The sequence below is a fragment of the Oryx dammah genome, unplaced genomic scaffold, assembly GCF_014754425.2.
Source record: "Oryx dammah isolate SB20612 unplaced genomic scaffold, SCBI_Odam_1.1 HiC_scaffold_17, whole genome shotgun sequence".
Taxonomy (NCBI): Eukaryota; Metazoa; Chordata; class Mammalia; order Artiodactyla; family Bovidae; genus Oryx; species Oryx dammah.
Window position 1 is genome coordinate 19,671,688 of NW_024070201.1, and position 72,089 is coordinate 19,743,776.

A 72,089-nucleotide genomic window follows, 5' to 3' on the forward strand; every position below is an offset into this window, starting at 1 on the left:
TTTTAGTAAAAATGGATTCTTCAAAGCAGAGGCCCCAAGTCTGAAGCTTTGCAACAGACTAACACATAACAAACGACTCTGGAACAAAACAAAAAATATTTTTCTGAACTTAAGAGTTTTAGGCCGGGGAAGTTCAAGGAAATTTGGCAGCTGCTGTGTAGTTGCTCAATCTTAATCCAGAAAGATCAAATGCTGCATTCCCGGAGACTGGCCTTGAGCTCTCCCACAGCCCTATTAACTGAATTCTATTTTTTGCCGAGTTTTAATACAGCCTGCATACAGTAACTCAAATTAATAACTGCATATTAATAACTCCAAAGGCAAAACAATACACATATAATGTCTTGAACAGATATCACAGAGTGAAACTGGTAAAACGATGCAGAATAGAACTGGAGAAAATCCCTTTTGATAGTAAGTCAATCTCTCCCTCTCCCTCCCTTTCTCTCTCTCTCTCTCTCTCTCACACACACACACACGATCCCAGTGGAGGCAATTTTTTCAGAATCAATAAAACAGAAATGTATAGATTCTGTCTGTTTTTTCCCTAGACTCCAAGGGAGGAAAAGAATAAATGCATTGAGGGGGGTAGAATGTAATATACCCCTATCATGTTATAGAATAGAATATACATTTCTGTTTGTGTGTTAGGAAAACTAATGTACTGAAGGTCATCTAGTATCATTTTTTTGATAACACTGCACACCTCATTTAAATATAAATTTTGCCTCAACTTATTCATCAAATAAAATAGTAATAATGCTGATAGCCACCTCATAGGATTTTTCATGAAGATTTAAAAAGTCAAACATGTAAAGCAAGTGCTGCACAGAGTAAGCATGCAATAAATATTAGCTATTATATTATCAGTGGCGCTAGTGGTAAAGAACCTGCCTGCCAGTGCAGGAGACAAAAGGGATATGGGTTCCATCCCTGAGTCAGGAAGATCCTCCTCCTGAGTTGGGAAGATCTAGAGGAGGAAATGGCAACTCACTCCAGTAATTCTTGCCTGGAAAATCCCATGGACAGAGGAACCTGGTAGGCTACTGTCCATGGGGTCACAAAGAGTTGGACACGACTGAGCGACTTCACTTCACTGAGGACTAAAGCCCAGGAGACACCCCTCAGAGAGCTCTGAGGAGCTGCTCCGGAGAGGGTAGGGGTGAGGAGGTCAGTAGATATGTGATTTTGGAGAAGGATTACGTGCAGCCAAGCACACATCTTGGTAGAAGGTTACATAAGTCACAAGGCATGGGTCTCTCAGTTAATGATTTTAGTGCTTTTCTAAGTGTGAGAAGATGCAAGAATCTGGACTTATGAAATTTCCTCCCGAAAATATCTAAGTATCTGAGGGCAGTTTTCCCAGAGCACAAAGTGCCACATCACTGATCTTCACCCTGAATTCTTTGTGGGTTGCAGGTCAGTGGGAGCAGTGGCTAATGACTGGATTCTTGTAGAGCTAGCTGGTGGGTGACATTCCTTAGTTGACAACATCAAGGTAGCAATCTTTCGCAAGAACGTAGAACTTAACTCTATTTATTACATGTTTTGTGCTAAAAAAAATTTGAATGAATCGTGCCATGAATAAACAAATAGTACTAAAACTACACATTCCACTGGTTTGAACCACAGATGAGTTAGGCAGACTATATGCTAGTTTGCTGTTCTACAATATTTGAGATGGCTTAGCCTGCACCTGAGGCTGCAAGAAGACTTTTGAGGAACTGGCAAGAAAGTCAAATCACTGGTATTTCAGGGCAATGTTGAATCCGTCTCTGTTGGAACATTTACATAAAGATGTATAAATGCACTGGATGGTTTTGTCATGCTTGTGAAATTGGACCTTTTGGAAACTCTTTTGGCAAGAAATAGTTTGGTCTATGTTTCAGAAATTTAAAATATGGCATACACTACGTTTATAAAATTCTAGAGTTGAAGGAATTTCAGACTATTTTGTCTGACAAAACTTAATGAAAATAAATCAACACTGTGCTGTTCATCTTTTACAATAGCAACACTGTGGATAAAGACTACTGAGGTTTGTTACTGACTCACAGTGACGTGTGGTCCTGCAAACCAGTGATGCCAACAGTGAAATATCAGGACTTGATATCTCAGGGATCATTAATGTAACATAAATTCATTTGGAAAACTTTTATCGTCTGATGTACTTATATTGTAGAACAAAGATATGTAAATAACACATTTTAACTTATTTCAACTACTTTTTTTCTCTATGATATCATTTTTTTTGAAACGTGCTGACACTTTATTACCTAGTATATTGTCAAACATTCTCTCTAAACTTATTAGAAAATTGGATTATTTAAGTACAGGTTACTAATGTATGAAATTTATGATATTCTTATGGATTGATCTATTCATTATTGAAAGAGATACATTAAAAAAAGTCTCTCAATATAATGGCATATTTGCCCATTTTCCACGAAATTCTGTCTAGTAAATATTATGTATACACACATACACAAACACATAGGCCATGTCCTTAGAAATTTGTAGGTTTGGAATTACTAGATATTGCAAGTTTTTTTTTTTATTTAAACAATTTATTTATTTATTTTTAAATTTAAATTAATTTATTTTAATTGGAGGCTAATTACAATATGTTAATTTAAATGTTTAGCATTAGATAGTGGCTCCATTTATCCTTTATAATGCTTTTCCCCTTGAAAGTCCTTTTAATCAAACAGCAATACAAAAAAAAAAAAAAACAGCAATACAAAAAATTAACTTTCTTTGAATTGTTTTTACCTAGTATTTGTTTATTTTTAATCTTTTTGTTTAGCTTCAATCTTTTCGTCTTTATAATTTTGATGAGTATTTTCTAAATGTGGTAGAATAGAATTTTTGCTTCCTAAATAAAAGTCTGCCTATTCATTGGTGTATTTAGTCCATTTGCTTTTGATATACTGGAACTTACTTTCACTATTTCATTTTACTCTTAAAATATGTTTCTTTTAAATGTTTCTCCCCTCATTTTATTCTTTCTTTTGGAGCTTAAATGATCAGGATAGATGTTAAACTGCAAGGATAACAAAAAGCATTCCAGTAGGTTAAAGAGTATAAATGTTGACTTCTCTCTCATGGGACATTTCAGAAGTGAGCCAAGATGGGGATGGGGTGGGGAGAGGCGCTGCCATGCAAACACAGGCAGGCAACTCCTACATGAGGTTCTTCAGGAGCTTAGGCTGGTAGGTTGGTTCTGACACTCTGCTATCTTTCCTGCTTTAATGAATCTCATGTGAGCACTCTGGTTGCTGCCATTTTCTAGCCTGCGGAAAAGGAAAATAGAGAACACTTCCTTATAAAAAAACATTATCTGGTTGCACACATCACTTCCACTTGTGTACAGCTAGCAAAAACTATAAGGACACACATAGCTAAAAAAGAAGCTGAGAAATGTGGCCTCTGGCTGCTAAGTCATGTGTTTAGCTAAAATTCAGGGTATTCTATTTCTAAAAGGAAGAAAGGGGCAAAGGATCTTGCCAATAACACTTTGGCTCATTACTGCTATATATGACATTTTGGTCCATTAATATAGTTCTGTTTTTATCTTTGTCTTCTGATGAGGTCATAATTATTGTTATTTAAATTTACCCACACAGTTGCTTCCCAGGTGGAGCAGTGGTAAAGAATCGGACTGCCAGTGCAGGAGACACAAGAGACTTGGTTTGATCTCTGGGTTGGGAAGATCCCTTGGAGCAGAAAATGGTAACCCACTCCATATTCTTGCCTGGAAAATTCCACAGACAGAGGAACCTGGGGAGCTACAGTCCATAGAATCACAAAGAGTCGGACACAACTGAGCATGCATGATTCAGCTGCTAATTTTTTTGCTTATAATTTCTTCTTACCTCTTAGTCCTTCCTTTTGCATTCAGCTTTGCTATTCTAGAAGAACACTGTATTGTCTATTGCTGCATAACAAATTGCTCTAATATGTAATGAATTAAAATAGTGTTTATTATCTCATGGCTTCTGGATGTCAGAATCTGGTGCGGCTTTGCTGGGCCTGCGGCTTCAGGGTCTCTCCCAGGCTGCTGTCAGTGGGGGACGTGATTATGTCAAGGTTCAACCGAGGAAGTATCTGTTTCCACCTCACTCAAATATTTGTTGACAGGATTCAGTTCTTTGAGGGTAGACAATTGGACTGAGGTCTTGGTTCCTTGCTGGCTGTTTTCCAGAGGCAACTCTCTGTTCTTTGCCTAGTGTACCGCACAAACATGGAAGCCAGGAGTATAATAGAGGAAGAAAGTCAGCAAGACAGAAGTTACAGTCTTTTAGTAACCTAATACCAGAAGGGACATCCTATCACTTTTTCTGTGTTTATTTGTTAGAAGCAAATCACCTGGTCCAAATCCCATGTTCCAGATGAGGGGATTAAACCTAGGCATGAACCCCAGTAGGTGGGGATCAGTGGGAGCCAGGTTGGAAGCTGCCTACTACAAACTTTCTCTTTGTGAGTTCTAGTGAGAGTCTGAGGGTGATAGCTCTTTTAATTTCCATTGGCTTTAAAATGTCTCTATTTCAGTCTCATCTATTTCTTCTGGACTTCAAATAGAAGTATGTTAGGCTACCTGATCAGAGAAGGCAATGGCAACCCACTCTGGTACTCTTGCCTGGTAAATCCCATGGACGGAGGAGCCTGGTGGGCTGCAGTCCATGGGGTCGCTAAGAGTTGGACACGACTGAGTGACTTCACTTTCACTTTTCACTTTCATGCATTGGAGAAGGAAATGGCAACCACTGTAGTGTTCTTGCCTGGAGAATCCCAGAGACGGGGTAGCCTGGTGGGCTGCCGTCTATGGGGGTCGCACAGAGTCAGACACGACTAAAGCTACTTAGCAGCAGTAGCAGCAGCAGGCCACCTGATATTGTAACAGAAGCCAGTGATGCCATGTTCTTTCTCTTTTCCCCCAGCCTTTTTCTTTTTAATCTTTGGATACCATTTTGGAGAGTTTACGTTGCTGTTTCCAGGCTCATTGATCTTTGCTTCTGCCATGCTATTGATTTCTAACCTTTGTACATTTAGACATCAAAACATACTTCCAAATGGCTGACTATCAATGAATAAACAGAGTAGAAATTTGAAATACTTAAACAAAACAATAAAGTGTTCTGTTTCAAATTGTGGATGCAGCCAAACATAGAACTTGGGAAAATTTAAATAGAGAACCTTAAATACTTAAAAAAAAAATTTGAAAATTAACGAGCTATACATCTGGATGAAGAAGTTAGAAAAAGAACAACCAAGTAAATCTAAGGAATTTAGAGTGAAAGAAGTTGTTAATATAAATGAATAAATAAAATTGGAAAATAAAAGTACAGCACAGACCAATGCCCACAGTTATTATTTGAAAAGCTTAATAAGATCAACTTTTGACAAGGTTATTTAAAAAAATAGGGAGATGAACCAGAAAATAATATATGAAATATGATTGTCAGTATAGCTATAGACACATCAGAGATTTTTAAAAGATAAGTAACAGGAAAATTTTTATGTCAATAAGTACTGCAAATTAGGTAAAATACACCATTTGCTAGAAAATTATCACTTTCTAAACCAGCTTTTGAATAAATGGAAAATAAGAATAAACTTGTAAGTATGACAGATAAATAAAAGGAGGCAATCAAACATCTATTCTGCTTTTCCCATACAGGCTCTACCTCAGAATATCTGAATAGAAGATGAGGGCAAATCTCTCTTTGCAGAAGTAGCCTAGGCAATCAATGAAGAAGGATTGGCTGAATTAGAATACCTCATTTTGTATGCCCAAGGGAACTGTTCATCAGGACTGGCTAAGATCACAAAAAGAGACAACCAACTATTAACATTTGAGGGTCATGTTTAAAAGTTTAGATGTACCTAGAAAGTAAACTTGAAGAATGGAACCTGAAACTGGGCATGCCACTTGGTCCAAGTTTCTATTGCACATAATGATTTAATTGCAAGCAATGACAGAGGGATTTATAGTGTTGTAAGGTTCACAAAAGTTGTTTATGTCAGAGAATGGTTCTTGCAAGGGCTGAACTGAGTCCTGGAGGCTGGTTACACTTCAGCCAGGTACAGGCAGAAGAGTACATAACATAATTCAGGGGAGAAAAGCATGAGGCAGGACGGATAGGTGATGGAAAGAACTTGAAGGACACTGTGGGTCCAATTTAACAGTTTGTTTTATTCTACTAATAAATGATGATTTTCACTTCAAGAGTGATGGAACAGCCCATGATGATGGAATGTCATTCAAGGATTTCATACAGAAAGTGAAAATAAAGGAAACTTCATTTAAAATGGAGTCAGGAGACTTCCTTGGTGGTCCAGTGGTTAAGACTCAGCGCTCCCATTACAGGGAGCCTGGGTTCAATCCCTCCCTTGCCAGGGAACTAGATCCCACATGCCGCAGCTAAGACTTGGTGCAGCCAAATACACAAATATTCAAAAAAAAAATAAATAAATAAATAAATAAATACAATGGAGTTGGGAAGTCCTGAAGGGGGAGCTCTCACACACTATCACTAACTGCCCCTTGCAGACTCCATGAGGAAGAAGCTTTCTTTCACTCTCTAACAGGAAGCAGCTTACTTTACATACCCAACAGTAGGCTGTTGCCCAGCAACAACCCAGCCAATGAGAAACTACTACACTTCCGGTCAATGAAAAGCCGTTACCACCCTGAACTTTCATTTGTTGTTGTTCAGTTGCTCAGTTCAGTTCAGTTCAGTCGCTCAGTCGTGTCCTACTCTTTGCGACCCCATGAAGCGCAGCACGCCAGGCCTCCCTGTCCATCACCAACTCCAGGAGTTCACTCAGACTCACGTCCATCGAGTCCGTGATGCCATCCAGCCATCTCATCCTCTGTCGTCTCCTTCTCCTCCTGCCCCAATCCCTCCCAGCATCAGAGTCTTTTCCAATGAGTCAACTCTTACCATGAGGTGGCCAAAGTACTGGAGTTTCAGCTTTAGCATCATTCCTTCCAAAGAAAGCCCAGGGCTGATCTCTTTCAGAATGGACTGTTTGGATCTCCTTGCAGTCCAAGGGACTCTCAAGAGTCTTCTCCAACACCACATTTCAAAAGCATCAATTCTTCAGCGCTCAGCCTTCTTCACAGTCCAACTCTCACATCCATACATGACCACAGTTTAGTCGCTCAGCCCTGTCCAGCTCTGCGACCTCATGAACTGCAGCATACCAGGCTTCCCTGTTCTTCACCGTCTTCCAGAGTTTGCTCCAACTCATATCCATTGAGTCGGTGATGCCATCCAACCATCTCATCCTTTGTCGTCCCCTTCTCCTCCTGCCTTCAATCTTTCCCAGCATCAGGGTCTTTTCCAATGAGTCGGTTCTTCCCATCAGGTGACCAAAGTATTGGACTCTCATTGGCCTCCAGTGAATTTTTGTTCAAAACAGCCCCTCCCTCTATAAAAGCAAGCCCCCCTCCTTTTTTTTTGTTTTCTGATCTTGCCTGTAGTTTGCCATAGTTCGCATGGCCTGAGTTGCAATTCCTCTGCTATTCCTGAATAATCTCATTTTGGTGGTTGAATAACTGTCTATTTTATTTTTAAGGCTGACAAAACTAACTTGATCATATCAATATGCTAATAGGATTAGCCTACTGGTAGTATGAAAGTGAAAGTGTTAGTTGCTCAGTCCTGTCCAACTGCAATCCCATGGACTGTAGACTGCCAGGCTCCTCTGTCCATGGAATTCTCCAGGCAAGAATACTGGAGTGGGTTACCATTTCCTACTCCAGGGGATCTTCCCCATCCAGGGATTGAACCCTGGTCTCCTGCATTGCAGGCAGTTTTTCACCCTTAGACAGGAAGATCAATTTTTTTTTCCTGCAGACAGGAAGATCAATTAAGACAAAGAGAGCAATTTATTTACATACTGGTGATTTAATTTAAAGTTAGGAAATTCACCAATTTTATCAGCCATATTAATAAATCACTGAGGTGGAGTAATTTCTTGGGAGTGAAATATACTTAGCTTAATTTCATACTTCTTTTTAAAATTTTAGATAATGCTAATTTCTGATTCTATTTCTAAATTATATGGATTGCATAGCCTCAAAAACATCTACTATTGATATAGATGTGAAAAATACACATGATATAAATATATTCATAATAATGTACAGTTCACTTCAGTTCAGTCCAGTCACTCAGTCGTGTCTGACTCTTTGCGACCCCAAGAATCGCAGCACGCCAGGCCTCCCTGTCCATCACCATCTCCCGGAGTTCACCCAGATTCACATCCATCGAGTCCAAGATGCCATCCAGGCATCTCATCCTCAGTTGTCCCCTTCTCCTCCTGCCCCTAATCCCTCCCAGCATCAGAGTCTTTTCCAATGAGCCAACTCTTCGCATAAGATGTCCAAAGGACTGGAGTTTCAGCTTTAGCATTATTCCTTCCAAAGAAATCCCAGGGCTGTTCTCCTTCAGAATGGACTGGTTGGATCTCCTTGCAGTCCAAGGGACTCTCAAGAGTCTTCTCCAACACTACAGTTCAAAAGCATCAATTCTTCGGTGCTCAGCCTTCTTCACAGTCCAACTCTCACATCCATACATGACCACAGGAAAAACCATAGCCTTGACTAGATGGACCTTAGTCAGCAAAGTAATGTCTCTGCTTTTGAATATGCTATCTAGGTTGGTCATAACTTTCCTTCCAAGGAGTAAGCATCTTTTAATTTCATGGCTGCAGTCACCATCTGCAGTGATTTTGGAGCCCAAATAAATAAAGTCTGACACTGTTTCTACTCTTTCCTCATCTATTTCCCATGAAGTGATGGGACTGGATGCCATGATCTTCATTTCCTGAATGTTGAGCTTTAAGCCAACTTTTTCACTCTCCTCTTTCACTTTCATCAAGAGGCTTTTTAGTTCCTCTTCACTTTCTGCCATAAGGGTGGTGTCATCTGCATATCTGAGGTTATTGATATTTCTCCCGGCAATCTTGATTCCAGCTTGTGTTTCTTTCAGTCCAGCGTTTCTCATGATGTACTCTGCATGTAAGTTAAATAAGCAGGGTGACAATATATAGCCTTGATGTACTCCTTATCCTATTTGGAACCAGTCTGTTGTTCCATGTCCAGTTCTAACTGTTGCTTCCTGACCTGCATATAGGTTTCTCAAGAGGCAGGTCAGGTGGTCTGGTATTCCCATCTCTTTCAGAATTTTCCACAGTTTACTGTGATCCACACAGTCAAAGGCTTTTGCATAGTCAATAAAGCAGAAATAGATGTTTTTCTGGAACTCTCTTGCTTTTTCCATGATCCAGCAGATGTTGGCAATTTGATCTCTGGTTCCTCTGCCTTTTCTAAAACCAGATTGAACATCAGGGAGTTCATGGTTAACATATTGCTGAAGCCTGGCTTGGAGAATTTTGAGCATTATTTTACTAGCATGTGAGATGCGTGCAATTGTGCAGTAGTTTGAGCATTCTTTGACATTGCCTTTCTTTGGGATTGGAATGAAAACTGACCTTTTCCAGTCCTGTGGCCACTGCTGAGTGTTCCAAATTTGCTGGCATATTGAGTGCAGCACTTTCACAGCATCATCTTTCAGGATTTGAAATAGCTCAACTGGAATTCCATCACCTCCACTAGCTTTGTTCGTAGTGATGCTTCCTAAGGCCCACTTGACTTCACATTCCAAGATGCCTGGCTCTAGATTAGTGATCACATCATCATGATTGTCAGGGTCGTGAAGATCTTTTTTGTACAGTTCTTCCGTGTATTCTTGCCACCTCATCTTAATATCTTCTGCTTCTGTTAGGTCCAGACCATTTCTGTCCTTTATCGAGCCCATCTTTGCATGAAATGTTCCCTTGGTATCTCTAATTTTCTTGAAGAGATCTCTAGTCTTTCCCATTCTGTTGTTTTCCTCTATTTCTTTGCATTGATTGCTGAAGAAGGCTTTCTTATCTCTTCTTGCTATTCTTTGGAACTCTGCATTCAGATGCTTATATCTTTCCCCAATTTTAGGGTTATTTGTTCTAGAAACTTTCATAATTTTTATCTCATACCATTAGGTCAGCAACTCTGTAGAGAAGACATAAATATTTACTGACATTAGCAGTGTGAAAAATCACGATGCTAGTGCTGAAGACACAGCAGTGAACAAAACAATCCCTACCTTCTTATTTTACAGATGAGCAAACTGAGGTACACAGTGGTTGTGACTTTCTTAGAATTATACTGCTATTAAGTTGTGAATCTAAAATTTAAATCCAGGTCGTCCTGGTCTCAAGTCTGGGGCAGAAGCATAAGAAATGACTATTTTATTATTTTATTATATATATTTACACATAAAATTTTATTATTATATTATTGTACATTTTTGTATTATTTACATTTGTAAATGTAATTATTTACAAAGTAATGTAAAAATGTATTATTTACATTTTATTAGGTCCCATTCGTTTGGTGACACTAGTGGTAAAGATTCTGCCTGCCAATGCAGTAGACACGAGAGATCCCAGTTCAATCCCTGGGTCGAGAAGATCTACATTTTTGTACAATAATATAATAATAAAATTTTATGTGTAAATATATATAATAAAATAATAAAATGGTCATTTCTTATGCTTATGCCCCAGACTTGGGACCAGGAAGGCCTGGATTTAAATTTTAGATTCACAACTTAATAGCAGTATAATTCTAAGACAGTCACAACCACCGTGTACCTCAGTTTGCTCATCTGTAAAATAAGAAGGTAGGAATTGTTTTGTTCACTGCTGTGTCTTCAGCACTAGCATCGTGATTTTTCACACTGCTAATGTCAGTAAATATTTATGTCTTCTCTACAGAGTTGCTGACCTAATGGTATGAGATAAAAATTATGAAAGTTTCTAGAACAAATAACCCTAAAATTTATATGGAATCATAAAAGCCCTAGAATTGTCAAAGTAATCCTGAGGAATAAAGAACAAAACTAGAGGTATAACCCTTCCAAACTTCAGACTATACTACAAAGCTACAGTAATCAAAACAGTGTGGTATTGGCTCAAAACAGACATATAGATCAATGGAAGAGAATACAGACCCAGAAATAAACCCACATACCTATGGTCAATTAACCTATGACAAAGGAGGTAAGACTATACAATGGAAAAAGACAGATTTTCAATAAGTGGTGTTGGGAAATCTGGATAGTCACATGTAAAGAAGTGAAATTAGAACACTCTTTCACATCATATACAAAAAATGAATTCAAAATGGTTTAAAGACCTCATAGCTCAGTTGGTAAATCATCTGCCTGCAATGCAGGAGACCATGGGTTCAATTCCTGGGTCGGGTAGATACCCTGGAGAAGGAAATGGCAACCCACTTCAGTATTCTTGCCTGGAGAATCCCATGGACAGAGGAGTCTGACAGGCTACAGTCCATGGGATCGCAAGAGTCAGACACAACTTAGACACAACTAAACCACCACCACCACCACCATAAGATACGATACCATAAGACTCCTAGAAGAGAACATTGGCAAAACATTCTCTGATGTAAATTGTAGCAATATTTTCATAGCTCAGTCTTGCAAGGCAAAGAAAATAAGAGTAAAAATGAACATGTCCTGTTTCTTGATCAGTTATGTCTGACTCTTTGTGACCACATGGACTGTAGCCTGCCAGGCTCCTCTATCCATGGGATTTTACAGACAAGAATACTGGCGTGATTAGCCATTCCCTTCTCCAGGGGATCTTCCCGACCCAGGGATTGAACTGGGGTCTCTTGTGTCTACTGCATTGGCAGGCAGAATCTTTACTACTAGTGTCACCAAACAAATGGGACCTAATAAAATGTAAAAGCTTTCGCTCAGCAAAAATACCCCATCAACAACATGAAAAGACAATCTATGGAATGGAGAGAATATTTGCAAAAGATGCAACAGACAAGGGTTTAATTTCTAACAAACAGCTCTTATACTTCAATATCAAAAAAACCAAACAATTCAAACAAAAAATGAGCAGAAGATCTATAACCACTTTTCTCCAAGGAAGACATGTAGATGGCCAACAGGCATATGAAAAGATGATCAACAATATTAACTATTAGAGAAATGCAAATCAAAACCACAATGAAATACTACTTCAATCCTGTCAGAATAGCTATTATCAAAAAGTCTAGAAATAAATGCTGGAGAGGGTGTGGAGAAAAGGGAACTTTCTTATAATGTTGATGGGAATGTTAATTGGTGCAGCCATTATGGAAAACAGTATGGAGTTTCCTTAAAAAACTAAGAGAAGGCTATCATATGACCCAGAAATCCCACTCTTGAGTATATATCCAGAAAAGATGAAAACTCAAATTCGAAAACATACATGTTCATAGCACTATTTACAATAGCCGAGACATAACAATCCAAGTGCTCATCAAAAGACAAGTGGCTTAAGATGTGAGATAAGTATTATAGACATCACTGGTGGGCATTCTAGGGCTAGAAGGGGAGGGGTATCAGTCATCTCTAGTGGGGTCGTGCCGAGGTTCCCCCAATACTGCATGCAGATGGTGCCAGCAGCATGTACAGCATTCTATAGGCGCCTTGTGTTGCCAGCACTGAGTCCCTGGTGCTTATTGGGTCCTGTGGTCTGGCCATGGGGCTGATGCTGGTGTATATATTACTCAGCCACAAATAAGAATGAAATATTGTTATTTTTAGCAACATGGATGGACCTAGAGTTTATTATACTTAGTGAAGTAAGACAGATAGACAAAGACAAGAGAGTTATGTGATATCACTTATAGGTGGAATATAAAAAGTAACACCAATGAATCTAGATACAAAATAGAAACAGACTCACAGACATAGAAAACAATCTTATGGTTACCAGAGAGGAAAGTGGGTGGGATAAACAGTATGGTATTAACGGATACAAACTACTATACATAAAATAGATAAGCAAAAAGGATTTATTGTGTAGTAAAGGGAACTATATTCAGTATCTTGTAATAACATATGGTGGAAAATACTCTGAAAGAAAAAAGTAACTGAATAACTTTGCTGTATACCTGAAACATAATATTGTAAATCAAGGACACTTTAATTTTAAAACATTGTGAAAGTCTGTAACACAGTTCTTAACAAAGATACTATTAAATGGCTGCTTTTGTGCCAGGCACTATGCCAGGTGCTGGGAATATGAAGATGATTAAGTACCAGACCACCTGACCTGCCTCTTGAGAAACCTATATGCAGGTCAGGAAGCAACAGTTAGAACTGGACATGGAACAACAGACTGGTTCCAAATAGGAAAAGGAGTACGTCAAGGCTGTATACTGTCACCCTACTTATTTAACTTCTATGCAGAGTACATCATGAGAAACGCTGGACTGAAAGAAACACAAGCTGGAATCAAGATTGCCGGGAGAAATATGAATAACCTCAGATATGCAGATGACACCACCCTTATGGCAGAAAGTGAAGAGGAACTAAAAAGCCTCTTGATGAAAGTGAAAGAGGAGAGTGAAAAAGTTGGCTTAAAGCTCAACATTCAGAAAACGAAGATCATGGCATCTGGTCCCATCACTTCATGGGAAATAGATGGGGAAACAGTGGAAACAGTGTCAGACTTTATTTTGGGGGGCTCTAAAATCACTGCAGATGGTGATTGCAGCCATGAAATTAAAAGATGCTTACTCCTTGGAAGGAAAGTTATGACCAACCTAGATAGCATATTGCAAAGCAGAGACATTACTTTGCCAACAAAGGTCCGTCTAGTCAAGGCTATGGTTTTTCCTGTGGTCATGTATGGATGTGAGAGTTGGACTGTGAAGAAAGCTGAGTGCTGAAGAATTGATGCATTTGAACTGTGGTGTTGGAGAAGACTCTTGAGAGTCCCTTGGACTGCAAGGAGATTCAACCAATCTATCCTAAAGGAGATCAGCCCTGGGTGTTCTTTGGAAGGAATAATGCTGAAGCTGAAACTCTAGTACTTTGGCCACCTCATGGGAAGAGTTGACTCATTGGAAAAGACTTTGATGCTTGGAGGGATTGGGGGCAGGAGGAGAAGGGGATGACAGAGGATGAGATGGCTGGATGGCATCACCGACTCGACGGACATAAATCTGAGTGAACTCCAGGAGGTGGTGATGGACAGGGAGGCCTGGTGTGCTGCGATTCATGGGATGGCAAAGAGTCGGACACGACTGAGCAACTGAACTGAACTGAACTGAAGACAGCCTTCCTACTTTTGATACTTTCACTCTAGAGGAGCTATACAAAGTATTTATGATAGAGCACATGTTACCCTGAAGATCAGAGTAGGTGCTCAATAAACACTGAACCAGAATTTTTATAACAGTTTACAGTTTACAACACACGTTCATGAACCTTATCCTATTTGAAACAATGGGGACCATAAAGTTTTCAAGAATAAACAAAGGTCTCAGGCATTTAGCAGAGGGAGGGATGATCTTTTGCGATTAGTAGCTATAACTTCATGGGAAAGATCAAATATGAGATGAGTGAAGGGATAGGCTACCCATTTCAGTATTCTTGAGCTTCCCTGTGGCTCAGCTGGTAAAGAATCTGCTTACAATGCGGGAGACCTGGGTCTGAGCCCTGGGTTGGGAAGATTCCCCTGGAGAAGGGATTAGCTACTCACTTCAGTGTTCTGGCCTGGAGAACTCCGTGGACTATATAGTCCATGGGGTCAGAGTCAGACAGGACTGAGAGACTTTCACTTTCACACTTTCAGAATACAGATGGATTTTGACAGGAGTGACAGATGGGAGAGTGGGAGTTTTAGATAAATACACCAGCAAAAGCTTGTCCTCAGTAATTCCATATTACTTTTTAATCTCTGTTTATGAAACTATATTTATAAATTCCCTTTGGAATACTGCTGAATCTGCATGTCTAATTTTCAGAATCTACCCTTACTGCCCTTTGAAAATCTGGAAAACTTTTTTTTATCTTTAATCTTCCTGCACATGATTCATGAATTCTGATGATTACTAATGGAGATTATACTATTCATTTATTTACAGATACTTATTGAAACCCTGATATGCTCAAGGCCACGGCCCTGGAACCATGGGGGCTACTACAAGGAAGTATGTATACAAACAACTACCCCACAAAGCAGAAATCTGTTAAGTGCCTCAGGGGAGCTGAAGCTGGATTTACAGGAGGCCTGAGAAGTTTCTAGAGCATTGCTGGTTTCCATTTCTTCTCCTATAAGTAATTCATCTGACCTTGGAAATTTCATCTTAAAAAAAATGATTAACTGTTTTTCTTAAGCAACTTCCTCTCCCAGGCTACTCTCAGGGTTTGCTGAGAACGGTTCAACTTGAAGGTCTTTCTCTGGAAGACTGAGGCAATTTAGGAGCTGATAGACTGCGCGTCTCTCTGCCCTCCGGTTCAATACTCACCGTACATTGTCTCCAGAGAGGCTTTCCTCAGGCCTATACTTTCTTGTTCTGGGTATTCTTTAAAGTATCTTTTCTTGTGTTTAGCATATTTGCAAGAGCCACTTGACTTTAACCTTTGAAGAGTAGCCTTTGGCAGGAAGGCCCAAGAAGAGTTATGGCTCTGTGACGCACTATCCCATCCTTACCTCATCATGCGGGTTAGTTTGTCTAACCCTCAGGCTGGCCCTGAAGAATGGAACATCTTATCCACGTAAGACTGTTCTGGGGATTCTGATCCTCTAAGAGAGTAATTTATCCAAGGTCTCAAGAGCTCAAAAGTGGTAGACCTTGGATTTGAACATCGCTATTTCTGACCTCAAAGCCCATGCGTTCCCCACAACGTATTAACCACGATGAAGTGTATTTTTAAATTCATCTTCCCGGTTTTGTAAAACTCTTTTAAAAAGCTCTCAGTTCATCAAAGTTTCCTGTTCAGGCTCGTGGATTTCAGCTGCTCAATGAGCATTTATTTGCCGCTCAAAGTCTGGGAACATCACTCGCCTTCTCCGGTATCCTCGTTCATTCATTACTGTGATTCTTTATAACTTTATAGTCACAGTTATTATTCTTTGTGTTTGCCTATTAGCATGTTGAAATTTCCTACGGTCCTTTTTTAACAACTGTTGTAATTCTCTTTTCTTCTAGTTTTTGAACTCCCAGATGGCCATCTCCCATTTTTTTTTAATAGGCAGGAGAAGGAGGGAAGTGCAGAAAAAAGAGTGGTATAGTTAACTGGGGATTGTTTTATTGTATCTTTTCGTCAGACGTTCTGCTATCTTTTAAAGTTTAATAGTCTCACTTTAAATTTTAAACATCTAGGGGATGTTTAAAGTGTTCTCCCGTTAAACATCTAGGGGAGCCTAGATGCCAACGAAGCAGCAAGAACAAGACAAAACCTGGTTAGTAGGTAAAACAAGGCGCGGAGTCCCGCCCCTAAAGCCAGGGCCAGGGGGCGGGGCGGAGCGCGGGCAGGGGGCGGAGCGGAGCGCCGGTAGGGGGCGGGGCTGCGCTCGGGCGCGCGGGCCTTATAGTCACCCGGAAGGCGCGCGGGGCTCCTGGTGGCGAACGCAGCAGGCCCTCGAGGGAACCCCGGCCCTGAGAGCCCTCTGCGCCTCTCTTCTCTCCGCAGACCCGCGCGGCGTCAGCCCGCCCGTACTCGCTGAGTCTGCTCCCGCGGCCGCAGCCGAGCGGCCTGCGTCGCCTCCCGTAGTTCCCCGACAGGCTATGGCCGCCCGCCTCCTGCGCGTCGCCTCCGCCGCCCTCGGCGACGCGGCCGGCCGGTGGCGGCTTCTCGCGCGACCGCGCGCGGGAGCCGGCGGCCTCCGCGGGAGCCGAGGGCCGGGCCTGGGCGGCGGCGCGGCGCCGACGCGGACGCTGAGCGTATCGGGGCGAGCGCAGAGCAGGTGAGGGGCGCGCCGAGCTCGTGGGTCCTCTGGTGGCGGCGCCTCCGTCGCCTCCAGAGGTTTCCAGTTCTGTCGTCCTCTCTCGGGCGCCGGCCTGCGGGCCACAAGCCCAGCCCCGCTGCCTTCTCCGTGTCCCCGGGCTGGTCGCCCCGTGCGGTCACTTCCTCCTTGTCGTTCGGTTGCCAAGTTGCTTCTCAGGTCCATCGACGCTTGGCGGGGAACTGGGGCCTGGGACCCCCGATTTCCCTGTCCCAGCGCCTCCTGTGCCCTCAGGATTTTGCTGCTGCTGGTTCTCAGTGCTGTTTGGCGTGGATCTAACCTTTGCCCTGCCGGAGACCTCGGTGAACCTCGCGCCCAGTTTGTGTCGCGGCCAGGGCTTTCTTCTCGGCCCTCTTCCTCCTGCCGGGTCTGGAAACGTTCTGTCTCCAAGTTTTTGTCCATTTAGGGTACACCCGCTTGTCCCCGAGCTTCCCTGTGTGTTCTTTCTGGTGCGTGCTAAGTCGCTTCGGGCGTGTCCTACTCGTTGCGACCCCATGGACTGTTGCCCACCAGGCTCCTCTGTCCGTGGGATTCTCTAGGCAAGAATACTGGAAGTGGGATGCCATGCCCTTCTCCACTCCTTCTGGTTGCTGTCGGTTAAAACGTCCCCTGCGTTGGACAGGCAAGCCAGGGTTTTAAACTGGGCTTTGACACTTATTATCCAGTTTGTCTAATGTCTGTAAACTGGGGGATAAGAGTCGTGTAGGCCTCACAAGATTATTTAAAGAAACAAATGGGAGCATACACATATTGCAGGGAGTCTGGGGGGCTCAGTAAATCCCACCTGTTAGCCTCAGCCGCCTCCTAAGCCTTCAGCGTTGAATTTTGTGTACTAAATGTCGAAAGAGATGTGAAAAAAAATTTGCCCAGAATATGTTGCAGTTTTATATTCTTGGGTAGATTTGTTTCTCAAAGACACAATCCCCTTTAGATACAATAGAGATAAAATGAACTCATAATTTCAGAGGATAGCACTGTGGTGGATGGAACCTTGATATAATGTAGGTCTCTGAACAGCTCTCTGACCTGCTGTCCTGTAGTAGGAAGCAGGGAAAACCAGCTGGGTTTGTGTTCCTCTCTAGTTTCTTTGTGAAGTTCCTGAGAATAGGGTGTGGGACCTACTCATTTTTTCCCCCTTAATCTGTGAGGTAGTGGGTGCTCACTAAATTTTTGTTGTGTGAACTGTGAAGGAGATAATGGCAAAGGCAAGGTGGGGTTATTTGTTACTTTCCAGTCTTTGACATTCATCTACCTGGATGCCTTGTTTTCTACGGTGGTTGCTTTCTTGAAAAATTGTGTATAAATTGAGACTCTTACTGAACACATTTATGTAACATATTTAAAGGAAAATAAGTGCTTTCGTGAGTGGGGATTATCTCCTCCAAGTTACTGTTTGATTTGGTATATCAGGTTGTCTTCAAGGGAAGCACATCTGTTTTGTTCCCTCTTAAACCTACTTTCCGCCCCATTGGCACAGTTTCTGTTGATGGCCGTACCATCAGGCTTTGGAGCTGCAACTAAATTTCCCAGGCTGTCCAGTATGGTTACCAGTAACCACATGTAGCCATTTAAGATAATTAAAGTTGAATAAAATTAAAGAATCAGTTTTGCAGTTCCACTGGCCACATTTCAAATACTGAATAACCTCACATAGCTAGTAGCTACTGTCTGTGACATCAGTTATATACAGCTATAGAATATCTCTGTTATTGCTCAAGTTTAATTGGACAGAGCAGTCTAGAGGCTGTAGTTCTGACTTTGAAGTTTAACATGTAAGTAAGCTTTCAGTAACTGAGAGTCAAAAAACTTTAACTCCAAAATACCCTGTCCTAGTACTTTACATTTTGTAGTGATTTAGGTTGCAAAGGGCTTTCACGTGTATTATTTCACTTGATCCTTAAGAAAATCTCCTGAGGCAGGTAAAGTAGATAAATGAGAATAAAAATTTTATATTAAGTAGCAGGCAAAACTGGGACTAGAACTCACATAGTTTTTGTTTTTTGAGCACCATTAGAGTTGATAATTTTTTAGCCCATAGGGTCATTTGGAAGAGTTAAGGTGGCTGTGGAAGTGGGGCGCTCTAGATGGGGCCCTTTTCTTGGACCAACTGCCCCAGGCCACCCCAGGTAGTGAAAGGGTGAGCTTCAGCAGCCATAACTCCCCTGTCTGTTAGAAGTCTGTTAAGAGCTTTACCACAACAGCCACTGACACCTTGGGTGAGATATCTGCTGTGGTTGAACAGAATAAGTGGCCGTGTGCGGTGCATAAAGGGTAACAATTGAAGGAAGTAGTTGTTTGTGGTGCTGGTTTATATATTGATGATAGAGGATTTAGAGGGATCATAGTTATCTTCCAGTACCTGAAATCTTGATCTTCTGGGGAATAGCTAAAAACTTTTTGCTAGTTCTTAAAATTGGGGAAGAAAAATCTACAAAACCCATCAGTACCAATTGTTAATAATAAAGTTAGTTGAGTAAAGTACACATGTATGATGCTTTTTAGGGAATAAAATGTTTCCACAAACTTTCTCTCCTTTAATTCTCTCAGCAGCTTGGTGAAGTCACCGTTATTGCCACTTACCCATGGTCACCTAATGAGTACGTTGGAACCAGGGCTGGAATTTATGTCTTCTGACTCTTGTATTCCATGCTTTCTCAACTGCACAATTACTTTTACTCTCATTTCTACTTTCTCACCTGTCCTTTGGTAAAGCTGTTATGACTCTTAATTCTGCAGTTTTTTCTGGGGCTGAACACCTTCAATGGATTCTTTCCTTGATTCAGGAAGATCCCCTGGAGGGAGGGCATGGCAAGCCACTCCAGTATTCTTGCCTGGAGGATCTATAACAGAGGAGTCTGGCAGGCTGCAGTCCACAGGGTGGCAAAGAGTTGAACATGACTGAGGCAACTTGGCACACACCCATGCACACCTTTAGTATGTAGCAGCAGTTCAGGCTCCTTAGCAGCAAAAGGACTGGGACTTTAAATAAAAGTTATCAATCAGTGTTTGTTGAGCTCTACTCTGTTAGGAATTTTCCATATGTTATCAAAACTATGAGATAAATGATACCCTGATTTTAAAGAAGAGGAATCTGGTGTCAGAGTTGAAGTTCCTTTGCTGTTGTTGCTTCTCTGGTAACTCAGTGGTCAAGAATTCACCTGCCAATGCAGGAGACATGGGCTGGATCCCTGGGTCAGGAAGATTCCCTGGAGAAGGAAATGGCAACCCATTCCAGTATTCTTGCCTAGAAAATGCTATGGGCAGAGGAGCCTGGAGGGCTATAGTCCATGGACACAACTTAGTGACTAAATAGCAATAACAAAGCTTAGCTCTAGGGTGCCCCAGAAGAGCAGCAGTCCGCAAACATCCAGCCTTCAGTAGTGTGTGTAAACTATGGAAATCTTTCTGTTGTACTTACTGTTGCTTAGTGTACCAGGCGTTTTTTGATGTCAAATCTCTAGACTTCTGTGGGTCTCAGACATATATTTCCCTTTGGCTTCTGGACCTTTGTTTTTCCTATTATTATTATTTTTTATGTTCAAGATAAGTTTTATTTCTGATAATAGTACACAGTTTAGTGAACTGGGAATACAGATTTTCTAGATTTAACAATTTAATGATTTAAACAATTTAATCACTAGTGTTGACACATCAATTTTCTATCTTTAGCTAAGCATATCGTAACTTTTGATAGAATTAGGAAAACATTTATTTGGGGTATAACATAAATCATAAAATATACTGATAAATATAAAATTCAATGATTTTTAGGAAATCTTTAGGGCTCTGCACCATTACCGTATCTTAATTTGTCCAGCCATAAACACGATCCAGCCTTAGAAGACTCCAGTACTCTTGCCTGGAAAATCCCGTGGATGGAGGACCCTGGTAGGCTGCAGTCCATGGGATCACGAAGAGTTGGATACGACTGAGGGACTTCACTTTCATGCATTGGAGAAGGAAATGGCAGCCCACTCCAGTGTTCTTGCCTGGAGAATCCCAAGGACGGGGGAGCCTGGTGGGGTGCTGTCTGTGGGGTCGTACAAAGTCGGACACGACTGAAGCAACTTAGCAGCAGCAGTAAACACGATCCAGAGCTGGAACAATTTCGTTTCACCGGACACTTTGACATTTTGCAGTCGGTCCCAATGTCCAACCCTAGTCCCAGGCAACCACTCACCTGCTCTCTGTCTTTATAGAGTTGCCTTTTCTGGGAAATTTATGTATTAATATATATATAACCAGGCTTATATAACTGAGTGTAAATGTTTTCAAACATTTGAAGGTTCAAACGTATTGAAGCATATGTTTTTTCTATTATTAAATCAAACACATCTAAACTTGAACTCATTTCCTATTTTCCCCAAAACTCCTTCTCCTCCTAAGTTAATCCTCAGTTAACCTGTATTCCCCATTGCCCAGGTGAGAAATTTCAGCGTTACTTCCTCCCTCTCCAGAACCTTTTAATTCTGCCTCCTGAATATATCTTAAATTAGTATCTCCTACACTGTTGCTTCATTTGTGCCCTTTCATAACCTCCAACAAGATCTCCCTGCCTCCAGAGTATCATCATTCTTAGTCATTCTTCTTTGAAAAAATGCCAGTTGAAAATCATGTATGTTTGGGAGTACTTGCTTTAAAGCATTTTTTTTTCCCTGTGAAAAGAAGTTGGAGATTACAGGCCCATTTAAGGGACATTCTCTCTTTCTCAACACAATTCTGATCAATTTTTAATAGAATCTTTTTTTTTTTTGGCCTTGAGTTATCAGGGAAGATATTATCTGATAAGGCTGCCTTTTTTTGTGGAATGAGATGACTGGACTTGGTAATTTGTATGGTATTTATAGCTCTGAAATTATACAATTCTAGGTTTTACTTAACGTTAAACAAAGTTTTCTTTGATGGACTATGACTATCTATTGGGAATGGTGAAAATTACCGCTAATTATTTTAAGCTGAAGTACATCTTTTCAATTATGAAGTAAACATATAAATAACCAATGGTGGGAGGGTATTATCTAGTTGATAGTATGATTTCTCTTCCCAAAATTTGGACTCATGTTTGAGAGAAGGGTAAGAAATGTAAGTTAGTTAGAAGACTGATGACTGACTGATAGATATCCTATAATAAAGAGAAATATAAGGAGCGTTATATTTATCTTCCTGCCCATTTAAACAGAGGAAACCTTTTTCTAGTCCCTTTGGTTTTCTGCCAAAACGAAATGGTCAACTACTCAAAGCTATCAAACTGTGGCCTCTTGGTGACTGTATTTGTCAGACACTTGCATAACAATTGCCTTATCAATATCATGATGATTTGTGTTTAAAACTGTCCACAGCCCTCATCTAGTTTTTAGGGACAAATTCATAGAGATGTTGGTTTTCGGAGGATCTGCGTGAGAGCAAAACAGACTTCACAAGTGATAATGATTGCTAATGATTTCACGTAACTGGCTGATGGTGACCACTGGGAAGACATATTTCAGGTGGCCTTGATAGTGACGTACTTGCTGTTTCCTTTAGGGTGGCAGAACTTCCCTTCTGGTTGGTGGGTAGATAGTTATACCTCTGATTTTTGGTGTCTCCTTCCCAAATAAACTTTAGAAAGAAAAGAAAATCCTATAAAGGAGCATATTTGTATGCACACAGACCCACACACAACCTAATTATTTCACCTTACGGATTCTTCAAGCAGCTATTTTAAAGTATGTTGAAATTACTGAAAGTAATAAAGAACTGTTTCCTTTTCCAGCTCAGAAGATAAAATAACAGTCCACTTTATAAACCGTGATGGTGAAACATTAACAACCAAAGGAAAAGTTGGTGACTCTCTGCTAGATGTTGTGGTTGAAAATAATCTAGATATTGATGGTTTTGGTGAGTATGGAACATTCCTTAAAATGTATAAGTGAAACTGTTAAATAGGTTTCAGCTTTGTTTCTTTTCTTTTTGAAGAATTTTAACTATAGCATGCTGCTGCTGCTAAGTCGCTTCAGTCATGTCCGACTCTGTGTGACCCCATAGATGGCAGCCCACCAGGCTCCTCTGTCCCTGGGATTCTCCAGGCAAAAATACTGGAGTGGGTTGCCATTTCCTTCTCCAGTGCATGAAAGTGAAAAGTGAAAGTGAAGTCACTCAGTCGTGCCCAACTCTTAGCGACCCCATGGACTCGAAGTGAACTATTAAAATTCAGGATACTTTAGTGTTATATTCTCACTTATGAAGAATAAGAGTGACACTGTGTATCTATTCTTTGAACATTTAATTAGCTATATGCCCTAAAGTCTGTTGCCTCATTACCTTATTGATTATATGTGTGATGCAAAGCTGAGAGTAGTATGTGGAATTGAAAAATACCAGGGACTCTGTGGGAGAAGGCAAGGGTGGGATGATTTGAGAGAATAGCATTGAAATATGAATATTATCATATGTGAAACAGATCGCGAGTCCAGGTTTGATGCATGAGACAGGATGCTCAGGGCTGGTGCACTGGGATGACCCTGAGGGATGGGATGGGGAGGTGGGGGAGGGGGGTTCAGGGTGGGGGACACATGGCTTATTCGTGTCAATGTATGGCAAAAACCACCATAATATTGTAATTAGCCTCCAATTAAATAAATTTTTTTTAAAAAGAAAAATACCAGGTTGAGATACTAAATGTCATAATGTCATATTACAGAGGCTATGGGATCTTAGTTCCCCAACCAAGGATTGAACCCAGGCACTTGGCAGTGAAAGTGCCAAGAGTCCTAACCACTGGACTGCCAAGGGAATTCCTGGCCTGGTATTTTCTTAGTTACACTGAACTTATGCATTCTTTTTGTTTTAAGTGAGTTTTATTTTACTTACTATGTTTTAATCGAGATGTTAGTTCCAGGCATACAACATAATGGTTTGATACTTGTATGTACTGCAAAGTGATATAGATCACAGTAAGTCCCAATAGCATTCATCACCATACATTGAAGATCTCTGTGGCTCAGGTTGGCTTCCCAGGTGGCACCAGTGGTGAAGAACCTGCTTGCCAATGCAGGGGACGTAAGAGACACAGGTTTGATCCCTGGGTTGGGAAAGCCTCCTGGAGGAGGGCACGGCAACCCTCTCCAGTTTTCTTGCCTGGAGAATCCCATGGACAGGGGAGGCTGGCCGGCTACAGTCCATGGGATCTCAGAGAGTCGGACATGATTAAAGTGATCTAGCACACATGCGCTATACGGTCAGGGATGTCAACTCACTTTCCTTGAAAGGGTAGTTAATCTGTTTCTTATTAAGGAAGTGTTTTGTTTAGGAAATTTTCACTCCTAGACTTTTCACCTTATTCCCTAACCACTCACAGAAAGCCCATATCCAGGAAACTGCCATCTTAGAGCTCAGGGATACACTGTATGTCACTTGCCAGTTGTGCTTGAGCATTCTCTCTAGTCTAGAATGGTAGTTCTCTAAGAGGGTTCCATCAGTGCCACTTGGGAAATTCACATTCTCAGGCCCCATTCTGGACTTCCTGAATCAGAAAGTCTACGATAGCCCAGAAATGTGTATTTTGACAAGCTCTCCATGTGATTTGATGCATGTGAAAGTTTGAGAACCACTAGTCTGCAGTCAGGTCCAAGGAGGATATCTGACTATTTTTCATTCAAGTTACTGTTCATATTGCACTCTTAAAAACTCTTAAGATCAGAATTATTTCTTCCCTTCCATTTTCCTATGATATATTAAATATACATCTCTATGTTAATACTTATTTCAGTTTTCTTTTTTAGAGAGAATGTTCCTTCCCTTTATTAGATTGTGTGCTTTTGGAAGACTCTAATCACTCAGGTAACCTGAGTTGGCACTCAGTAATATTTGCTAAATTTCTGAATCTAATGTCAATTACAGGGATAATTATAACTGGACCTACTACATTCCACCGTGTTATCTATTATTGTAACAACTCTTAAGAGGCAGTTTTTTTTTTTTTTTTTTTAACTTCAGTTTATAGGTGGAGAAACTAATAAAGTTCAGAGAAACTTAATGTTCCCTGGATCAGACGGTAGCAAGTGAGAAGGCCTTATAAGATTCAAGCCTAAGTTTCTCTTAACTCCTAAACCTCGGCTTTTTCCTGTAAGCCATTTTTCTCTTAAGAAGTGTCTTTCCTTTGTGAACACTTGTTACAGAAATTAGGTGATGACATAGTTGCTATAGTTCTAGTTTTAAGGAATTTCTTACTCTAAAGCAGTGGTTCTTGGCTGGGACTGAGTTTCAGAATTCTGTAGAAATATTAAAATATGTTACGTCCTGATAGTATAGGAGATGGGAAGTTGTGCAGATATCCTTTTGAATTCACATGATTCAGATCCATACCATAGATTGACTGATTTATGGAAAAGAACCCATGGATAATTTATATATATTCTGTAAAATTTATATATAATTGAGTTCCCTCATGAGTTCATATTCAGCAACACTTGGTTGACTAAGCTTGGTTTCTCTGAATTGTTCTTTCACAAATGAAAAGTAATACACTGCACAGTAATTGAGAATAGACCCTGGAATCAGACAAATTGTGCTTCATAAACCAACATTGTTACTAGCCATAATACCTGGAGCAAGCTGCTTTATATCTGTATGCCTCAGTTTCCTCTTCTGTAAAATATGGTTGTAATTGTTCTAACATCATAGGATTGTTGAAGATTAAGTAGTATATTGGAAGTGAAGTGCTTAGCATAGTGGCTACATTGGTAAGAACAGTAGAATTTGTGGCATTTTATCTTGGTCTGCTCTCCTCCTCTTCCTTGTTCAGCAGTAGCCTTAAAAACTGGCAGCCTTGCAGCCACTGGAGGGACAAACTGATCTGACTTCCTCAGAAGCGTTCTCCAGAATGTCATCACTTATTTTGCAGCTTCTCAGAAAAGCTCCATTCCAAGGAGTTGTTATTCGATTTGCCTCAGAGATAGCTCTGTGAGGAGGCTCTGTCCCTAGGACTTTCGTCTGAAGTAATGACCTGCAGCTGTTTAACACTGTGCTGCCTGAGGCTGTGATACCTCTTGGAGCAAACAGGAGCCTGGCCAGAAAGCCTAAAAGAAAAATCTGGGCAATGAAATGTCTGTAGTGGGCTTTGAAATACTTTGAGGATCTGAAGGCCATGCACAAATGCAGGACTGTATTTATGCCCAGAAAAGACCCAATAGGGCCTTAGCCTCCCCTCTCTGCATCTCTGGCTGACCTTGAGGGTCTCTTGCAGGTGAAGGCCAAGACAGACATGCAGAGTACTTGAATGCTGAAGGTGTGCCTAGTCATGAACTGAGCTCCTCAGCAGAGGGCAGAAGCCTTACTGGTTCAAAGCCCTGAAGGAAACCTCCAGATAGTGATCTAGAAGAGAGACATTGCTGATCACATGCTGCCGGGAATACAGATCTCAGAGTTAGTTTGGGAAAGTCACTAAAGAAACAAATAGCTACAAGAACAACCGCCAAAAAGCCAGCCACAGCCACAAACCTAGGGGAGACAGTGGTGAGCCCTGATTTCCAGAGCTGCCGTATTATATTATTTAAAATGTCTACTGTGCAATAAAAAATTCAAGATGCCCAAGGAAACAGGCAAGTATGGCCCATACTCAGGAAGAAAAGCAGTCAATAGAAGCTGTCCCCGAGGAGTCCCAGCTATTAGACTTACTAGACAAAGATGTTGAATCAGCTGTTATCAAAGTTCAGAGAGCTGAAGGAATCTGTGGAGATGATCTTTGGCCTTTGCACATCACTGTGTGTGGACTTTGTGACCACTGTGTGTGAGGGTACATTAAAGAAGTAAAGAACGTTTTTGCTGACCTTGAGAAAGCTAATCTTTTGTGTTCTGGAACAGCTAATGTGGAGGCTGTGATCCAGTAAATCTGTTTTTATACATTTCTCCACAGCTTCAATCTCAGCTTTATGAAAATACATATATACCTGACTCTTTACTCCAGAGTTACTTGTGAGAGCAAAAGATTTGAAAGAAGCAAATGCCCATTGATAGAAGACTGATATTTAGTCATGCAAGGGGATACTATATTACTCCATTAAAAAAAAAAAAAAACAACAAAACTGTGGAAGGAGTCTTGAAAACAAATATCAGTAGTTACCTACTGGTAGGAGGGAAGCAGGAGGGAACCTTTTAATTCCATGGTATATTTAATCCATTTCTTTCTTTGAACATTTAGATGACTTCCATTTTTCAGTTATTACAAATACCCTTAAGGTGAACATCCCCAAGAATACTTTTCTGTGTGTTCTGTAATTTCCTTGTGGTAAATTCCTAGGGAAAGAATTACTTAGTAAAATTTGTTTTATTAATTGCTCAAATTATTTGCCTGCTTTTCATGAGGTATTATTTATTTTTAACCATTAGGAAAGGCTCTTTAAATGTGCTGTTTGACCAAAAAAAACTAATGAAAATGAAAATTAATTTTAAACATTTATTTGAAAGGCTCTTAACCTCTGTTTTACATGGAGCTACATTTATCTCAAAATAATGGAAAATACTTTATTTACAGTAGATAATTTTAATGAGTTCCTTTCCATTTCTTTGAAATAAAAGCATATTTTGACCTTAATACTTGAAAGTACTTTTAAATTTTTTAAAGTATTTTTCTCTCATTATTCATGACTATATATTGCAATAAAACTGTTTTTCACATTGCAGTTTGCAACCATTAGTCATATAATCAGTTTAGTAGCTCTCAGCAGTTAGAGTAGTTAAAAAGAAAATATAAAAACACCATCTTTTATATTATTCCATGAAATGCTTGTTTAGCTATTTTACAAAGTATATGTTATACCAGGTTGTAATGTAAAATGGGACTCATACTATGAGTCACAATTTAAAGTATATATTTTTTTCTTTTTGGAAAACTGTTGGCTGGAATGTTAAGAATGGAGTTCCTGCCTGTGTTTGCTTCCCAGCTCTGTCACTTTGCCACCTTTGTGACCTTCAGTTAGATCTCTAACCTCTTTATACCTTGTCTCCTTAAGGGTAACATAGAAATAATGTTAGTACTTAAGTACTTTGTTAGGTTGCTTAGAGATCAAATGAGTTTATCTAAGCAAGGCTAAATTAATGTTAGCTATTCTTGTTAGCATAGTTATTACTGTAGGTTCATTTTTCATTATAACAAATTTTAAAAACACATTAAAAAATTGTAACTTCCCATAGTCAACACAGAGATAAACACTAAAAGAGTCCTTTTCCCCCCAGTTTCCTAGAAGTACCTAAAGTTTAATGCCAACACAGTCTTTAGTAATAAGAATTCTGCATTTGTTTACATGGACATAGAGGAGATACTTTAAAGATCAAGGATCCTAATGTGTCTAGAATTTTGGGCATGTAAATATAAATTTGAGATAAGCTAAACTAGGTTCACAAAAGATAAGAGTTAAGCCTAAGTCACTTTCTAGAAAAAAATGGAGGAAATGAAATCAAGAAGTCTGAACTACCATGTTTATAAAGAAGAGATTATAACAACATTGTATTGTAAGGGACAACTGTGTGTCCCAGGTGGAGCTATTGGTAAAGAACCCACCTGCCAATGCAGGAGATATAAGAGATGAAGGTTTGATCTCTGGGTCGGGAAGATCCCCTGGAGGAGGAAATGGCAACCCACTCCAGTACTTTTCCCTGGAGAATCCCATGGACAGAGGAGCTGGGAAGGGTATAGTGCATAGGGTCGCAGAGAGTCGGACACGACTGAAGCGACTTGGCAGGTCCACCTATTTCATTCATTTCTAAAGCTGAATGCAGGAGACACTTTAAATATTGCCCTTGTTCTAGTCTTACTCAACAGGTGAACACTGTACACAGCTGAGGTTGGCCTAGTTCAGAGTGTCTGTGCGGTTTCTCTCTGGGTGATCTTATCCCTTCTGTGGCGTTAAATCCCGCCTAGAAGTCAATAGACTGTTGTTAGCTCAGTGTCCCTCTGAGTCCTGGACTTACAGATTCATCTTCCTATTTATATCTTTTCTTGGAAATTGCACAACTTCCTACTTTATATCTTTTCTTGGAGCCTCTTGATGAAAGTGAAAGAGGAGAGTGAAAAGTTGGTTTAAGACTCAACATTCAGAAAACTAAGATCATGGCATCTGGTCCCATCACTTCATGGCAAATAGATGGGAAAACAATGGAAACAGTGACAGACTTTTTCTTGGGCTCCAAAATCACTGCAGATGGTGACTTCAGCCACGAAATTAAAAGACGCTTCCTCCTTGGACGGAAAGCTACGACCAACCTAGACAGCATATTAAAAAGCAGAGGCATTACTTGGCCAACAAAGGTGTGTCTAGTCAAAGCTATGGTTTTCCAGTAATCATGTATGAATGTGAGAATTCGACTATAAAGAAAGTTCACTGAACTGAAAAAAGTTGTCCTTCTTCCACATCCTCTCCCTTCAGGCCAGCAGCAGTTCCTGTCAGATGTGCTCTGTCTCCAGTGGGTCCTGTTGTCACCATTTCTGCAGTCACTGCCTGGGGCTGCCACTTAGGTGTTCCAGGAGCTGCACTTCTCTACTTCTGCTTTTGAACCCAGCAGCTGGGGTCATTCATCATAATGCAGATAAGACAGATCCTCTGATTAAAAACCATGAATAAATTCCCATTTCATTTAGGATAAAATCTACATTCCTTATGCCAGCCTCTGCATTACCTAGCTCCTTCTGCCCTTCCTCCTCTCTCCCATTTCTCATTGTTCTTTCTGTCACTTTGGCCACACTGGCCATTTATCAAGAGCTGAACTCACCTAGAATTTCTAGCTTGAAGACTTTGTATATACACTTTACACTTTTTTCCTGCCTGGGACACTTCCTCTCCCTCCTGAAAAATCCTTTATGTGTTGCTTTTCATCTTTCTGGTCTCAGTTTATGTTACTTCCTTAGAGGGACTTTGCCCAACCACCCAGTCCAAAATAGGAGTTCTTTTATTACCCTGAATCTGTTTTTCTCCATCACAGCATCCTGTTCATTTCTTTCATTGCTTCACCATCTATTTATGTATTTGTTTATTTCTGCATCTTTCTCCCTGGAGAGTGTATTGAAGGATTAAGTGATTCTTGTTTTCATATATAAAGTGAATTAATGAATGGATCAGTGAGTAAAAAGTAAATTTTGGAAGCAATCAATTTATAAACATTCTTATTTCCAACTTTTATGTTAATGTAGGTTTTCTTGGATGATCTTTAAAGTTTTCAGTATTATAGTATTCTGTCACTAGGGGGCAGTTACACCTCTCTGATCAAATGTACCTCCTTTATTATCTCAGACTATTTATATTTTCTTACTATGTATTTCCTTTGTGTGACTGTTTTGAGGGAAATTATTCAAATTGTGTGGTCCTGATGATGATCATATAAATATTTATTCATGTCATGTTAATTGATTTTTTATGGCTCTGGAATCAAGCTTTACTTTAGAAAATTAGGTTTTAATATTTATATATCATTTCATATTTTTAGGATATAATATTCCAGCATAGCTATCCTCTGGAGTTTTGTTTGAGAAAGAGGTTAGCAATCTTTCTTGTCAGCATCATTATAGAGCTCCAAGTTTTCTTAGTATAATATAAGCTACAGACACACACACACACGCACACACCCATGAAACAATCTATTCCTGGTGGAAAACTCTTAAGTTACATGAAAGGAGTAGTAGTCTGCAGATAGCTAACTTATTCTGGGAATTCGTTTTTTATGACAGGAATTTTAATCTTTAGTATTAGTCTTGTTAAAAACAAAAAACAATTTTATTCATCATCAGCCTTGAAATTAGCCAATAGCCATGCCTTACTAAACAAAATACCTTACTTATTCTTAACATAATTTTAAAATTACAAATTTGAAATTGTACAGATTAATAATATTAAGTTTCTTACTCTAGTAAAATCAGAAGTACTGTGAAGCCCAAAACTTTTGTCAAGAATCCCATAATTTCAAGCTGGCAGACTGTGAATTTATAAATTGTATATTTGTTTCGATACCTTTTACAAGCCAGTATCTGTCAGCTTTGTCAGTATCATGTAAACTGTGCTGTTTCCAGACATCTGATGTCTGTGTGATTTTTGTTGACTGTAGTGCTGATATTTTAAACTGTGGTTATAGTTTAATATCATTTTAAAGCCCATGATGGTTTCAGCCAAGCATTCATTAAGTGTTAATACTGAAAAATGCATCTGAAAATGAATTATTTTGGAATAGAAGTTAAATGTGACAGAATGTAGTGAAGGAAGCCAAAAACCTGTCATAATTTCTATTACTGCTAATTTAGGAGAAAGAACTCTGAATTATTAGGTAAAACGCCAGCAAAATTAAAGCCGCACTAAACTGTATACACCTTTAAGTTCATGACAGTTATTGGACGATGGTAAAATGTTGGTACCACGGGCTCATGAGGCTGTAATGTGTCCGTAAGTCGTATCAGATTATCGTTTGTTGTAAGGCATGGAGTATTTTTGATTATTTGAAAGGTGGACATAGTAGTGTAATAAGTTTCACTTCAAATGTTTGTTCTAGTTAAGTATATATTGCAACAAAAATAATGATTTGAAGATTAAAGATTTGTGGACCGTAAGAATCCATTTTGTTTCATTGAGAATATAACTCTTGAATTATGAGACTTCTAAAAATTTCAAAATCTTTGAGAATATATTCCTCATAAAATGTGATCATGTTATATTTAATATACTGTGAGTATGTATCTGTATATATAAGTATATAGATACAGATATACATGTGTATATACACACACATATCTACAGATTTTATCTATTAATTTACTTTTATATAGCCAACCACTTACAAAGACACTTAAAACCAATAGTTGTCAGTACTGCTTTGGGATTGTGTATAAGCATAGGTCACATAACTTTTGTACTTTCAGTTCCCATCTCTCCACATGTATTATTGTATCAATATACCCATATTTTGATCAGCTATCATTTTAACTTTTAAAATTTATTTTAGATTATCAGTTTTAGATTGAAGTTTCTATAGTAGTTAGTGCTTGTGTATCCTTTTTGGTTTGATAATTTGTCTCCCACTGTTTTGTGGACTTGTTCCCTATATATGTGATTAGCATAAAAAACAACAAACACTTTTCATTTTTGGGATAGGTTTTGTTTACCAGATTCATTTTTAGGTCAACTTCTTAGCGTTTGGAATTTGTTTTCCCATGGAAATACTGTTACACATGATGGCTAAATTTTCAGGCCAACCCACAGAACTAACTAACCATTTATAGCCTGGTTTCTATGAGAGACTGCATTATAATGTCTAACTTTTAATACTAGATCAAGAACTTCTAAACTCCTTGGGCCCACATACTGCATATGCACAATGCATGTACCCCCTCATATACTATAGGAACTCCACTTTGCATTCCATTTTGGTAGTAGGAATATATTTACAGCTGATTTTCAGTGCTGGTGATTTCACAGTGGATAGGAACCTGGGAATTCTATAATGCAGAAGAAAAGTTAGAAGATGAAGCCCAAGGGGAGTGTCATTCAGTTTGTTCTTGCCTGTAGTGTGTGCAGTTTGAGTTGTGGCTTTAGTGGAGTTTGGAGCTGCAGGGATGGTCAGTAAGGACATGAACTTAGTGTCAGATAGGATACAGAATTGGTGGCAGCTCCTGCATTTTAACTGAAGACAAGTAGGCAGTGCCAGATCAGATCTGGTGAAGATCTGGTGCTGATAAAGGTATCTACAAAAACCTACAGCTGATATCATGCCAATAATGAAGGACAAAATGCCTTTCTCCTAAGATTAGGAACAAGCTTAGGATGTCTGTTCTTACCATCTTATTATAACATCATGATGAAAGTCTTAGTCTATGTAATGAAGCAAAAAGAAAAAATCAAAGGCATACTGATTTAAAAGAAAGAAATACAGCTGTCTGGTTTTTAGATGGCTGTTTACATAGAAAATCACAAGTAATCTTTAAAAAAAAAAACTTAGACCTAAGTGAGTTTAGCAAGGTCCTAGTACGTGATCAACACATGAAAATCAATTGTTTTTCTGTATACCAGCATGAATAGTTGGGAACCAAAAAAGTTTTTTAAAAGAACATTTACAATACCTACCCCAAATGAAATTTTTAGGTTTAACAAAATATAACATCAATATCTTAAAAATTATAAAACTCTGATGAAAGAAAGCAAAGACTTAAGTAGTTGAGAGACATATTGTATTCATGAATTGGAAGACAGCATAGTAAAGATGCCAGTTTTTATTGATACATAGATTTGTTACATTTCCCATTAAAATCTCAGCAGGATTTTTTGTAGATACAAACAAGTGATTCTGAACTTTTTACAGGAAAACAGAGGAACTACAAACAGCCAGTTTCAGAAGAGAAGGATAAAGTTGGAAGTATGTGTAGTACAGATATTAAAACTTGATGTTACAGTAAGCAAGACAGTCTAATAATAGCAAAAAAAAAAAATACGTCTAGTTGATTTTTTTTGGAAGAGCTTTACTGAGATTTAATTTGCATACCATATAGTTTACTCATTGAAAGTAGACAGTTTTTTTTTTTTTTAGAATATTCAGAGTTATGTAACCATCACCACTATTGGTTTTATTTGTTTTCTAGCTTTATTGACATATAATTGACAACTAACATTGTGTAAGTTTAAAATGTACAGTATAATGGTTTGATACACATCAGTTTCAAAATGATTATCACAATAGGGTTAACCTCACATCATTCCTTTTTTTGGTAAAACATTTAGGATTACTCAGCAAAAGTCAGACATATAACACAGCGTTGTATCTATAGTCACAATGTTTTACAGTAGATCCTCAGACCCTGTTCGTCTTAAAGCTGAAAGTTTACACTCTTTGACAACTCTCCCCATTTCCTTTAGCCCCTGCCATCACTCTCTGTTTCCTCTATGAATTTAACTTTTTTAGATTCTACATATAAGTGAGATCATACTGTTTTCGTCTTTCTCTGTCTTACTTATTTCAACTTAGCATAATAGCTCAAGGTCTATTCTTATCTCACAAATGGCAGGATTTTCTTCTATTTTATTGCTGAATAATACTCAATTGTGTGTGTGTGTGTGTGGTGTATGTATAATATCTTATTCATCCATAGGCATACACTTAGGTTGTCTTCATATCTTGTGAAAGTCGCTCAGTTGTGTCCAAATATTTTCTCCTGTTCAGTAGGCTGTCTTTTCATTTTGTCAATGGTTTTCTTTACTCTGCAAAAATTTTAATTAGGTCCCATTTGTTTATTTTTGTTTTCATTTCCTTTCCTTTATTAGACAGATCCAAAAAAAATATTGCTATGATGTCAAAGAATATTCTGTTTTCTTCTAGGAATTTTATGGTTTCAGGTTTTACAGTTAGGTCTTTAATCCATTTTATTTTGTATATAGTGTTAGAGAATAGTCTAGTTTCATTCTTTTACATGTAATAGCCAGTTTTCCCAGCACCATTTACTGAAGAGACTGTTGTCTCCATTTTGAGTTCATTTTTGTATATGGTCTTAGAGAATTGTTCTGATTTCATTCTTTTATATGTAATAGCATTTTCCCAGCACTATTTAATGAAGAGACTCTCTTCTCCATTGTATATTACTGCCTCCTTTGTCATAGAGTAATTGACCATAGATGAGTGGGTTGGTTTCTGGGCTGTCTATTCTGTTCCATTAATCTCTGTGTCTGTTTTTATGCCAGTCCCATGTTCTTTTGCTTACTCTAGCTTTGTAGTATAGTTTGAGGTCAGGGAAATTGACTTACAGTTCTGTCCTTTTTCAAGATTATTTTGGCTTTTTCAGGTCTTGTGTGTTTCCATACAAATGAAAAAAAATTTGTTCTAGTTTTGTGGAAAGTGCCTTTGGTAATTTGATAGGAAGTGTATTGAATTTGTAGATTGCCTTGGATAGTGCGGTCATCTTAACAATATTTTTCTAACCCATGAACACAGTGTATCTGTCTGTCTGTCTGTATTGTCTTTGATTTCATCAGTGTCTTAACAGTTTTCTGAGTATAGTTCTTTTACCTCCTTAGGTACATTTATTCCTGGGTATTTTATTCTTTTTGATGCTATTGTAAATGGAATTGTTTCCTGAATGGAGAAATGCAGGCTGTGTCTCCAAGAGCACAGCAGGCATGAGGATTTTGTTCTGGGTGATGAACCTGCTTTGTGTCCTGATTGTGGTACCGGGTGCACATGTGTTAAGATTCATAGACCTGTATATCAAAAAGACAAAAGTCAGATGCTTATTGACTGGGGGCCTACCTCTGATTACAAGACCAGGAAACATTGGCAGAAATACCCATCATGAAATCATGAGATGAAAAAAAAATTTTTTTAATGGAGTAACTTAAAGTTTTCTTCTCACAGTTTTAGGCTGTCTTTTAAAATCTTTTTTTCCCTCTAAACACCTTATCAGGGACATGTCTTCACTGTTCTCTAATGTTTTTCTTTTTTTATAGAACATGCAGTTTAAGGGGGAAAAACCCCTCCCAAATAATGCTCAGATTGTTGTATTATTTTGGAGTTTTGCAGGATAGACTATTTCTTCTTTTAAGTACTATTCACAGGGTTTGTAAATCTTTGCTCCAGATTTTTTTTCTATAGTGATATTTGTTCCACAACATGACCATATGTGTCTCTGGTTCAGTGATAGCCATTTTATACAGGCTGAGTTGATTTCATCCTGAACCTTAAAGTTTCTATTATATTTGAGTTTCTTCCCAGTACAAAGAATAAGAAAAGCATATCTATTGACAACTGGTGATAGAAAAAGTTTGAAAGAAACTGTAAAATCAGGAGGAGTCCCAAGCATGATGTGTTTATCTAAAGAATAAATATGGGACTAGAATGTGTAATAGGAACTTGAGTGTAGGAACCCAAAATTAATCTTTTGTATATATTCAGCATTTGTCAGATTCTTATTAGAATACTCTCTTCAGCTCTGAACTTGGCATCCTAAACAAGATGTGGCATCGGCTGGCAAGGTTCATGAGAGGAGCTATGAAAATTATTAGAGAATGAAAATAAAGCCTTTAAGAGAAGGTTAAAAGAATTGGGATTTCCTAGGGAAGAAAGCAAAGACCTAGAAAACGGATGGTAACTCTTCATTTTGACTGACCAGGTGGTAAAAAGAATGTCCTAAATTTTCTGCAGGGATTTATTGGCATGTGGACTTTTTTGTGAATTCCAGGATGATTGAGACCATATTGTATGCACTGGCTTTTTCCCTGGGCTTTTCTGATATCACCCTTTTCTGGTTCTCTGTCTTCCAGTTGACACATCTGTATTTTAATTCCTTTTCTTGGTGGGTGGGGGAAAGTGTCTCCTTGACTCTCTCAGTCTCTTATCCTTCTTTTCCTCTTTTCCCCCTCCTCTGTGATGAAATGTCATGACTTTTGCTTCTGTCTTGTTCATGTCAAACCTATCCTTTACACACAGGCACCAGCAGGATCTATCCAAAATAAACATGCCATGTCACTTTCCTGCTCAAAATCCTTTAGTAGCTTCCTGGAACTTCAGCAGCAATCACTGTTCTTCAGGGGCTGGATTCAAGAGGGGTGGTGGAGTGACAGTTGCTGGTAATCCCTAGCCAGAAACATCTCTGTGGCAACTCACCCACTGAGAGTGTGCTAGTTTACCCACCCAGTGTGTCGGCAAATGGAGCATGCGCTTACAGCACACGCTCAGGCTCCTTAGGAGAGCTTGGGAGACCCCTGTGCTTGGTCCTCTGTCTGCCTCTGTAGCCAGCTCCCAACTCCGCATTCTGCCCAGGATCCTGAGTTTGTTTTTCTTGCATCTTCTGTTATGCATCGCTTGCAGTTCTCAGGATTTGTTTTTTTAATAATGAAAACTTGAAGATTTTTAAAGCTTTTTAAATTAGGGTAGTTGCTTGGTATATTTTAGGGAGGGTTTTACTTACATTTTAAGACAAAACATGCTGAATTTCCTGAACTTTGTCCCCCAGTATCTCCAAATGGATTTGACATTTTAGTTTTGAGTTTGTCTGGGTTGGGTACTGATCAGATAAAAACAGAAAGCAAAATTAGTATGTATTTATTGAATACCACTCCAATACTCTTGCCTGGAAAATCCCATGGATGGAGGAGCCTGGTAGGCTGCAGTCCATGGGGTCACTAAGGATCGGACACGACTGAGTGACTTCACTTTCACGCATTGGAAAAGGAAATGGCAACCCACTCCAGTGTTCTTGCCTGGAGAATCCCAGGGACGGTGGAGCCTGGTGGGCTGCCATCTATAGGGTCGCACAGAGTTGGACACGACTGAAGCGACTTAGCAGTGAACAAATCTATTAAGAACTACAATTCTTCTTTGTGGAGTCATAAAATATTAGAGTGAACAGGCCCTTAGGTATCATCTACCTCAATCTCCCATGATACAGATGAGAAAAAATTGAGGCCCTTGAGAGGCCTGCCCAGGACACAGCGGACAGTATGGCAGATTCATCCAGAGCCCAGCTGGTCTCAGGGTTGCACTCCACCAGTTCTCCTTTTACTGCAGAGGTTTTCTTTCTCTCTACCTCTCTGCCTACCTACTTGGTGGCTCATCATCGCTAAAGAATCCGTCTGCCACTGCAGGAGACGTGTGTTTAATTCTTGGGTTGGGAAGATCCCCTGGAGAAGGAAATGGCAGCCCACTCCAGGATTCTTGCCTGAGAAATTCCCATGGACAGAGGAGCTGGGTGGGCTGTAGTCCATGGGGTCGCAAGAGTCAGACATACAACTTAGTGACTAAACAACAATTTACCTACCTTTTTTTAAGCAGAGGAAGCCCACTTCCTTTTAAGTAAAATATATCCATTTACCTTTTTGTGTGAAAAGCCTCAAATTTATGCAAAAATAGAAAAGTAAACTGCTTGTTCAAGTAACTAATTGATGTGTGTATATATTTGTATATTACATAAATGTATATACATATTTATTATATAAACATACATATAATTTAATATATAAGAAAGTTGAAATTCTCTTAAGTTTTCTTATAACTTCCAAATAATAATAATTGCCAACACTTGACTAGGTCTTCCTCTACCAGTCAGTCATGGTTGCAAGTACATATGTTAAGTACACATTCATATGTAATGCTTGCAACTGCCCTGTGAGGTTGGTACAACGTTACTGCTGAGGAAATTCAGGCATGGTGGGTGGAGTAGCCCAAGGTGATGCCATTAGTAAAAAGTGGAGCTGAGATTGAAGCCAGGGAATCTGGCTCCAGAGTCCAAGCTTATGACCGCTGTATGTCACTATATGGTATGTCTCTGCTTCATCTTGTTTCACTTTGAATGACATTTAATAAAATCGGCTTTGAATAAAATTTAATAAAAATGAATGTATAAGGAAGCCTCTTTTCTTTCTTTATGTTTTAAAGTAATAAAATATGAGTAACAAATGTTTAAATTGTGGAAGAACAATTCTTAGTACAATGATAAATTTTTTCACAGGAAAAGTAAGCAATTCACTAACTATTGATAATAGTTCTATTAATAATTTATATAATGTTTATTGACCAAGAGAATCTAAATCCAAGTGATGTTACTTCCAAGAGTCTATAATCTTTACAATTGTATTATGGCTTTAAAAATTATTTAAAAAGGAAACCAGAATAACTTTTTTAGGTAGAATTTAATGAGAACATGATATGGATGGTTCTGTTTTATCGGGTCAGTTTTTGGATGCTGTATTTTAAGGAAAACCCAACCAGACTGAGAGAAGGGATTTAGAACTATGTTACTATGTAAGAAAAATCTGAAGGACCTGCGAATGCTCAGCCTGGAGAAGAGCATTTTTAAATATATGAAAAGCTGTTGTTTAAAAGGATTCACTAAATAAGCTCATAGACACAGAGAGTAGAAAAGTGGTTGCCACAGGCTTGGCGGAGATCATGGAAATAGGTGAATAGGTAAAAGGGTTTAAAATTTTACCTCTGATATTAAGGACTGAGGATCAAATGTAAATCATGGTGGCTATAACTCTGTTGCTGAGAGTAAACCTTACATGTTCTCATGGAAAATAAATAAGTAGACATATATGGGGTTACAGGCATATTAACTGGAGTCCTGAGAGGAGTCCTTTCACAGTATATGCATATATCAAATCATCATGATGTGTGCTTTAAATATCTTACAGTTTTGTTAATTTTACCTCAGTAGAACCAGAAGGAAAAAAAACGATTCGACTCCATGGGGTAGAGTTGGAGCAGTAGGTGGAAAGTTACAGAGTGACAGACTTTAGCACACAAGCAGCCAAATGTGAGATCGACCGGCTTAAGCAAGAGGATTTCTCTGTCAGAAGTTTTCGAGCAGGAGATGGGTAAACCCTGAGAAAAGGGTGTTGGAAAGCATATTTAGTCAGAGTTTGGTTGGACTAGATGACATTTCAGTTCCCTGTTTATAGTGCCTGGCATGTAATAGGCACTTAATAAATAACTGTCAAGTTAATGACGTTTAAAAACATGGAGCAGGAGAAATACTCTCTTTATTTAAACCAGTGTGACTCTTAAAGTGACTTATTTGATTCTGTCCTGATTATAAAGAAAGATCGAGAGGGAAGAATATTTAACTTTATTTAGATGTCAGTTTGATTACTTTCTGATCCCTCTTACATACCACGAAAGCTCCTATAAATTGTGTTGAGTTCTCCAGAAAAAGGTAAGTAACTTCCACAGCTATATGTAAATTATTAACTATATAAATTTATTTATTTATTTATTTATTTTTTACATGTTTCAATGCCATTCTCCCAAATCATCTCACCCTCTCCCTCTCCCTCTGAGTCCAAAAGTCCGCTCTACACATCTGTGTCTTTTTTGCTGTCTCGCATACAGGGTCATCATTGCCATCTTTCTAAATTCCATATATATGTGTTAGTATACTGTATTGGTGTTTTTCTTTCTGGCTTACTTCACTCTGTATAATCGGCTCCAGTTTCATCCATCTCATCAGAACTGATTCACATGTATTCTTTTTAACAGCTGAGTACTACTCCATTGTGTATATGTACCACAGCTTTCTTATCCATTCATCTGCTGATGGACATCTAGGTTGTTTCCATGTCCTGGCTATTATAAACAGTGCTGCGATGAACATTGGGGTACATGTGTCTCTATATAAATTTAAAAGGCATATATTTTTGTATCTATACATGTCTCACTAACTTGTAAACTCTCTCATATTAGGATTTGTATTTTTGAGTCTCCCTCACAGCATCTAACCGATAACCTCTTAAAAGTAATATTTGAAAGTGATTTCCAACTCTGTGTGTATTGGGTATGGGGAGTTGTCCCTAATTCTCATTATTATTCAGAAATAAAGTCTTACCATTGATGTGTGCTAATGCTGATTTTTAAATTTAGAAATTACTTAATTCCAGCCGGTTTTGAATCTTGTTGAATGTAGAGAGGAGCGTGTTCAATGCTTGTTGCTTCTTTTGTAGGTGCATGTGAGGGAACCTTGGCTTGTTCTACCTGTCACCTCATCTTTGAACAGCACATATATGAGAAATTGGAAGCAATCACTGATGAGGAGAATGACATGCTTGATCTGGCATATGGACTAACAGATAGGTAAGATTTTCAGACCATTTCTGTTGTAAGAGTCATCTGGGAGGGTGGAAGTTTCATTTGTTCATGTCTGTCTCTGACCAGAGACATGTAATCTGCATGCATGTAATAGTGTTCTCCCAGTGTAGACAGATAAGTCACAAACTTTGAATATCAAATATGTGACATTTCTCCATGTATTCTACAGTTTAACCCTTATGAAGCTTTCTTTTTACCAAAAGTGAAAAAAAAATAGTTAATTGGAAGTATTAGAAGATAAGTTCTGGATCCTAATAAATCTTCTTTCATCTATTTTTATTCAAGGAATTAATCTTTGTCACAATTTAATGAGGTGGGATGAAATATAATGCTTTATTATGGTATTCTTGAAGGACAGATTTGATAATTGAAAGAAATTATAATGAAAAGTTTTACCTATTTGTGAGAATACGGTTTTCAGAAACTTAATATATAATAGTTATGTTAAAATGAATAGTTTTAATTGTACATTGAAGAAACTCAGATCTTATTCTTGTTATTAATAGAATTATTCTTAAATTTGGAAGTGGTGAGATTTATAGTAGTAAGTGATATCAAATGATACCTTTTTAAAAAAATTATCTAGAATTTTGGTTTGAGTTAGGGAAGATATGGAATTAATTTAATGTTTCAAAGAGCAAGATAATCAGAGTTTACTTCAGGTTGGCTTTGACTTTTAACCCCAGTTTGGTGTCCCTAATGAAAAATAGTTGAAAACAATAAAAAAGTAATAATAAACTTTATTTCATGTGTATTATGTACCCATCATTTTCGTAGACCCTTGATGTAAACTCTGTAATCCTCACAAAAGTTTGTAGTTCATTGGTATTTATTGTGGCTGCCTCCTACCAGTCTCCCCTCACATCTTCAGGTGCCACATTCTCTACCAACACCTCCTTTTCTGTGCAAAGGATAACACACAGAACACACTCAGTGGTTGTGTTGATTTGGTTCTGAAAACTGTCTCAATGTGAGGGGCAAACCATAGCTAGCTGCTTGCTCTTTTATTCAGATAAAATTTATAGGTGCATGTAACAGATAATATTCTGAACAAAAAGAAAAAATGAGAGGAAAGGGAGAGCTTCATTTAGGAGAGATACATGACTGTGAGACGATATAAGACCTATTGCAAATGTAAGCTAGCCAAAAAGTTTGATAGTAAAATTCAGAAGTTTTAGAACAAAATAATGGAAAGCAAGAAATAGCTTTTATGACTTTTTATAGCTGGTATTCTTAAGTGCACAAAATTTTAGTAGAAATGCTCTGTGGGGAAAGTTCAGTTCAGTTCAGTTGCTAAGTTGTGTCCAACTCTTTGCAACCCCATGAACCACAGCATGCCAGGCCTCCCTGTCCATCACTAACTCCTGGAGTCCACCCAAACCCATGTCCACTGAGTCGGTGATGCCATCCAACCATCTCATCCTCTGTCGTCCCCGTCTCCTCCTGCCCTCAATCTTTCCCAGCATCAGGGTCTGTTCAGTGAGTCAGCTCTTTGCATCAGGTGGCCAAAGTATTGGAGTTTCAGCTTCAACATCAGTCCTTCCAATGAACACTCAGGACTGATCTCCTTTAGGATGGACTGTTTGGATCTCTTCGCAGTCCAAGGAACTCTGAAGAGTCTTCTCCAACACCACAGTTCAAAAGCATCAATTCTTCTGCACTCAGCTTTCTTTATAGTCCAACTCTCACATCCATACATGACCACTGGAGAAACCATACCCTTGACTAACTAGATGGACCTTTGTTGGCAAAGTAATGTCTCTGCTTTTGAATATGCTGTCTAGGTTGGTCATAACTTTCCTTCCAAGGAGTAAGCGTCTTTTAATTTCATGGCTGCAGTCACCATCTGCAGTGATTTTGGAGCCCAGAAAAATAAAATCAGCCACTGTTTCCCCATCTATTTCCCATGAAATGATGGGACCGGATGCCATGATCTTCGTTTTCTGAATGTTGAGCTTTAAGCCAACTTTTTTGCTCTCCTCTTTCACTTTCATCAAGAGGCTTTTTAGCTCTTCCTCACTTTCTGCCATAAGGGTGGTATCATCTGCATATCTGAGGTTATTGATATTTCTCCCGGCAGTCTTGATTCCAGCTTCTGCTTCTTCCAGCTCAGCGTTTCTCATGATGTACTCTGCATGTAAGTTAAATAAGTAGTGTGTGGGGAAAGAGTATAATGCTTTTAACAGGTAGGATTTAGAAAGCACTGATATAATGGAATGAGAATAATTTTGTTCAAAAATGGTAACTGCATGTAAACTTCTATTTCTAGGGTACTAAATACTTCCAAAGATTAAAGGAAAGTCAGTCTTTAGATCTAGGTTTATTTTAAAATTAAGTTCGATGTAACTGTCCTTAATTTTTAGATGAAGAGCATTTTAATGTTGTTATAGAGTGTACTTAGCCTTGATTAATAATGGACTGATGATCCATTAATAATAAGTTCTGATTAATTTTCTTTAATGTACAATTAAAACTTTTCATTTTAACATTGTTATTATATATTAAGTTTTTCTAAAAACTGTAGTCTCTCAAGTAGGTAAAACTTTTCATTATAAGTTCTTTCAATTATCAAATCTGTCCTTCAAGAATACAGAAAAAGCATCAAATTTCTTCTCCACTCATTAAATTGTGGCAGACATTAATTCCTTGAATAAAAATAGATAAAAGAAGATTTATTAGGATCTAGAACTTATCTTCTAATACTTCCAATTCATTTTTTTTTACTTTTGTTGGAAGGAAACTGATGATCTAATATTTCATTATTATATCTCTAGTGCCTGACTCACAAAGGGCATCATCACCAGCTATTTTTGGAATTAATGGTTGATAGATTCAGGAATTATTTGTGAATCTATTTTTGATAGTTGTCATTGCTCTCTGCTACCAGTTTCCATGGATAACCTACACAGAGACCTCATTTTCATATTTCTAAAATGGGGATAATAAAATAGTACCTACCTCATAGGATTGTTGTGTCATGTCAACTAATACATGTACGTGCAGCTCCTTAAATAGTGTCTGATGGAAAATGCCACTGGTTGGCATTTGTTGGCATTTTAACTATAATAATATTAATTCAAATGCCAGACATTTACTATAATGCCTACAATCTTAACAAAGATTGTTTCTAACCTTCAGAGTTTGCAGTATTATCACCACTTTATAGAATAGGGTGAGATTTGCTCAAGGCCACATAGCTGGAGAATGACAGCCCTGGTTTCAGTCAGTTACACTGGACCCCAAAGCCCTTGGTTTCTTATAGTTTGAAGCTGCTGCTTTGCTTTGAAAACTAAACTTTAAAAGTTAAGTTAATACACATAGTATATTTCTGCTGTCAGGTGTATATGACAAAGTGGCTGTAGAAAATGTCTTCAAGGTTTGCACAAGTGGGAGATTTTGTGGGATTAATAATGAAATCAAAGAAGACTTGCTGTCCAGCTCCTTCTCTAGAGGTTCTACACTGGTCCACCTTAGAGCTGGAGACCTCCCAGGAGAAAGTAGGGGAGTGAGAGCTGTCCCAGCACCACTGCCTTATCCTCTTGGGTTACAGAACCAGGAGGGGTTCCCTGTGTTCTCCTACGTACTTCTGGTTCTTCTTTTACTGTGCTTACTTGATTCTGCCCTATATCATAGATAGCTTTTTCCATCTTCTTCCCCAAGTTCCTTGAAGACTAGCGTTACTCTTCAGTTCAGTTGCTCAGTCCTGTCCGACTCTTTGTGATCCCATGAATTGCAGCACTCCAGGCCTCCCTGTCCATCACCAACTCCCAGAGTTCACTCAGACTCATGTCCATCGAGTTGGTGATGCCATCCAGCCATCTCATCGTCTGTCGTCCCCTTCTCCTCCTGCCCCCAATCCCTCCCAGCATCAGAGTCTTCCAGTGAGTCACCTCTTCACATGAGGTGGCCAGAGTACTGGAGTTTCGGCTTTAGCATCATTCCTTCCAAAGAACACCCAGGACTGATCTCCTTTAGAATGGACTGGTTGGATCTCCTTGCAGTTCAAGGGGCTCTCAAAAGTCTTCTCCAACACCACAGTTCAAAAGCATCAATTCTTTGGTGCTCAGCTTTCTTCACAGTCCAACTCTCCCATCCATACATGACCACTGGAAAAACCATAGCCTTGAGTAGATGAACACCAAGAGTATAACCAATAGTCTCTCTTGGGCTCACCACAGTCTTTGTCTTGTCTCATTTTCACTTGACTTGCCTTGGCTTGAAATTGGCTTGCCTCATTTTCTCTCTTGTTGAGAGAGCTTAACGCATAATTGAAGATTGTCAGTTCGGTTCAGTTCAGTCACTCAGTCGTGTCCGACTCTGTGACCCCATGAACTGTAGCATGCCAGGCCTCCCTGTCCATCACCAACTCCCGGAGTTTACTCAGACTCATGTCGATTGAGTTGGTGATGCCATCCAACCATCTCATCCTCTGTCTTCCCCTTCTCCTCCTGCCTTCAGTCTTTCCCAGCATCAGGGTCTTTTCCAATGAGTCAGCTCTTTGCATGAGGTGGCCAAAGTATTGGAGTTTCAGCTTTAGCATCAGTCCTTCCAGTGAACACACAGGACTGATTTCCTTTAGAATTGACTGGTTGGATCTCCTTGCAGTCCAAGGGACTCTTGAGAGTCTTCCCCAACACCACAGTTCAAAAGCATCAGTTCTTCAGTGCTCAGCTTTCTTTATAGTCCAGCTCTCATATCCATACATGACCATTGGAAAAACCATAGCTTTGACTAGATGGACCTTTGTTGGCAAAGTAATGCCTCTGCTTTTTAATATGCTGTCTAGGTTGGTCATAACTTTTCTTCCAAAGAGCAAGTGTCTTTTAATTTTGTGGCTGCAATCACCATCTGCAGTGATTTTGGAGCCCAAGAAAATAAAGTCTGTCATTGTTTCCACTGTTTACCCATCTATTTCCCATGAAGTAATGGGACCAGATGCCATGATCTTCGTTTTCTGAATGTTGAGTTTTACGCCAATTTTTTCACTCCTCTTTAACTTTCATCAAGAGGCTCTTTTGTTCTTCTTCACTTTCTGCCATAAGGATGGTGTCATCTGCATATCTGAGGTTATTGATATTTCTCCTGGCAATCTTGATTCCAGCTTGTGCTTCCTCCAGCCCAGCATTTCTCATGATGTGCTCTGCCTATAAGTTAAATAAGCATGGTGACGATGTACAGCCTTGACTGACTCCTTTCTGTATTTGGAACCAGTCTGTTGTTCCACGTCCAGTTCTAACTGTAGCTTCTTGACCTGTATACACATTTCTCAAGAGGCAGGTAAGGTGGTCTGGTGTTCCCATCTCTTTAAGAATTTTCCAGAGTTTGTTGTGGTCCACACATTCAAAGACTTTGGCACAGTCAATAAAGGAGAAGTAGATATTTTTCTGGAACTGTCTTGCTTTTTGCATGATCCAGTGGATGTTGGCAATTTGATCTCTGGTTCCTCTGCCTTTTCTAAATCCAGCTTGTACATCTGGAAGTTAATGGTTCACGTACTGTTGAAGCCTGGCTTGGAGAATTTTGAGCATTATTTTACTACCATGTGAGATGATTGCAGTTGTGCGGTAGTTTGAGCATTCTTTGCTCAAGATTGTCAAGACTGTTTCTAATTCAACAAATAGGAACTGTTGACAGAAAGGGATTTTTTTCTATCAGCGGTCAGTATTTTCCATGACCGTAGTTGTTCGTTGTTGTTGAGTCATTATGTTGTGTCTGATTCTTTTTTGACCCTATGAACTGGAGCCGATTTCCTTCTCCCGGGGATCTTCCCAAACCAGGGATCAAACCTGTGTCTCCTACATTGGCAGGTGCATTCTTTACTACTGAGCCAGCAGGGAAGCCCATGACTGTAGTACTTACTGTCTTTCAGAAACCTCCCAGGGTCCCTCATTGCTCACTAGTAAAAACATGAACCACCCCTTCATTGGTGTTCAGAGCTGTCCGTGGCCTGACTAGCTTTCTAGCCCATCACTCTTCTTGTCCTTGTCTGGCCTGCACAGCAGCTAAGTCAGAAACCCATATTAACTCAAACATGCCTTGAACTCTTATTACCTTTGCCTGAAGTGCCTTTCTCCTTTATCTTTTATTAAATATTAAATCCTACCCAGTCTTCAGAACCCATTAGAAACACCACCTCCCCAGCCAGAAGTCAGTGCTTCTCCTCAGACCTTTCAGCCTTCTCTCATGACATTTGTCGCAATCTCACATGTTAATTACCTGTGAATGTGTCTCAGCTCTTCTATTTGATTTAAAGTCCATGCCTTAATACTGATATTAGCAATTAATCCTTACAGCAGTCCTGTGAAGAACCCACTTATTATTCATCTTTAGGATGACATTTGGAAACTAATATTTGTCAGGATTAAGAAAGTTGCCTGTGAACACATCACATTCAGTGCTGGATCTGGACCACTGGTCTGTTTGGTTCCAGCCCCCGTGCTGCCTCCTCCTGGCGTCCCTGGTACCCGGCATGTAAGAGGTGTTTATTAAGATTCGAAGTGAACTGCCCTTTGTAAACCCACTGACATTTAATTCTGTCCCTTTAAATGCTCAGCAGGTGCTTGATGAGTATGTTGATGAAACCAAGACCTGCATATCACATTCCATCAAAATTTTTGAAGGCAGTTGGAGTATGAGACGAATATAGTATTTATTTTTACGTGCCATTAAGAAAGAAAAAGCTCTGCTAATTAAAATATGGTGTAAAATGACCTTATAACTTAACATTTTATGCTTGTTGAAAGATTTGTTTATACTTAGATTTAGAGCTATGTAGACCGGGGATGAGATGGCTGGATAGCATCACTGACTTGATGAATGCGAGTCTGAGTGAACTCTGGAAGTTGGTGATGGACAGGGAGGCTTGGTGTGCTGCAATTCATGGGGTTTTAAAGAGTCAGACACGACTGAGCAACTGAACTGAGACATAGATTTGTACATCACTGTTTAAGATTCCTTTTTAAAATAAAATTGGTCATCAGTTGAGTTCAGTCACTCAGTCGTGTCTGACTCTGTGCGACCCCATGAATCGCAGCATGCCAGGCCTCCCTATCCATCACCAACTCCCGGAGTTCACTCACACTCAAGTCCATCAAGTCAGTGATGCCATCCAGCCATCTCATCCTCTGTTGTCCCCTCTCCTCCTGCCCGTAATCCCTCCCAGCAACAGAGTCTTTTCCAATGAGTCACCTCTTCACATGAGATGGCCAAAGTACTGGAGTTTCAGCTTCAGCATCATTCCTTCCAAAGAAATCCCAGGACTGATCTCCTTCAGAATGGACTAGTTGGATCTCCTTGCAGTCCAAGGGACTCTCAAGAGTCTTCTCCAACACCACAGTTCAAAAGCATCAATTCTTCGGCACTCAGCTTTCTTCACAGGCCAACTCTCCCATCCATACATGACCACTGGAAAAACCATAGCCTTGACTAGACGGACCTTTGTTGGCAAAGTAATGTCTCTGCTTTGCAATATGCTGTCTAGGTTGATCATAACTTTTCTTCCAAGGAGTAAGTGTCTTTTAATTTCATGGTTGCAGTCACCACCTGAGGTGATTTTGGAGCCCCCCAAAATAAAGTCTGTCATTGTTTCCACTGTTTCTCCATCTATTTCCCATGAAGTGATGGGACCAGATGCCATGATCTTCGTTTTCTGAATGTTGAGCTTTAAGCCAACTTTTTCACTCTCCTCTTTCACTTTCATCAAGAGGCTTTTTAGTTCCTCTTCACTTTCTGCCATAAGGGTGGTATCATCTGCATATCTGAGGTTATAGATATTTCTCCTGGCAATCTTGATTCCAGCTTGTGCTTCTTCCAGCCCAGCGTTTCCCATGATGTACTCTGCATGTAAGTTAAATAAGCAGGGTGACAATATACAGCCTTGACGTACTCCTTTTCCTTTTTGGAACCAGTCTGTTGTTCCATGTCCAGTTCTAACTGTTGCTTCCTGACCTGCATATAGGTTTCTCAAGAGGCAGGTCAGGTGGTCTGGTATTCCCATCTCTTGAAGAATTTTCCACAGTTTATTGTGTGATCCAAGGATTCTGTGGAAAAAATGAAATTACAGTTATTTTTCCAGTGATAAATATTTACTTTCCTTTTATCAATTTACGCTGTTTCTGTATTTTTAATTTTTGTTTTGTAGTCTTTTTTCTATAAATTAATTTGTTTTTATTTGAAGGATAATTGCTTTACAGTATTGTATTGCTTTCTGGCAGACATCAACAAGAATCAGCCATAGTGTAATTTTTGGGGCTGGAATTATTTTGAATGGTAATGAAATTCAATACATAGTATTAATATGTTTCCTATAACTCAGTTGAAGGGATGGCTACCTCTGATGTGCCCGTCATCTCCCAGTGTAGTTGTGACTGTAAGGTAATTACTGTCTTAGCGTTGCCAAAACCTCAGTTCTCTTCTCCACTGTTGTGTCTTCTCATTGTTTCATTGCTTGTCATTTCTGTCACCAAAAAGCAGTAGTTCTGATGAAACAGCTAGTAGAAGATAGAAACTAGAGATTATAATAAAACTTTTGACATATCACACTTTTTGTTTTTATGTTTACATTCGGTTATCCTCTAGTTGAAAGGGTTGGATGTATCTTTTTTGACTTAATGAAAACTTAAAAGGTAAATAAATCCCAATGTTCTAGGTAAGAAAAGGTCCTATTAACTACGTTGTCTTGTGAATAAGATATGCTTAATACTAAACCGTACCTTCCCCCCTTTTTATACAGATCGCGGTTGGGCTGCCAAATTTGTTTGACAAAGGCTATGGACAATATGACTGTTCGAGTACCTGATGCCGTGTCTGATGCCAGAGAGTCCGTTGATATGGGCATGAACTCCTCAAAGATAGAATAAATAGGAATATTTTCACAACATTTTACCCTATTTTTATAATTATTCTTAATGTAATTAAATGAGAACATGGATGAATGGGTTTATTATTATGACTAGATTTACTACTTAATTCATCTGATGTAACTGCTGAATTTTGTAGTTCTGAATGTATGCCATTTTTATTTTGATTAAATTATAAAAACAAATACTAGAAAGTAGTTAATTTGATAAAACCTTATGTATTTTACCTGTGATTGATCAGCAACATAAATCTTATGCCTACTTACCTATAAGTAAGTAGGTTAAAAAAGGGTGTCATTCTGTCTCTTGGATGTGGGTGGAGGCAGAGATGTAAGGTGGCTTGTCTAGGGTCATACTGCAAATTAGAAGGTTAGTACTGGAACTGTACATCATTAGATCGAAACTGGGGAAATTAGGGATATCTTATTTAAAGTCTGAGCACAGATAATAAAGTACTGTCAAAGATGTTTGGTCTCAATTCTGACTGAGGTGGAGGAGTAAACTAAAAATTGGATGTGTGTATGTATGTGTTTTTTAATCCTGATCAGAATGGTCTGTCTTTGTAATCTTTAAAAAGTAATGCTTATTTATAAATCTCTCCCTGTGACAAATTGGATATCTTATGGATTAGATTTTCTCTGTCCTAAGAAGGGGACGAGGCCAGGACAGAGCCATGTGGTGTGCAGTGAGCACGCAGGCAAGGTCCTGAGGGACTGGGGGCTTGAGCCCCTCAGATTGCCATCCATGTGTGGCAGACATTTGTATTTTATGTTTACTCTGAATAAACTGATAAATGACAATAAAGGGGTATGAAGTATGCTCTTGGAAGTATAATGAAACAGTAACTATTTTGGACTAATGGGGAAGGGCAGAAAAAAATTAGTGCAAAGTGAATTGTAAAGTTGAGTTAGCTTCAAGTACATCTGTGCACTTTGAGCATTAGAAGCCAGGTGCTAGAATCATCTGAAGGCTTATGATTCCCTCAGGTGACTGGCAAGTTGATGCTGGTGTCTGCTGGGGATCTAGCAGGGGCCATTGACTGAAACCCTCATGTATGTACGGTCCCTTCATGTGAGCCAGATGTCCTTACAGTGGGTTAGGTGGTTTCTGAGAGCCAGTGCCCTAAGAGGGCATATAAGCTTCGCTAGGCAGAAACTGAAAGTCATGGAGTATTGCTTTTGCTTGTTTGTTTCATTAGAAGTGAGACACCAAGTCTGACCCATCATTTGCGTTGTGGGATGTCAGAGAATTTTCAGACATTTTTAAGCCATCACAGTAACCATTACTTTCAGATTAATTTACTAGCACTTAATTGCCTGTGAAGAGGGCTAGGTTTTACTCGTGAATTGTGTTCCAAAAGATTCTTATGTCTCCTTTATTATGATGGTTCATTTGTTTTATTCTGACTCCTCATAGTTTTCTTTTTGATGGTTTAAATCCAGGAGAAGAAAGATAGGCTTTCTTGCAAAGAAAGATAGGCTTTCTTTCTTGTAATTTTTAGTTTACATTTCTCTGTCACTTTGCCATCAAGAAATGCACCTTCCTTTGGCACAGTACTCTATATAATTGTTAGTTACGTGCTAATACTTAATGTTGTATTTGGTTTTCACAGATAAAACCATCCTGTAATTATGGGAGTAATTCAGAACTGCTGAATTTGTTTAAGTGAACAATTCTAAGGATTTCCGAAACCTTTTGCTTAAGTTTCACTGTGAAAAATACTGTCAAATTTTTGTCTTAAAGGACAACTGTCCTCCTTTTAAAATAACTACTTAAGTATCACATGGTGATCCATGTGGTTTTCGTGGCCATTAAGCAATAGAACAATTACATTTCACTTGGAAAAATGTTTTCTGAGGTAAATTTAGATTCAGTATATGTTTTCCTATTTTTTTCTTCCTTTTTACAGCTCTTATAATTGCTTTTCCTTTTTTTAAGCTACTTGAAATTTTGTGGTGAACCACATTTTGAGATCAGAATTTCTTTGATGACTTTCTTATTTGTAGGATAACATCACTATAAATAAAAAAACAAAATAATTGTATTCATATTCCTAAAAACAGCCTGTGAAAATTTATTCTAAAGTGTAAACCATTCATAGATATTCAGAAACTACATGTAAACTTTGTTTCTTGTTGGAAAAGTTTTGAAGAGTAGAAGCATGATCTTTGTGAAGCAGCAACAGGATTCCTTTAACATATCAACACATCACATGATATCAAGTTATTTTTATCAGATTTTCTTCTGTTTCAAAGTTGCTAGAAACTGAAAAATTAGACAGCCAGCTGGCAGGAGGAAGACATGATCACCAGCAGACAGAAATAAATGTGGCTATGACAACAGAAACAGGAAGTTAAAAGATAATTTAAATCTACTCAAAGCAACTTGAGAAGTTAATGGGAAAGATCTTTACAGTGAGAGGTGTTACTTCTGCAAAAGCCGTTAGTAATAAGTCACCTAATCAATGTCTTATTCCTCTTCCCTTTTGAATCCCATTTGCTTATCTTATTATCTGGATGTATTATTGGTCATTTAATTTTTAGACTTGATTTGATAATAATGTTATAAAATTAAGAAAAGTCATTGTGCCTTTCTGGCTCCCTCTGTCCCTTTGTCTGCTGGTCACTTCTGGAGTAAGGACTACGTTGTGTTCAGCTTTGCAGTTTCTGTTGTGGTATTTAGCCCACAGTAGGTATACAGTAGGAAGCACAGGTGGCTCAGTGGTAAAGAATTTGCCTGCAGTGCAGAAGCTGCAGATTCAATCCCTGGGTTGGGAAGATCCCCTGGAGAAAGAAATGGCAACCCACTGTAGTATTTCTCTATGGGAATTCCCATGCACAGAGGAGCGGCAGGCTACAATCCATTGACTCAGCGACTAAACAAGGTATACAATACATAGGTGAATTAATCAAAACTTGGTTCTTACAAGGAATGTGATTCCGGCAGTTTGCTCTTCAGCAGTCACCTGTTACTGATGGGATTACATGAGCCCAGTATAGGCCTTATACTGTGCCTGTATCCTAACTCCAACTTAACGGGAGTTAGATACATAGGAGTATTTTCTTGAGAGGTCAGATAATCTCCATTATGTTTAAAAGGATGGTGTTCAACTTGTGACTTTTCTTTTTCAATTGAAGTATAGTTCATATACCATATTATGTAAGTTACAGGTGTACAGTGTAGTGAATCAGTTTTTAAGGCTTATAATCATTTATAATTAAAATATTGGCTATATTCCCTGTGTTGTACAGTATATCCTTGTAGCTTATATGTAACAGTTTTGTACTGTTTAACCCCCTAGCCTTATATTGTCCCCCTCCTTCCCTCCACTGGTAACTATTTTTGTTTTTTATATCTGTGAATGTTTCTTTTTTGTTATATTCACTAGTTTGTTGTGTTTTTTAGGTTCCACATGTAAGTAATATACAGTGTTTAACTTATTTCACTTAGCATAATACTCTCCAAGTCCATCCATGTTGTGGCAAAATTTGACTTAAATCATTGCAATATTTTTTGGATCTGTCTCCTAAAGCAAAGGAAACAAAGGCAAAAAATAAACTAATGGGACCTAGTTAAACTTAAAAGCTTTTACACAGCAGAGGAAAACATAGACAAAATGAAAACACAACCTACTGAATGAGAGAAAATATTTGTAAATGATATGACTGATAAGGGGTTAATATCCAAAACACATAAGCATCCTCTACACATCATATCAAAAAAACAACCCAATTAAAAATGAGTGGAAGATGTGTAGACATTTTTCCAAAGAGGACATGCAGATAGCCAACTGGCACATGAAAAGGTGCTCGACATTGTTAATTATCAGGAAAATGCAAATCAGAACCGCAATGAGATATTACTTCACACCTATCAGAATGTGGATCATCAAGAACGCAACAAATGTTTTCAAGGATGTGGAGAAAAGGGTACTCTTGTACACTGTTGGTGGGAATGTAAATTGATGCAGTCACTGGAAAACAGTATGGAGCTTTCTCAGAAAAGTAAAAGCAACACTACCTTATGTTTCAGCAGCCCTACTCCTGGGCATATATCTGGAAAAGATGAAAACTCAATTCAAAGAGATTCGTGTACCCCAGTGTTCAGAACAGCATTATTTATAATAGCCAAAGTACAGAAGCAACCTCAATGCCCATGAACAAATGAATGGATAAGGAAGATTTATATATACACAGTGGAATGCTAGTCAGCCATGAGAAGAATGAGGTGTTTTTTTTTTTTTTTTTAACATTTTGGCCAAAACAGTTTTGTTTTGTTTTACTTTGTTTTCATCTTTTTATTTTAATTTTTTCTTAACTTTTGGTGATCAACTCAAAGAAAAACCTTTGTTATATTCAGTCAGAAATAATGCTGTCAACCACTCTGTATGTGAACTCATTTAATGATAATCCTATGATAGAATAACTTTTATATTGATATACTTTTTTTTTTTGCTGTTTATTTCTTTTACTTTACAATACTGTATTGGTTTTGCCATACGTTGGCATGAATCCACCATGGGGAAACAGTTTTGAATCAGGTCAGTGCAGATCCCTCTGCTGGTCTTAAGATTTCACTGGTTCCTGAAGTCTGAGTGCTGAAGTCCTATAGGTGATACATGGACTCCATTCCCTTGACTCATGTGACACTGTCACCACCATGCCTGCAGATCAGTGGTGCTTCATCTTAGAAGTATCTGACGTCCTCTAATTTTTTTCACCACACCACTTGGCATGTGTGACTTCCCTGGCCAGGAATTGAACCTGCACCCCATGCAGTGGAAGCACAGAGTCTTGACCACTGGACTGCCAGGAAAGCCCTGGCATCCTGTATTTATGGTAGCCTTCAGTGAGTTATCAGCATTGGGTTTTCCATCGGTTCTGATGAGCATTCTTCAGAGCTGTGGAAGAGGAATAGGAAGTCAGAATCTCCCCAAACCAAGCAAGCAGACATTGAAAACAACTCTCTGGTTTTAATGTTCTTTTTTGCTGTTTAGTCACTAAGTCATGTCAGACTCTTGTGACCGCATGGACTGTCCATGGGATTTTCCAGGCAAGAATACTGCAGTGGGTTGCCATTTCCTTCTCCAGGGGGTCTTCCTGACCCAAGAATTGAAGCACAGCTCATGCTATGTCTCCTGCATTGCAGGCAAGTTCTTCCCTGCTGAGCCACTGGGGAAGCCCCTAATGTTCTTTAATGAGAGCCGCCTTCTGTTCTGTAACTGAAGTCCAAAGTCTGAATGAGCCTTAGAGAGACAGCAAAGTAAGCTGTCATATAGTGCAGGAAAAGCACCGCAAACGTTGCTTGAAAGCCTGGGTACTACCGTTTTTAAAAAATTATCTAAAACTTGGAAATAAAGCAGAAAGATTACTGCAGGTCACTTCAAAGTTGTACTTAGAGTGTTGTCTAACTGGGCTACCCAAGGATCATCTGAAGCTCTAGGGCAAGGAAGTTGGCAAAGTATCCTATGTGTTAAACCATGCCTATCCCCCCCCCCTTTTTTTTTACTTTATTTTACTTTACAATACTGTATTAGTTTTGCCACACATTGACATGAATCCACCACAGGTGTACATGCGTTCCCAAATATGATCCCCCCTCCCACCTCCCTCCCCGTAACATCTCTCTGGGTCATCCCTATGCACCAGCCCCAAGCATGCTGTATCCTGCATCGGACATAGACTAGCGATTTGTTTCTTACATGATAGTATACATGTTTCAATGCCATTCTCCCAAATCATCCCACCCTCTTCCTCTCCCTCTGAGTCCAAAAGTCCGCTCTACACATCTGTGTCTCTTTTGCTGTCTTGCATACAGGGTCATCATTGCCATCTTTCTAAATTCCATATATATGTGTTAGTATACTGTATTGGTGTTTTTCTTTCTGGCTTACTTCACTCTGTATAATCAGCTCCAGTTTCATCCATCTCATCAGAATTGATTCAAATGTATTCTTTTTAATGGCTGAGTACTACTCCATTGTGTATATGTACCACAGCTTTCTTATCCATTCATCTGCTGATGGACATCTAGGTTGTTTCCATGTCCTGGCTATTATAAACAGTGCTGTGATGAACACTGGGGTACATGTGTCTCTTTCAATTCTGGTTTCCTCGGTGTGTATGCCCAGCAGTGGGATTGCTGGGTCATAAGGCAATTCTATTTGCAATTTTTAAAGGAATCTCCACATTGTTCTCCATAGTGGCTGTACTAGTTTGCATTCCCACCAACAGTGTAGGAGGGTTCCCTTTTCTCCACACCCTCTCCAGCATTTATTGCTTGCAGACTTTTGGATCGCAGACATTCTGACTGTGTGAAGTGGTACCTCATTGTGGTTTTGATTTGCATTTCTCTAATAATGAGTGATGTTGAGCATCTTTTCATGTATTTGTTAGCCATCCATATGTCTTCTTTGGAGAAATGTCTATTTAGTTCTTTGGCCCATTTTTTGATTGAGTCATTTATTTTTCTGGAATTGAGCTGCATAAGTTGCTTGTATATTTTTGAGATTAGTTGTTTGTCAGTTGCTTCATTTGCTATTATTTTCTCCCATTCAGAAGGCTGTCTTTTCACCTTGCTTATATTTTCCTTTGTTGTGCAGAAGCTTTTAATTTTAATTACATCCCATTTGTTTATTTTTGCTTTTATTTCCAGAATTCTGGGGGGTGGATCATAGAGGATCCTAGTGTGATTTATGTCGGATAGTTTTTGCTTATGTTCTCCTCTAGGAGTTTTATAGTTTCTGGTCTTACATTTAGATCTTTAATCCATTTTGAGTTTATTTTTGTGTGTGGTGGTTAAAGTGATCTAGTTTCATTCTTTTACAAGTGGTTGACCAGTTTTCCCAGCACCACTTGTTAAAGAGATTGTCTTTACTCCATTGTATATTCTTGCCTCCTTTGTCAAAGATAAGGTGTCCATATGTGTGTGGATTTATCTCTGGGCTTTCTATTTTGTTCCATTGATCTATATTTCTGTCTTTGTGCCAGTACCATACTGTCTTGATGACTGTGGCTTTGTAGTAGAGCCTGAAGTCAGGCAAGTTGATTCCTCCAGTTCCATTCTTCTTTCTCAAGATTGCTTTGGCTATTTGAGGTTTTTTGTATTTCCATACAAATCTTGAAATTATTTGTTCTAGTTCTGTGAAAAATACCACTGGTAGCTTGATAGGGATTGCATTGAATTTGTAAATTGCTTTGGGTGGTATACTCATTTTCACTATATTGATTCTTCTGATCCACGAACATGGTATATTTCTCCATCTATTAGTGTCCTCTTTGATTTCTTTCATCAGTGTTTTATAGTTTTCTAAATATAGGTCTTTTGTTTCTTTAGGTAGATATATTCCTAAGTATTTTATTCTTTTCGTTGCAATGGTGAATGGAATTGTTTCCTTAATTTCTTTTTCTACTTTCTCATTATTAGTGTATAGGAATGCAAGGGATTTCTGTGTGTTGATTTTATATCCTGCAACTTTACTATATTCATTGATTAGCTCTAGTAATTTTCTGATGGAGTGTTTAGGGTTTTCTGTGTAGAGGATCATGTCATCTGCAAACAGTGAGAGTTTTACTTCTTCTTTTCCAATTTGAATTCCTTTTATTTTTTTTTCTGCTCTGATTGCTGTGGCCAAAACTTCCAGAACTATGTCTGATAGTAGTGGTGAAAGTGGGCACCCTTGTCTTGTTCCTGACTTTAGGGGAAATGCTTTCAATTTTTCACCATTGAGGATAATGTTTGCTGTGGGTTTGTCATATATAGCTTTTATTATGTTGAGGTATGTTCCTTCTATTCCTGCTTTCTGGAGAGTTTTTATCATAAATGGATGTTGAATTTTGTCAAAGGCCTTCTCTGCATCTATTGAGATAATCATATGGCTTTTATTTTTCAATTTGTTAATGTAGTGAATTACATTTATTGATTTGTGGATATTGACGAATCCTTGCATCCCTGGGATAAAGCCCACTTGGTCATGGTGTATGATCTTTTTAATGTGTTGGAAGATTTCTGATTACAGTTTCAATTTCCGTGCTTGTGATGGGTCTGTTAAGATTTTCTATTTCTTCCTGGTTCAGTTTTGGAAAGTTGTACTTTTCTAAGAATTTGTCCATTTCTTCCAAGTTGTCCATTTTATTGGCATATAATTGTTGATAGTAGTCTCTTATGATCCTTTGTATTTCTGTGTTGTCTGTTGTGATCTCTCCATTTTCATTTCTAATTTTATTCATTTGATTTTTCTCCCTTTGTTTCTTGATGAGTCTGGCTAATGGATTGTCAATTTTATTTATCCTTTCAAAGAACCAGCTTTTGGCTTTGTTGATTTTTGCTATGGTCTCTTTTGTTTCTTTTGCATTTATTTCTGCCCTAATTTTTAAGATTTCTTTCCTTCTACCAACTCTGGGGTTCTCCATTTCTTCCTTTTCTAGTTTCTTTAGGTGTAGAGTTAGGTTATTTATTTGACTTTTTTCTTGTTTCTTGAGGTATGCCTGTATTGCTATGAACTTTCCTCTTAGCACTGCTTTTATAGTGTCCCACAGGTTTTGGGTTGTTGTGTTTTCATTAGTTTCTATGCATATTTTGATTTCTTTTTTGATTTCTTCTGTGATTTGTTGTTTATTCAGAAGCGTGTTGTTCAGCCTCCATATGTTGGAATTTTAAATAGTTTTTCTCCTGTAATTGAGATCTAATCTTAATGCATTATGGTCAGAAAAGATGGTTGGAATGATTTCGATTTTTTTAAATTTATCAAGGTTAGATTCATGGCCCAGGATGTGATCTATCCTGGAGAAGGTTCCGTGAGCACTTGAGAAAAAGGTGAAATTCATTGTTTTGGGGTGAAATGTGTCCTATAGATATCAATTAGTTCTAACTGGTCTAATGTATCATTTAAAGTTTGCATTTCTTTGTTAATTTTCTGTTTAGTTGATCTGTCCATAGGTGTGAGTGGGGTATTAAAGTCTCCCGCTATTACTGTGTTATTGTTAATTTCCCCTTTCATACTTGTTAGCATTTGTCTTACATATTGCGGTGCTCCTATATTGGGTGCATATATATTTATAATTGTTATATCTTCTTCTTGGATTGATCCTTTGATCATTATGTAGTGGCCTTCTTTATCTCTTTTCCCAGCCTTTGTTTTAAAGTCTATTTTATCAGATATGAGTATTGCCACTCCTGCTTTCTTTTGGTCTCTATTTGCATGGAATATCTTTTTCCAGCCCTTCACTTTCAGTCTGTATGTGTCCCTTGTTTTGAGGTGGGTCTCTTGTAAGCAGCATATAGAGGGGTCTTGTTTTGTATCCATTTAGCCAGTCTTTGCCTTTTGGTTGGGGCATTCAACCCATTTACGTTTAAGGTAATTATTGATAAGTATGATGCCATTACCATTTACTTTGTTGTTTTGGGTTTGGGTTTATACACCCTTTTTGTGTTTCCTGTCTAGAGAATATCCTTTAGAATTTTTTGGAGAGCTGGTTTGGTGGTGCTGAATTCTCTCAGCTTTTGCTTATCTGTAAAGCTTTTGATTTCTCCTTCTTATTTGAATGAGATCCTTGCTGGATACAGTAATCTGGGCTGTAGGTTATTTTCTTTCATCACTTTAAGTATGTCTTGCCATTCCCTCCTGGCCTGAAGAGTTTCTATTGAAAGATCAGCTGTTATCCTTATGGGAATCCCCTTTGTCTGTTATTTGTTGTTTTTCCCTTGCTGCTTTTAATATTTGTTCTTTGTGTTTGATCTTGTTAATTTGATTAATATGTGTCTTGGGGTGTTTCGCCTTGGGTTTATCCTATTTGGAACTCTCTGGGTTTCTTGGACTTGGGTGATTATTTCCTTCCCCATTTTAGGGAAGTTTTCAACTATTATCTCCTCAAGGATTTTCTCATGGTCTTTCTCTTTGTCTTCTTCTTCTGGGACTCCTATAATTCGAATGTTGGAGTGTTTCATATTGTCCTGGAGGTCTCTGAGATTGTCCTCATTTCTTTTAATTCGTTTTTCTTTTTTCCTCTCTGATTCATTTATTTCTACCATTCTATCTTCTATTTCACTAATCCTATCTTCTGCCTCCATTATTCTACTATTTGTTGCCTCCAGACTGTTTCTGATCTCATTCATTGCATTATTTGTTATATATTGACTCTTTTTTATTTCTTCTAGGTCCTTGTTAAACCTTTCTTGCATCTTCTCAATCCTTGTCTCCAGGCTATTTATCTGTGATTCCATTTTGATTTCAAGATTTTGGATCATTTTCACTATCAATATTTGGAATTCTTTCTCAGGTAGATTCCCTATCTCTTCCTCTTTTGTTTGGTTTGGTGGGCATTTCTCCTGTTCCTTTACCTGCTGAGTATTCCTCTGTCTCTTCATCTTGGTTATATTGCTGTGTTTGGGATGGCCTTTCTATATTCTGGGAATTTGTGGAGTTCTCTTTATTATGGAGCTTCCTCACTGTGGGTGGGGTTGTATCAGTGGCTTGTCAAGGTTTCCTGATTAGGGAGGCTTGTGTTGGCGTTCTTGTGGGTGGAGCTGGGTTTCTTCTCTCTGGAGTGCAATGGAATGACCAGTAATGGGTATGAGACGTCATTGGTTTTGGAGTAACTTTGAGCTACCTGTATATTGAGGCTCAGGGGTGTGTTCCTGTGTTGCTGGAGAATTTGTGTGGTATGTCTTGCTCTGGAACTTGTTTGCCCTTGGATGGTGCTTGGTTTCAGTGTAGGTATGGAGGCGTTTGATGAGCTCCTATTGCTTAATGTTCCCTGGATTCAGGAGTTCTCTGATGTTCTCAGGCTTTGGACTTAAGCCTCCTGCTTCTGGTTTTCAGTTTTATTTTTACAGTAGACTCTAGACTTCTCCATCTATACAGCACCGATGATAAAACATCTAGGTTAAAGATGAAAAGTTTCTCCACGTTAAGGGATACCCAGAGAGGTTCACTGAGTTACATGGAGAAGAGAAGAGGGAGGGGGTAGTTAGAGGTGACTGGAATGAGATGCGGTGAGATCAAAAGAGGAGAGAGCAAGCTAGCCAGTAATCACTTCGTTATGTGCACTCCATAGTCTGGGCTGCTCAGAGGTATTCATGGAGTTATACAGGGAAGAGGAGAGGGAGGAAGTAGACAGAGGTGGCCAGGAGGATAAAAGAGGGAAGTGAAAAGGAGAGAGACAAATCCAGCCAGTAACCAGTTCTTTAGGTGTTCTCCACCATCTGGAACACACAGAGATTCCCAGAGTTGGGTAGAGAAGAGAAGGGGGAGGGAGGAGACAGAGGCCACCTGGTGGAGAAAAAGGAGAGTCCAAAGGAGGAGAGAGTGGTCAAGCCAGTAATCTCGCTCTCAGGTAAAATTGGGTAGTGAAGTTTGGGTTTTTAAATGTACAAAATTGACAACAAAAACCAAAAAGCAAAGATTAAAAATCTACAGTAGAGGTTGGATTTTCAAAAATACAATATTAAAGAAAAGAAGAAGGAAAAAAGGGAAAAAAAAGCCATAAGACTTATTAAAAAACACCAACAACCACACAAAAACTATATATGGTGTTTGCCTTAAAAAATAGAGTCTTTTTTTTTTTTTTTGAAAAGTAATAGTAGGTTATAGAAATAAAAATTAGAGGAGAAATAGAAGACTTAACAATTTTAAAAAGTTAGAAAAAAAAAAAGAGAAAAGAAGAAAAAACAACCCCACAACAGAGTCAACAACAACAACAAAAAAGAAAAAAAAAGGAATGATTGTAAAAGTAGTAAAGATATATCTGGCCCTTTCTCTGGTGTTGTGGGCAGTGTGGGGTCACTTCCAAGGCGGTTCCCTCTGTTTAACTTCTTCTGTTTGCTGGTCTTTTCAGTGTCTGATTTCCATCCTGACACAAGGGGCACCAGCAGTACACCCAGCGGTACACCAAGGTGAGGTGGTGGACACTTTTTTTTTTAGGCTCACTTGTTCAGTCGCGCTGTGGGGAGGGAGGGATGCTGCAAACAAATAACACTGTCCTGTGCACGCAGTGTCTCAGCCCCGCTGGACCTGTCCCTGCTCGTGGCGCACAAACCGCTCCGGCTCTACGATGCTCAGCCGGGAACCGTCTGAGGCCGGCCCTCGGCTGCGTGCACCTCCCTGGTCTAAGCTGCTCAGGTTCGGTGCTCAGGTAGCCCTCAGAGGCACAGATTCGATTGGGACTGCGTTTTGTGCCCTTCCCAGGTCCGAGTAGCTCAGGAGCTTGGCGAGCGCGGTCGCTGCGACTTGTCGCCTTTCCTGTCTCTGCTGCTCAGTTTTCTGGGTGTATGCTGGCGCCCCTTGTGAGGCAGATGGTGACTGTCCAGAACCCCCAGAAGTCTTAGCAAAGAAGTCTGCTTGCAGTTCGGTAGGTAAAGTCGCTCTGGGGCTGCGATTGCCCCTTTCAGGCACTTACGGCTCTGGCTGCCTGTCCCTGGCGGGGGATGGTCTGAAGCTGGCTATTTCCGTTCCGTCCTTTGTTCTGCACGCGGTCCTGGCGGTGTCTTATGTTCGAGCTTTTCCCGTGGTAGCTATCCCACAGTCTGGTTTGCTAGCCCAAGTTAGTTCGTTCTGGTTACGCGCAGGGCGTTCCTGCCCGATTCTTACAAAGCACTGCAGCCCACACCTCCCGCGCCTCCCTGCCCTGCCCCCACTTGCTAGTGGTGGATGCAGGCATCTGCGCTGCTTTTCTGCTGGGGGAGTTACTGTTGGGCTTGTAATCTGTTGGTTTTAATTGTTTATTTATTTTTCCTTCCTGTTATGTTGCCCTCTGTGCTTCCAAGGCTCACCACAGACTCGGCAGGGAGAGTGTTTCCTGGTGTTTGGAAACCTCTCTTCTTAGAATTCCCTTCCCAGGACGGAGCTCCCTCCCCACCTCCTTTGTCTCTTTTTTCATCTTTTATATTTTTTCCTACCTGTTTTTGAAGACAATGATCTGCTTTTCTGGGTGACTGATGTCCTCTGCCAGCATTCAGAAATTGGTTTGTGGAGTTTGCTCAGTGTTGAAATGTTCTTTCGAGGAATTTGTGAGGGAGAAAGTCGTCTCCCCTTCCTATTCCTCCGCCATCTTAGGACCGCCCCTCTATCCCCTGTTTTATGTAAGTAATCTCTTAGGGCAGCATAGCCACGCTCATTCATTATTTGTTGCCTATGGCTACTTTGATGTCGCAACAACAGAGTTGAGTAGTTGTGACAGGGACCAAATGGCCTAGAACGCCTAATGCGTATATATATATTTGCTGTCTGGCCCTGCACAGAGAAAATTTGCTGACTCCCGCTCCAGACGAGGAAGCTAACTTGGTACTTACTACTGACTAGGGCCCAGTCCCTCTAAAGTTAGACGTGAGATAATTTGGAGAAGACTGGTAAATTGCAAAGGAATCGTTTGGTTAAAAAGGTAACTCTTTGAGTTACGGTTTTCTTGCCTCGGAAGGCATCCGGTTTTGCATCTATCTCTGCAGTCTTAAAACAGCATTCTGTTTTCTGTCCACGTGCGCACGTGTGTGTTTGTGTATCAGTTTCTCCTGTCTGTCTTTGAACCAACCTTGTCATTCTGCTAATCTCCTTGCTAATGAGTTAAATCTTTGACATGTGGTCACTATACCTTTGTATGAGAGTTTTTTATAATTTGTAGAAAATTGTACCGTGTCCACTTGAGGCCTGGCTATGCCTCCTCACGAATGTTTCATCTTGAGGTAGTCACTTAACCCTGCAGAGTCTCTGGTTACATATCTGTTAACATATCTGTGATTGTTGGTTGCTTCTTGACAAAATCTAACCCTTAGGTATTAAAACATGAAATTCCTGTTGCATATGAATTGCAAACTGAGACTTGATTCTTTGACTTTTATATTCAGAATGTTATTTTTGAAAAGCAGATGTGCAAAGGGATTAATCTTAAGCCTACTACCCGCCTGATGAATGCACTAAAAATTGCTTTATTATAGTGCTTTATTATAATATTTTATGTTAGACATATTCCATTGATAACCACATATATTAAATTCTCAAGAAGTAGTTACGAGTTGAAATTTTCTAGGCTATGATAACTACAAAATGAACCAAATAAGATAATACAGTTGTGTCTGAACTGGAAATAACTGTCTTTTTATTGAAAGAAAAAGCAAGGAGCAACTTTCAATAAAAGTGACAGAAGTGAGGGCCTCATTGCTGAAAAATGAAGCAATAAGTTGTTTGCTTTTTAGAGCAATGTCAGTTCTTTCAAACCACATATTTATTCAAATACTAAAATATTAATACAAATTGCTATATGGAAACCTGTTTTTTTTTTTTTTTTAGTGGAAACATGTTTTGAAAAGAATAGCAGCACTTCTCTGATCAGCTTACTCCTTTCCCATAAACTAAAATATACATATGAGTTTCAATATAGTTTTAAAATCAGCTCAAAAATTTTTTATACATTTCTTGACACCCCAAATTTTTTAAAGCATGATCACTGCTCATGATAAGGTAAATCATTCAGTCTTTTATTTGTTATGTTCCAAATGCCTTGAGAGGAGTATCTGACATGTAGTAGGTGGTCACTAAATATTGGTTGAATTTATTGAATGAAATTCCTAGGAAAAGACCCACTTCCTTTGCCCACCACTGTGCTCTGAAAGGTTTCAGGGGTAAAGTGGGAGGGGCTCGAGAGGATAAAATCTCAGTTTAGGGGTTTGGATTAAGTAAGTGTGATTATGTTAAACGAGTCCACTAAACCAAAGGAAAAGCAAAAAATTTATATACTGTCAACAGCTTTCAGGGTTAAAGTCTTGGGATATAGCTGTTCTCAGGGCTTCTCTGGTGTCTCAGCAGTAAACAACCCACCTGCCAAAGCAGGAGGTGCAAGAGACTCAGGTTCAATCCCTGGGTCGGGAAGATCCACTGGAAGGAGGGCATGGCAACCCACTCCAGTATTCTTGCCTGGCACCTTGACCCCAGGCTTCCAGCCTCCAGATTGTGAGAAATAAATTTCTCTTGTTTACAAGCCAAAAAAAAAAAAAAAAAGACCTAAATGGAGAGAGGCAGGACAGAAGTTGGGGGAGGAGGAATTAGAATGGAATTAGTATCTTGGCAGAAAGTGTGAGTGGGACAGGGAGGGATTCCTCTCCATCTCAAGCCTCACAGTCAAATCTACCTAGGCAGAGGACCCTGGAGGGCTACAGTCCATGGAGTTGCGTAGAGTCAGACACGACTGAGTGCAAATACACACATAGTGATCACCAGGATGATGAGGAGACAAACTCTCAAGTGTTTTTACTCTTTATTACTCTTGCCAGACAGTTGAACTCTTCAGAAGGACAAGATGATTATTTCTTTTAAGGACGCTGCCAGAATTTACAAGGCTGAAATTGTTCATATACCTAACAGTGGAGTGGACATACTTTGACCTGGCACCCATTTCTATCAGATTCTACTGTCTGGGGTGTCCTGCCTGGTGAGCACACCTTCAGGAGATGGAGGCTTCTTAATGTAGAGGAAAAAGAGGGTAGTAAGAAGCTGAGTTCCTTGGCTTTTCCTTCCTCTACCAGGGACTAAAACGTTTGTCTAACTGTTGTACCAGCTCTCAGGCTGGTTACGTTTGTGTAGTCATGCATGACAACCCAGTCCAGTATTCTTGCCTGGAGAATTCCACGGGCAGAGTCGTCTGGTGGGCTGCAGTCCCTGGGGTCGCAAAGAGTCAGACGCAGCTGAGTAACTTTCAGTTCACTTCATGTTCAGACTTGGAACCCTTCCTTCCAAAGCCCCCATGAAACCCTTCCTTCCAAAGCCCCCATGAAACCCTATCCTGAGTGGGTGAGAGCCTCATCTTGATGTGGTTAATGTGCACACTGCAAAACAACCATCATCAGGCTCAGAATTCATGCTGAGCAACAGGATGACAGAAGTTATCATAAGACATTAGATTGCAAAACCACCTGTTTGCACTCATGTGTCCCCACTATTACACAATTTTTTTTATGCCACTAGTACAACTGTGGGCTGACTGCAGCCTTCCAAACTAAAACTTGTTTGGAGAGCAAAGGGCAAACTGAAAAGGAAAGAAAGCCAGCGGTCATCACCTAATGCCGGTGCACAAAAAAGTATAAAAGTACATTAAGTGTTTTCAAAATGTGTAGATACCAAAGAGCAAAACCATCTGGGTGAAGCATCCCCTTGCTCTTATTTTCTGTAGGGGTATTCATTCTGAACTGGAAAAACCTCACCCTGTCCAATGTAACATACTTGGTACTTAACACCTCATCCCAAACCCCCAAGCATGTTAAATTCTAATTAGTAATAAAATTTAGAAGTGCGTGGCTACTAATGCTTTTTTTTTTTTTTTTTTTAAGATTTGACTGTGAGGCTTGAGACGGAGAGGAATCCCTCCCTGTCCCACTCACACTTTCTGCCAAGATACTAATTCCATTCTAGTTCCTCCTCCCCCCACCTCTGTCCTGCCCCTCTCCATTTAGGTCTTTTTTTTTTTTTTTGGCTTGTAAACAAGAGAAATTTATTTCTCACAATCTGGAGGCTGGAAGCCTGGGGTCAAGGTGCCAGCATGATCAGGTTCTGGCAAGAGCCCTCTTGAGAGTTGCAGACTCCCAGCTTCTCATCTTGTCCTCACCTGGAGGAGAGCAGAGAGAGAAAGCAAGCTCTCTCTTAATTTTTTTTTAAAAATTGGAGTATAATTGCTTTATAATGCTGTGTTACCTTCTGCTGTACAATGAAGTGAATCAGCTCTGTGTGTGTGTGTGTGTGTATATATATATATATCCCTCTTGAACCTCCCCTGCCATCCCACCCATCCAAATATCACAGACCACCAGGCTGAGCTCCCTGTGCTACACAGCAGCTTCCCACTACATTGTCCACGGCAGTGTAATATGTGTCAGTCCCACTTTCCTGGGCTTCCTTGGTGGCTCCGCAGTGAAGAATCTGCCTGAAATGCAGGAGACTGCCTGCAATATAGGAGACGCAGGTTTGATCTGGGTCAGGAAGATCCTCTGAAGAAGGAAGTGGCAATTCACTCCAGTTCTTGCCTGGGAAATCCCATGGACAGAGGAGCCTGGCAGATTGCAGTCCATGGGGTTGCAAAGAGTCGGACATGACTCAGCGACTAAACCACCACCACCATCACTTTTCCTTATTTGTCTCACCCTCTCCTTCCTTCACTGTGTCCGGACATCTGTCCTCTATATCTGCATCTCTATTCCTGCCCTGCAAATAGGTCCTTCTGTACCATTTTCCTAGATTCCATACATATGTGTTAATATATTTGTTTTTCTCTTCCTGACTTACCACTCTTTAAGTGGTCCATCATATCACTACAAATGACCCAATTCCGTTCTTTTTGTGGCTGTCTTATTATTATTATTATCTTTTTAATCAGCTCCATAAACCCTTCTGATCCATCAGGGTGCTCTGTCTGCCCTGACTCCTACCTGACCCTACCTTGTCTTCTTCTTCCTTTTTGTTAGTGCCCATTATATCCTCCTTTACTAAGGGATCTTCCACATTGAACCCAATAATAACACCGAGGACTTGGCCAGAAAGAGCTGTGGGTAATGCTCATTAGTCTTGAAGGAATTTTTCAGTTTGATCACCTGATAAATCTAGATGGAGATGAGGGGCTATGGTCTTGACTAAGGTGAAGACACCTAAGAATGTTTAGGGTCCACTGCTGAAGACGCAGAAGTTCCCTGTAGGGGCCCCGGCAGGGACTGGCATGTGGTGCCACGCCCCGTCTAGGGGGAGGAGGAAGACAGGGTGATGTGGCAGCTGCTGTTTCCCTCCAGCCAGTTGTTGCGACACAGGAAGGCAGGCCAGTATTTTCAGATTATTTTCTCCAAAAAAAGCTGGGACCCATATTTTCGTGTGAAATCTCCTGATTGTGATATTTTTGCATGGATTTTAAGTTGTTTTAGCTTCTGTTTTTAATATTACATGGGATGAATAAAAGAGCATTGAGCAGATAAAATGGCTGCTACCTTGCAACCTCTGGTCTAGAGAATCCCTGAGAAGTGAGTTTGTTGAGTCCTAATTGTTAGGATTTTCATGACACTCAGAAGGCTCTGAAATGTCAACATGGGTCTTTTTCAATGAATCTGATTTTCGAGAAGTCTCAAAGTTGATTCACTTGCTTCTCTGGTTTTAGGAGGCTCAACAGTTGGACTGAGCCTATAGGTTGACCATGTACTTTAGTGGATCACCCAGCCTCTCTAGGCATTTTTCCTAATTCTATTAATAAGAAATCCTCTAGGCCAGGGGTTCCCAACTTCTGGAATCTAATGCCTGATGATCTGCAGTGGAGCTAACATAATAACAATAGAAGCAAAGTGTATAATAAATGTAATGCATTTGAATCATCTGGAAACCATCCCTCCACACCCACCCATAAAATCCACCCCTGGTGCCAAAAAAGATTGGAGACCACTGCTGGCTACAGTGGCTTCTGAAGGGTCTGTATCTTCTCCTGTTACCATATGAAAAAGGCCAGATGCATCATCCAAGATCTCACCAAGTCTTGCTTTAATAGACCTAAGGAACCTTTCACAAGCCTGCATTAAAACTATCCTCCATTCAAATGATCAGTCTGCAAAAAATGGAGTCATTTCACATTCTAAATATGAAGTCTGTTCCCCTGCATATAGCATGTAAGAGACTCTGAGCTCATATCTTATGTCTGGTAACACACAACCCCAGTAGTTCCCCAAACACATCATGAAGTTTTGCAACTGTACTTAGAGTGACCCCTGGATCATCCTCCTGCCCTTTCTTGGCCAGGGGCTGGCTTGATCTCTTCCGGATGTCTCTGGAAGTCATCTCTGAATTCCCGACTGGGGTTAAATTCCCCCTTTCTGGGCCCCCTAGGGTGTTCTCTCATCTTAGCATTTGCCATATTAGAATGTGCTGAGGTTGGCTGTTGATGTTTTTCTGCCACCGACTGAGCCCCACCTTGTGTATCACAATGCCTAGAACGTGGTGCCTGACACACACTTGTCAGCCAGCAGATGCTTGTTCTGAAGTGTTGGAAGGCAGCGAGTGGGTGCCTCCATGCGAGGGGGACAAGCCACTTGAACACTAAAAACCAAAAAAACTGTGAAGTACTAAATATCACAAACTCAGCAAAGAGTTATAATATGAATCCAGAGGCCCTGGTAACACTAGCACTGGTAACCTGGTCCAAACCTTGGTTTGGACCTGTTCTTTGTCTTGGAGCCCTTTAAAATGTTTTTTATAGGTCAGGGGCGGCAGCCAAGAGGAGCAACCCCATGTCCAGGGGGCGGTGGCTGTGCGGGTACAGGAGGGCTGAGAGGAGCTACTCCACATTTGAGGTCAGGAGGGGCGGCAGTGAGGAGATGCCCCTCATCCAAGGTAGGGAGCAGTGGCTGCGCTTTGCTGCAGCAGCTGTGAAGAGATACCCCATGTCCAAAGTAAGAGAAACCCAAGTAAGATGGTAGGTGTTGCAAGAGGGCATCAGAGGGCAGACACACTGAAACCATACTCACAGAAAACTAGTCAATCTAATCACACTAGGACCACAGCCTTCTCTAACTCAATGAAACTAAGCCATGCCCTGTGGGGCCACCCAGAACCGGCGGGTCATGGTGGAGAGGTCTGACAGAATGTGGTCCACTGGAGAAGGGAATGGCAAACCACTTCAGTATTCTTGTCTTGATAACCCCATGAACAGTATGAAAAGGCAAAATGGGATAGGATACTGAAAGAGGAACTCCCCAGGTCAGTAGGTGCCCAATATGCTGCTGGAGATCAGTGGAGAAATAACTCCAGAAAGAATGAAGGGATGGAACCAAATCAAAAACAATACCCAGTTGTGGATGTGACTGATGATGGAGGCAAGGTCCGATGCTGTAAAGAGCAATATTGCATAGGAACCTGGAACATTGGGTCCATGAATCAAGGCAAATTGGAAGTGGTCAAACAGGAGATGGCAAGAGTGAATGTCGACATTCTAAGAATAAGCGAACTAAAATGGACTGGAATGGGTGAATTTAACTCAGATGACCATTATATCTACTACTGCGGGCAGGAATCCCTTAGGAGAAATGGAGTAGCCATCATGGTCAACAAAAGGGTCCGAAATGCAGTACTTGGATGCAATCTCAAAAATGACAGAATGATCTCTGTTCGTTTCCAAGGCAAACCATTCAATATCACAGTAATCCAAGTCTATGCCCCAACCAGTAACACTGAAGAAGCTGAAGTTGAATGGTTCTATGAAGACCTACAAGACTTCTTAGAACTAACACCCCCAAAAGATGTCCTTTTCATTATAGGGGACTGGAATGCAAAAGTAGGAAGTCAAGAAACACCTGGAGTAACAGGCAAATTTGGCCTTGGAATACGGAATGAAGCAGGGCAAAGGCTAATAGAATTTTGCCAAGAGAGCGCACTGGCCATAGCAAACACCCTCTTCCAACAACACAAGAGAAGACTCTACACATGGACATCACCAGATGGTCAACACCAAAATCAGATTGATTATCTTCTTTGCAGCCAAAGATGGAGAAGCTCTATACAGTCAGCAAAAACAAGACCAGGAGATGACTGTAGCTCAGATCATGAGCTCCTTATTGCCAAATTTAGACTTAAATTGAAGAAAGTAGGGAAAACCACTAACCATTCAGGTATGACCTAAATCAGATCCCTTATGATTATACAGTGGAAGTAGGAAATAGATTTAAGGGCCTAGATCTGATAGATAGAGTGCCTGATGAACTATGGACTGAGGTTCATGACGTTGTTCAGGAGACAGGGATCAAGACCATCCCCATGGAAAAGAAATGCAAAAAATAAAAATGGCTGTCTGCGGAGGCCTTACAAATAGCTGTGAAAAGAAGAGAAGTGAAAAGCAAAGGAGAAGAGGAAAGATATAAGCATCTGAATGCAGAGTTCCAAAGAAAAGCAAGAAGAGATAAGAAAGCCTTCCTCAGCAATCAGTGCAAAGAAATAGAGAAAACAACAGAATGGGAAGGACTAGAGATCTCTTCAAGAAAATTAGAGATACCAAGGGAACATTTCATGCAAAGATGGGCTCGATAAAGGACAGAAATTGTGTGGACCTCACAGAAGCAGAAGATATTAAGAAGAGGTGGCAAGAATACATGGAAGAACTGTACAAAAAAGACCTTCATGACTGAGATAATCATGATGGCATGATCACTCACCTAGAGCCAGACATCCTGGAATGTGAAGTCAAGTGGGCCTTAGAAAGCAACACTACAAAACAAAACTAGTGGAGGTGATGGAATTCCAGTAGAGCTGTTTCAAATCCTGAAAGATGATGCTGTGAAAGTGCTGCACTCAATATGCCAGCAAATTTGGAAAACTCAGCAGTGGCCACAGGACTGGAAAAGGTCAGTTTTCATTCCAATCCCAAAGAAAGGCAATACCAAAGAATGCTCAAACTACTGCACAATTGCACTCATCTCACACACTAATAAAGTGATACTCAAAATTCTCCAAGCCAGGCTTCAGCAATACGTGAACCGTAAACTTCCAGATGTTCAAGCTGGTTTTAGAAAAGGCAGAGGAACCAGAGATGAAATTGCCAACATCTGCTGGATCATGGAAAAAGCAAGAGAGTTCCAGAAAAACATCTATTTCTGCTTTATTGACTATGCAAAAGCCTTTGACTGTGTGCATCACAATAAACTGTGGACAATTCTTCAAGAGATGGGAAATACCAGACCACCTGACCTGCTTCTTGAGAAACCTGTATGCAGGTCAGGAAGCAACAGTTAGAACTGGACATGGAACAACAGACTGGTTCCAAATAGGAAAAGGAGTATGTCAAGGCTGTATATTGTCACCCTGCTTATTTAACTTACATGCAGAGTACATCATGAGAAATGCTGGGCTGGAAGAAGCAGAAGCTGGAATCAAGATTGCTGGGAGAAATATCAATAACCTCAGATATGCAAATGACACCACCCTTATGGCAGAAAGTGAAGAGGAACTAAAAAGCCTCTTGATGAAAGTGAAAGAGGAGAGTGAAAAAGTTGGCTTAAAGCTCAACATTCAGAAAACGAAGATCATGGCATCTGGTCCCATCACTTCATGGGAAATAGATGGGGAAACAGTGGAAACAGTGTCAGACTTTATTTTGGGGGGCTCTAAAATCACTGCAGATGGTGACTGCAGCCATGAAATTAAAAGACGCTTACTCCTTGGAAGGAAAGTTATGACCAACCTAGATAGTAGATTGAAAAGCAGAGACATTACTTTGCCAACAAAGGTCCATCTAGTCAAGGCTATGGTTTTTCCAGTGGTCATGTATGGATGTGAGAGTTGGACTGTGAAGTAAGCTGAGTGCTGAAGAATTGATGCTTTTGAGCTGTGGTGTTGGAGAAGACTCTTGAGAGTCCCTTGGACTGCGAGGAGATCCATCCAGTCTGTTTTAAAGGAGATCAGCCCTGGGTGTTCTTTGGAAAGAATGATGCTAAAGCTGAAACTCCAGTACTTTGGCCACCACATGGGAAGAGTTGACTCATTGGAAAAGACTCTGATGCTGGGAGGGATTGGGGGCAGGAGGAGAAGGGGACGACCGAGGATGAGATGGCTGGATGGCATCACGGACTCCATGGACGTGAGTCTGAGTGAAGTCTGGGCGTTGGTGGTGGACAGGGAGGCCTGGCGTGCTGCGACTCATGGGGTCGCAAAGAGTCGGACACAACTGAGCGACTGAACTGAACTGAGATGATAGTTACTTATGGATAAGTTTGTGGCTCAGACAGTAAAGCATCTGTCTACAATGTGGGAGACCTGGATTTGATCCCTGGGTCGGGAAGATTCCC

The 72,089-nt window shown here is 39.7% G+C and overlaps 1 protein-coding gene across 2 annotated transcripts; it reads left to right on the forward strand.

The window, feature by feature from the left end:
* Nucleotides 1–15,841: 15,841 nt before the first annotated feature.
* Nucleotides 15,842–49,821, forward strand: FDX1 (ferredoxin 1). Of its 2 annotated transcripts, XM_040257971.1 has the most exons (6): nt 15,842–15,942; nt 16,253–16,340; nt 16,563–16,836; nt 22,628–22,752; nt 40,308–40,437; nt 49,184–49,821. In XM_040257971.1, the coding sequence occupies exons 2-6, from the start codon at nt 16,298–16,300 to the stop codon at nt 49,308–49,310; spliced, it is 699 nt and encodes a 232-aa protein (XP_040113905.1). In that variant the 5' UTR covers nt 15,842–15,942; nt 16,253–16,297; the 3' UTR covers nt 49,311–49,821. The 2 variants fall into 2 exon arrangements, with proteins under 2 accessions (XP_040113905.1, XP_040113903.1); XM_040257969.1 differs by lacking the exon at nt 15,842–15,942 and having other exon boundaries at nt 15,996–16,340.
* The last annotated feature ends 22,268 nt before the right edge of the window (nt 49,822–72,089 follow it).

What these genes read in the sequence shown, in the direction of transcription:
- FDX1 (XM_040257971.1), top strand. Translation starts at nt 16,298, where the DNA reads ATGCCAACGAAGCAGCAAGAACAAGACAAAACCTGGTTAGTAG. An exon ending in AGACAAAACCTGGTTAGTAG is followed by an intron (nt 16,341 to 16,562) that starts GTAAAACAAGGC and finishes TTCTCTCCGCAG; the next exon opens with ACCCGCGCGGCGTCAGCCCG. An exon ending in TCTAGATATTGATGGTTTTG is followed by an intron (nt 22,753 to 40,307) that starts GTGAGTATGGAA and finishes CTTCTTTTGTAG; the next exon opens with GTGCATGTGAGGGAACCTTG.